At 35.5% G+C, this 72,089-nt stretch overlaps 3 protein-coding genes and 1 pseudogene across 3 annotated transcripts in view; 3 read left to right on the top strand and 1 right to left on the bottom strand.

The window, feature by feature from the left end:
• Positions 1-14,788: 14,788 nt before the first annotated feature.
• Positions 14,789-19,392, top strand: EMB2656 (ARM repeat superfamily protein). Its single transcript, XM_078980254.1, has 10 exons — positions 14,789-15,223; positions 15,830-16,033; positions 16,117-16,262; positions 16,353-16,621; positions 16,710-16,937; positions 17,036-17,475; positions 17,549-18,060; positions 18,141-18,444; positions 18,537-18,798; positions 18,907-19,392. Exons 1-10 carry the CDS (start codon positions 14,855-14,857, stop codon positions 19,215-19,217), a joined length of 3,045 nt encoding a protein of 1,014 aa, XP_078836380.1. The 5' UTR covers positions 14,789-14,854; the 3' UTR covers positions 19,218-19,392.
• Positions 19,393-29,738: 10,346 nt separating this feature from the next.
• LOC145033040 (5S ribosomal RNA) lies at positions 29,739-29,856 on the top strand (annotated as a pseudogene).
• A 24,334-nt stretch (positions 29,857-54,190) lies between these two features.
• LOC145030094 (uncharacterized) lies at positions 54,191-56,133 on the bottom strand. Its single transcript, XM_078978520.1, has 4 exons — positions 55,984-56,133; positions 55,443-55,878; positions 55,090-55,251; positions 54,191-54,993 (listed from the first exon to the last, which is right to left on the bottom strand). Exons 1-4 carry the CDS (start codon positions 56,131-56,133, stop codon positions 54,191-54,193), a joined length of 1,551 nt encoding a protein of 516 aa, XP_078834646.1.
• A 13,650-nt stretch (positions 56,134-69,783) lies between these two features.
• Positions 69,784-72,089, top strand: part of LOC145030095 (uncharacterized) — a 6,526-nt gene continuing 4,220 nt past the window's right edge. The window contains exons 1-5 of the mRNA XM_078978521.1: positions 69,784-69,808; positions 70,042-70,203; positions 70,293-70,538; positions 70,647-71,082; positions 71,209-72,089. The exon at positions 71,209-72,089 is cut by the window's right edge and continues 48 nt beyond it. Coding sequence (XP_078834647.1) covers positions 69,784-69,808; positions 70,042-70,203; positions 70,293-70,538; positions 70,647-71,082; positions 71,209-72,089 — 1,750 coding nt within the window. The remainder of the gene's footprint in view (positions 69,809-70,041; positions 70,204-70,292; positions 70,539-70,646; positions 71,083-71,208) is intronic.

A 72,089-nucleotide genomic window follows, 5' to 3' on the forward strand; every position in this document is an offset into this window, starting at 1 on the left:
GTGTAACATCCCAAAAATAATGACCAAAAATTACGTTTTTAATTTAATACTAAAACCATAATTGTCAAACCATTAATTTAATACTCCGGCATCGGGGCCCGCCTGGCATTGAGCCCCGCTTGGTATACAGATTTGTCTCTCTTAGGCCCCGTCCACTAAACACATACAATCATATAACATGATAATACATAAAGAAACATACTCTACTGTATCCCTGTCCTAAGAAACATACTCTGCTAATAATGAGATACGGAACATCGTTCGTACTCAGCTAGTGATGGGATACGGGACCTCGCCCACACTCACCTCTTTACCAGGCACATACAAGTATCACATAGACAACAAGTATAATCTAACATGCAAACATTCCTCGTGCACCCGCCCGACATCAGACCTTGGTTTGGAATAACATACTAGCATACAATGCCTAGGGCTAACCCCCGGGTCTTCCTACTCATAGACTATATGGGTTGGCATTGTGGCCTTAGACCCATTCACACAGTAAGGAGACTCACCTTGCACTGTTGAAGCCCTGGCTAGAACTAGCTGAGTACGGACGAAGTTCTGTATCTCATTATTAGCAGAGTATGTCTCTTAGGATAGGGATACAGGAGAGCATGTTTCTTTATGTGTTAGCATGTTATATGATTGTATGTGTTTAGCGGGCGGGGCCCGGAGACAGGCGAAGCCTAAGAGAGACAGATATGTATACCGAGCGAGGCTCGATGCCAGGCGGGGCCTGATGTCGGGCGAGGCCCAATGCCGGAGTATTAAATTAATGGTTTGACAATTATGGTTTTAGTAATAAATTAAAAACAAAATTTTTGGTCATGATTTTTGGGATGTTACACAGTTAAAACAAGTTAGTTGCTTTCTTATGTACAAAAAAATAAGAAGTTGCCAATATGTGAACACATATAAAAGGTAGTTACCTTCTTAAGTCATTTTCCCTTTGAGTTACCGGTTAAAACAGGTATTAGCCGGTAATATTGCTGTAATTTAAACAGTTAAAACAAGTTAGTTGCTTTATTATGCACAAAAAAGAAGAAGTTGCCAATATGTGAACACATATAAGAGGTAGTTACCCTCCTAAGTCATTTTCCCTATAAAAAAAATTACTCATCCTCGGTTCCACACTACTATAAATTGTTTTTAAAAAATAATCTATCCAAACATTCATTTTAACTTATACTGGTATGGAAAAACGATAATAAGTTTATATATATATATATATATATATATATATATATATATATATATATATATATATATATATATATATATATATAATAAACTCCTTTATTAAACCTAACCAAACACCCTCTAAGAAAATATACGAGTTTTTAGGAGTTTTTGGACACCAAAAAGCTCATAAATTTTGAAAAAGCTATTGAATGAGCCTTTTCAAATAATTTGTTAGGACTCATAAATTTTTAATCCTCTCTAATAAATGAAGTTTTTTTTTTGCCACTTGTCACATTCTCATTCAATTTGCTAAATGTCATTTTGTGGTTATTTTGATTTTTTTTCCACACGTCATTATTTTATGAGTATTTCTATTTCATTAAATTATACATAATATTTTAATGCAATAATTACAATAAATGTAGCAATAAATGAATATTAATTTCATTAATAAATGTAATATCCTATTTCAAATCGTCTGAGATTAGGGTTTGTGGGCTGCAACCTGGGATTGGGGAAGTCTCGAGGTTGCGACGAGTTGCTAGAAGCGTTAGGCGTCTCGACACCTTTCTGTGGGTATGAGTTTCATTAGAATTGGAGTTATATCGAGGAAGCAATGGAATTTTGAAGTTATGGCAGGATAAGTCCTTTAATTGAAAAAGGTGGCAGCGGAGTACGTTGGGCGTATGTGTGTGTACGCTTAGCGTACTCATGTGCGTTGGTTTTAAGCAGAGCCACCTAGTAAGATGGGCGTACCAGGTACGTTGGGCGTACTAGGCACAAAATGGAAAACCCTAATATGGGTGCGTCCCTATATAAAGAATGAGATGGCCTCATTCCTGGCCACCATTCCCAGACACCAAACCCTCCTAACCCTAAATCTTCATTCATATAGCTAGAGAGTGCATTTGAGAGCTTGTGAGTGTAATCTTGTGTTCTTGAAGTAGAGAAAAAGCTTTGGAAAAGAAGGAGTGAGAGCCTAGAGGTTTGGATCCGAACTTAGCTCTGTGGAAAGCTTCACATAGAGGTGTAAAGCTTCAAGCTTTCTCACCCTTTTGATTGGTGTATTTATATGGAGTATTTTAGGGTTTTATCCCAAAAGATGGAGATTTTATGAGATAATGAGCTCCAGAGACCTTGATCTACCCCTTTTTAGTGTATTTTGTGGAGTAGAGTCATAAAAATCCAATCTTGGACGTTAGGAGTAAGCCATGCATGAGTTATGAGCATCATGAGGAAAGAGGATGGGTGTTTTGAGTGTCTTTGACCTAATCAACCATGCAAAGGCTTAAAGTCACCGACTTTATGGATTAAGAGACATTAAGGAGTCCAGATCTAAGGAATGAGCTAAGGTCTTAATAGGCTAAGACCAAGGGAATGGTCTAAAGCAAATTAAGTGTACGCCCAACGTAAGATCCAGTACGCCCCGCGTACTAGGTTGGTGTCCCCGATCAGTTTCATGCATGCGTGAGTACATTGAGCGTACCAAGAGAGGTACACCCCATGTAACTCCTCTGTGGGCTTTGGGCTAGAGCTTATATTGGGCCTTAAGGGTTGGGCCTGAATCTTTGGGCTTGTGTATTGGAGTCTATGAGCGGGAAAATATTATGATTATGCATTGGGCCCTTGAGTTGGGCTGGTTACTTGGACTTGAGAGATGGGTCTCGGGAGAGTCCATTCATTATTGGGCCTTGTTGGGCCAGATCAGTTTCAGGGTGTTAATGGGCTAGTTAGTGGATTGCCTTTAGACCTAATGAGTGAGAGATTGGACTTAGATCTTAATTGGGTTAATTGTATGTTTGGCACGGAGTTAATTATCGGTGCGTAGCAGCAGCGTTATAGGGGATGTTCATCATCCGATGTGATCACTATAGTTTACCTAGAGTGGTAATTATGTGTGACCAGTGGGTCTTAGGTGCTTGTTTGAGTTATGTAATTACGTGTGATATGTGTTGTGTGCTATATTATGTGATACTTAGATTGGACCAGGGGGTCCAACGAACTATGAGACCGGAGGGTCCTCACTTAGACCGGACCATAGGGTCCAACGAGCCGTGAGACCGAAGGGTCCTCACTTAGACCGGACCAGAGGGTCCAACAAGTTGTGGGACTGGAGGGTCCCACTGAGACACATTGATCGGAGGGTCTTACCTATAGCCTCGAGTGGCTAATTATTTGTGCGTGGTAGTTTTTGGAACTCACTAAGCTTCGTGCTTACCATGTTATGTGTTATGTGTTTCAGGTTTTTTTCAGAATCGTGGGAAGGCACCGAATAGATTGTACACACCAGAGAAGGAGTTATGTTTTGAGGATCCTGGATTATTATTAAATAATTATAGAGTTGTGTTTTGTAAATGAATTAAATGGGATTTTTGTGAAACGTGTTATGAGAATTTTGTGAAAAATAAATGAAAATTTTGTTTGAAAATTTACGGTGTTACAATAAACTTGCCATTTAATTTCAAAATTCTAAAAATTAAAGCTCATTAGTTTTTTTTTTCTTTTTAAATTATTTGTTTAAATTTAAAAGATAAAAAAATATTTACATTATAATAATTCATTATTTTTTTCTTATAAATTCAAAATTTTTAAATATTTTGACCTTTATATTTAACTTTTTTTTTCAAATTAACCCATACAATAAATGGGTCTCACAACTAATCTTTTATATTAGACAACTTCTATAAAGACTCTTTAATAAAGAAAATTGTAAAAGTTGTGATATCGTGAAGATAAAATAACCTTGCATTTTAAGTTTTTTTTTTTAATGATAAACTCAGCCAAAAACTTTCATATGGTGGATGCTATAAGCTTTTTGAAAAAAATTGTTGGTGATTTTGTATCATCAATGTGTATATAAGTGTAATGGATTGGATTGTTGACCAAAAATAAATATTGATGAATATTAAACAAGTAAGAAAGGTGTGTAGTGCACATTTGTTTAAGTTCATTCAATATTCAAAGTAGACTGTCATTTAGGGGCGTAACCCCTAAACAAACGGGTCAGGGGGCAACTCTCCTGGGAGCGGGGTCCAACGGGCAAAGCCCCTGGTGGAGAAATCTGAATTTTCTGTAAATAAAACCGGTTTTTTGACTTCGTTTAGACCTTTATTATGATCCGATTTTGTGACAGTTTATGACTGTTTTTGACAGTTTGAGTAGTTTTTTGACAAAGAAAACTGTCTTGACAGTTTTCAGACAAATGAAGTACTTCATCATTTTTGTCATCATTTTCCTGGTACAACAATCACGAAAATCATACTTTATATTCTCTGTTCTTGAAACTTTTCTGAATCTTATCCGATTAAAGGTTGGAGTATCACTCAAATACTTTAATCTGAAAGTGAAACCACAATTCTGAGAATTTCCAAACCTTTCTATACCCCAATTTTCTTACAAAAACTTTGGTGTAAAAACACCTCTCCAATAGCTTTTATTTTTATTTTTTAAAAAGGCTCTTGACAAAGCTCATGTTGTGGATACTCTAATGGTGAACAAAGTTGATGTCTCCTCTCCCTTCGATGTTGGTGGTTCCAAGTGAGTGGAATGATGTTCCTTCCCAGGCCACAACTTCTACAACCCACCGAGTCTTATCCTTCTTTATGACTACAACTTCTTTTTTTTGGTATCGAGAAAGTGAGGTGGTATTCCAACCAGTGTTGCCTTGCTACCTCAACTAATGCCATTTTGATCATGTTTCCACTCCGACTACTCTAAGTCATATGTAACTAATTTGTTTTGTCAAATTACATTTCCATTAACTTTATCAAACAAAATGTTCGAAACTTAAATTGTTTCCAATTGCTGATCACCTTTAAAAGCTTTTTATGAAATTAAATAGTTATCCTCGTCTTTACGAAATGTTTTTCAAATCCTCCGTATATTTTCTTAATACTAAGCATATCTAATATTAATAAAATTATAAAATACTTGAAAATAATATTAAATAAAAACAATATATTGCGATATATGATTGAAGAAATAATAATAATAATAGTAATAGGAGTAAATTACATGAATGGTCCCTATGGTTTGGGATAATTTGTGCGTTTGGTCCTTAACTTATTTTTTTAACTCGGAAAGTCTTTATTATTTGTTTTTGTTCTGTCTTACCTAAAAAATATATTATTTAAATAGAGAAAAATGGTGGGTTAGATAACGTAATGTGAGGGGGTGGGATTGGGATGTGTTTATTGAAATAAATTAAAAACTCAAGAGCAAAATAATCGTTTTAGGTAAGACAATGATCAATTGCGTAACAAAAACAAATAGTAGGAACCTTTCGAGTTGAAAAAATAAGTTAAGGATCAAACGCGTAAATTACCCTAAACCATAAAGACCATGCGTGTAATTTACTCTAATAATAACAATAATAGCAATAATATAGTATCACGAAGTAACGTCCATTTATAGTCATAAAATGCTACAAACAAATAAAGCTCGAAAATAACTAATATATCGGGTCTCTTTTTTTTATAAATAAAAAGATGATAAAATTATATTGTTTATGGTTTAAAAAGAAAATACGATAAAAATATCGTGTGATTATTATGAATTTAATATTTAATATTAGAGATTATAATAACAAAAAATATGTTTGTAGAAAAATAAAAAGGATCTAAAGGTTAAACAAAATTAACGGGTAAAATAGGATTGATAAAAAAAATTATAAGATATAAATCGTTGATATTATTGATTTTTTAAAAGCATTTTACTTTAATGATAAAAAAGTATATTTTAAAGTTGATTATTAATATTTAACCCTTAAAAAAATGTTTAAGGTGTATTAGATAGTGGTTTGGGATTCTAGATTTATTTGGTATATGGAATGTATGACTAAAAACTAAAATAAACAATATAACAGAACAAGTAAAGTAATGAAATCGATCATTATATTTCATTGTTATATTTTGTTGGCTTATAAAAATATAATTAGTCATTTAAAAATACTGTTTTGTGTCAACAGATATAAAACTAAGTAGATTAAGTTTGATAAATAAAGAAAAATATTTTATAATATTTAACTTTAATATTAACTAAATAAAGACGTATCCTTAAGTTGCATCTATGTATATTTTATTTTGATTCAAAATACATGTTATGTGCTTTATAAATAGTTTAAAAAAATATCTATAATAAAAAGAATAATATAGAATAAAAAAATTATATAAAAAAAAAACTAATATAATGATATTTAGAAATATAAGTATAATAAAAAATATATTTTAATTTTTAAATAAAATAATTAATTAAAATTTTGAAAATTTTGAAAAAGTTATTATTAAAGATTATATGAATACAAGCAATGTCTAAATATAAATATAAATCATTGTATTCATAGAAATAATGAAGAAAAGACCTCTTCCTCCACTGAATGAAAAATCAACCCAAAAAAGAAATTGCATGGATCCATGAGGAATAACCCCATTCTATTCATTAAGGCAACAAAACATGATTTTTTTTTTTTTTCATTCCTTTGTAATTCTACATTACATTCCCTATTCGATCACTATATCTCAAACGTTATCTTAGGTTTTATTAAACCGCTAGTGGCTTTTAGCATGTTTTAGTGGCCTTTTTAATGTTTTCAGTAATTTTTTGCTTTGCGAGATTTTTTTAGGTCATTAGGATATGAGAAATTAAATTACCTCCTACCTTTTATACCTACAATTATTCCTACCCACTAAAGTTATGACAAATCATCATTCAATTTAATTGTATTTGATATATTCCTAATATAGCCTTAATGAGTTAGTTAAATAAATATGAAATGATGACACTTGTCACAATTTTATTGGGTAGGAACATTTGAAGTATTATACATTTTTTTATCGTGTTAGCGTCATATTGTTTACATTCAATCTTTACCTTATTTCTTTCAACACATGTTATACCTCTCCTTCATCCTCATTCTTTTTTTCATATAAATAATACAAATATTAAAATATATCATTAAATAAAAAATACATTAAATTAAACTAAAACTATTTTAAATTATACTAAAAGGTTACATAATACTAATATTGAAAAAGACACCCATCAATTACAATATATATTTCATATTGCATCTTTCAGCAATAGAGTTGTTTCACTGGAATCCGTTAAATGATTGATGTTTGTTGTTATGATTTTAAAATCCACATAATTTTTCACCTCATTTTTTACACATAATTTTTTATTGAGAGTCATTTCTAAGAGATGAAGTTTTTCGCCTTTATCATCAATCTTTATAACATCTTAAGAAGTAATTGTGCAAATTTGTACGCAAAACTGTATCTTTTTTCCTACCATATCCCCCCACCCCCGATACACTTGATTCTATTTTTTTCTTTATCCTTTTCGGTTGTTCGTGGAAGTATGTATTTATATGTGTGGAGTAGTTTAAAAGAAAAAAAAAATGAAGAAAGAGATTGATGTGTGACTCCATTTTTGTTGGGGTTCGGATTTGCAGGCACGACCTTAGCCGACGTGATGCCCACGCCAAACACTACTGACCTACAATACTAATATAACATAGTCTTAGATTCATCCTTTCAAGTATTAGTTATTTTCTCTATGTTTGTTAGAACTAACAATGGGTCAATCTGGGTTGGGTACGGGTTCAACTAATTTATTAATTGGATTGATGATTTCAACTGAACCCAACCTGGTTAATTAAATGGGTTGATATTTCCAAAGCAACCCAACTTATCAAATAAATGAGTTGTCACTTGATTGATTTTTTATATAGTTTCCAACAAAACCTATTAAATAAATGGGTTAAACCATTTAAAATATAAAAAAAGTAAATAAATTAACTCAAGTTACATCGGTGAAATTAGTTTTGAACTTAAATAAAATTTCAAAATACGACCGTAACACAATCTCAATTCACAAACACAAAGAAAATATTCAAATAACATTAAATATAAGTAATTTCAAAGTGATTTTGGACAGTGGTTAGTGTTGTCGATGCCAAGAAAAAAGAGAGAAATGAGAATTGCATTTTCTTTTAAACATAAATAATAATACAAAGTTGTAATTTATAAATTAGTACTTAGATCAATACATCAAAACATTTAAATAACTATTAAATTAAATATATATTAAAGGTGAATCGGTTGGTGGTTTGAAAATTAATTGATAATTTTGATCAAATCTAACCTATTTAATTAAATTGGTTAGACGGGTTGACCAATCTAACTTAAATTGATTGAAAATCTCTACCCAACCTTCTAATTTTGGGTTAGGTTCGGATTGGATTGATGGGTTTGATCGATTTTTATCGGCTCTAATATTTACTTATGATATTAATTTTAACTTTTCTCTTTAATAAAAGTTTGAGTTAAAATGTTTCTTTATCAATTTAGAATTACACACATCTTAAAGACCAAAAATATCAACTAAAATATATTCTAACATCTGTCTATAAAAATCTATCAACCAAGTACATATTGTAGAAAGACTTCATATTAACACAAAAATTGAGATTTCTCATATGTACGACCATATGACTTAGAAAAATAGAAAGTTGTTCAATACCAAGCTCACGATGAAACACAATATGTCGTGCCTATGGGCAAGAACTTGTCAAATGTGTTCGACGGTTCGACCACATGACTTTACTAATGGAACCGAATTGACAATTATCCTTTGAATATATGCATAAAAACAAAAATCTAAGTACATAAGTACAAATTAGTCTCCTTCAGGCTATTTACTAGACAAATTCTCTGCATACCTAAAAACTGGATAATTTATGAACGGATATAACAAAACATAAACATATATATATATATATATATATATATATATATATATATATATATATATATATATATATATATATATATATATATATATATATGGTTCGGTTCCGGCGATGACTCTTTTTCCGATGAGGACATGTTAAAAAAATTGAAAAAAATATTAAAAAAATAGAAATAATAAAATCGAGCATAGTATTGTATCGGAGATAAAAAAAAATTGGATTTTTTTTTGGATAATTAAAATTGAATCATGGATCATAAAAATGATTCATGCTTCGATTTTAATGATCTAAAAGAAATTTCGCAATTTTTTTTTTCTCTCTGATACAGTATTATGCTCGATTTTATTATTTGTATTTATATATATATATATATATATATATATATATATATATATATATATATATATATATATATATTTCAGTTTTTTAAGTTCCCCTCACCGAAAAAAGAGTCCTCACCAGATCCTATGTGTGTGTGTATATATATATAAATATATATATATATATATATATATATATATATATATATATATATACATACGAAAATTTTACGCCAAATTTAAACTTTTCAAGCATAAATAAAACCAAATAGTAATTGTTTACAAAAGCATTTCAATTCATTATTCAATCAGAGTGTCCCAAAAGCTATATCATAAGGATGAGGAGCGGTACGGACACGCCTTCGCCTTGCCATGAACTCCTGAGGTACCTGAAACCATAAACTAAAAACTGTAAACCCGAGGGCTTAGTAAGTTACCCCCAAGGTCAACAGTCCATGTTGTCCTTAACTCGCCGAGCACCCTCGGTTACTCGCCGAGTTCCTTGAAGCAGTATCCAACTCGTCGAGTCATCGAGGTGACTCGTCGAGTTCCTCCAATTCTTGATCACTATTTTAAGCCACCCGTCGAGTTTCCTTCTTGCAACTCGACGGATACACACACATACATATCCTGGAGAAAACTCATCCGACTCGCCGAGTTGTTCATACAACTCGCCGAGTCTATGACAATCTTCATCGGACTCGTCGAGTTGCTCATCCAACTCGTCGAGTTCAAGGCCATCTTCATACGACTCGTCGAGTTCCTTCAGCCCTTAAGCCATACAGACTCATTTTAAGCCATGCAATGGCTCCAAATTACAAATACAAGCTTCTAGAGCATGCTTTTCATGTATAGTTGCAAAACCTTACGTGTATACATGGCTAAAAGGGCTCTTAATGGCAATTCTAAGCTCTTAATGGGGTTTCATGCACAAGGAAGGTTTCAATCACCCCCATACCCGCAACCTTATGACTTTAGGACTTAGGAAGGGTCCAGATCCGAAGTTATAACTTCAGATCTAGCACATAGCTCCCCATATCAACTCAAAATCCATAAAACCCTAGAAGTCAACCAAAAGAAAAGAGATATATAAGGAAAGGGATGTAAAGATTGCAACTTGATACCTCCAAAAGATGCTAGTTGAGGTGAGTTCTGCTTCCCACACTTTCCTTGCTTCATCTCCTTTGCTCTTCAAGCTTTTCCCTCCTAGCCAACCTTCTTTCCAAGGCTTAAATCACACCAAGAAGAGTACCACACGAATTAGGGTTTCACTGAGCTTCTCAAAGACTGTAAAGAGGCCAAAGGAGGTTGAGGCTCCTTTAAATAGGGTGCAAAACCCCGAGATTTAGGGTTTCATCTGCCAGCTCCTACTTGTCGAGTCCCTTCATGGACTCGGCGAGTAGGTCACTAAACATGCGTATCAAGCCCGTTGCTACTCGACGAGTAGGGCAACCAACTCATCAAGTAAGCCTTAAAACCAATTAAATTCTTATTTAAACGATACCTGGGAATCGGGGCGTTATATATATATATATATATATATATATATATATATATATATATATATATATATATATATATATATATATATAAGTTCAATAGAAAACAATTATTAATCAATGAACCAATGAACCAATCTAAAACGTCGAAATGTAAAGCGATCAACGACAAATGAAGGTTTGTAGACTTTTACAATGGACACACATGCTTAGATTATAACAAAACCCTTTTTTGTATAATTTTTAGGCCATATTTTTTATCGAAAAAAAAAAACGAATATACCATTGTTTATGATTTTTCATCATATTTCCATAGAGATTCATATTGATATACAAAATTAAAAAAAAATAAAAAAAAAACTACTTCATTCCTTTGTTTTTTGAAAAGTTAAGGCCTATTTTTAATCGAAATTTTTTACTAAATATGACAAAATTCATATTTTTTTAGTACTCTTTAAAATTGATTCATAATAATAATAATAATAATAATAATAATAATAATAATAATAATAATAATAATAATAATAATAATAATAATAACAATGTATTTTCAGTTCAGATTCACATTGTGAATCTGCTTAAATTCATAATATGAATAATAGTAAGTCATATTCACATTTTGATTTTTGAAAACTAAATTATATATAGTTAAAATTTCCAATGTACATAAATTCATGATACATTCCACATTTCCCAGTTGAGGAAGTGTATAGATGATGAGACAGCTGTGGTTCCTTTGGAGGACATTCATGTCGATGATCGCCTGGATTATATTGAGAGGCCAGTGATGATTCCAGATAGGAAAGTGAAAACCTTGAGGAACAAGGTAGTGAACTTGGTCAAAGTTTAATGGCAACATCGGAAATGCTCGCTTTGATCTATTTTATGAGATTGACTTCGAGGGAGAAGTCTGATTCTAGTTGGGGAGGATTGTAACATTCGATATTCTAGTAGTTTACATTATTGGTCCCTTGTGTCAAAATCTTTGCATTTTAGCCCATACGTTGGGTGTACGTGGGATACGTACAACGTACATGATCAAGACTTGGAAATGCGAGACTCATCCTAGTAGGTTGGGCGTACATGTAGTACGCAGAGCCTACTAGCTTAGGACCCAAACCATAAAATTTAGGGTGTGTCCCTATTTAATCAACATTATACCTCCCGTGGACCTTCTAAAGACAGCATCCACTCCTTCCAAACCCTAATCTCGAGTCTCATCCTTGTATATGAAGATTTTGAAGCTTTTGGTAATTTTGGTCCTTTCTTGTTGAAGAATAAGGTTATTCAAGAAGTTGGTATTGCTTGCAAGCTTGTGGATCCAAAAACTACCTCACATTGTGCATCTTTTGGAGGTATAAAGTTTATACCTTGGTGTGTTTCTTTCTAGATATCTTAAATGGGCAATTTATGACCTTTTTGTCTGAAGTTTGGATGTTTGTGAGTATGATGTACGTCATAGCATATTGGTTGTCCATTCATGTATTTTAGGTCATATAGAATCATAAATATGCTTTCTTGAAGGTCCCTTTCTTTCCATGCAAGAGTGTTGTGGTTTTAAGTACGGTTTAAGTTAGGGTTTTGAGGTTTAAGCTCATTTCAACCATGCAAAGGCTTAAAGTTATGGGCTTTATGGAGTACGACATTCTATTGAGGTCAGATCTATTTTTAGGTTACATGCCTTAATGATTAAGATGTTATGGAGTGACTTTTGGGATAAGATAGCATACGCCCAACGTAGCCAACCCTGATCCCAACCCACCTTGTTCTTTGAGTACGCGATGCGTAGGGAGCGTACGCCCAACATACGTAATGGGCAGTTGACTCTTGCTAACTATTGACTTCTGGTCAAAGCTTAATGGTATTGGACCATGGAAGCGACAAAATGGTCCTTTTGCCCTTAAAGAGCATGGTTATGGAATTGGACTTGTGAGTTGTGTTATGGACTTTAATTATTTATTAGGATTAATTATTGTGTTCTTAGGTGGAGTCTGGTTTTGGCAGTTCGGGTGTGAGATTTATCTGTCATCAGTGTTAGGTGAGTCTCCTCACTTATCCCTACATGTATGATCGAATAGCTATATATGTGATGACCATTTGGGTCTAATTGTTATTATTATGTTATGTTTTTTACATGTGACTGAGACTTCAGGTAGTCTCCAATGTTGTTGATAACCCATAGGGGCGTGTTGTTTGCCCACTGAGACTTCATGTAGTCTCCATGGTAACTAATAACCCATCATTGTTGGGGGAACTCACTAAGATTTGTGCTTACAGTTGTTGATTAAATGTATTTCAGGTACTTTTAAGGATCGCGGGTAAGCGAATGCCTGATTGTACACACTCGTTGGGAGATTTTGTTATTGGACATTATGTGGCACTCTGATATTCGTAGTGATGATTTGTACTTGATACTTGTGATTTTATGTTGGTTTGGTTTACGAACACTATTTTGGGTAAATTAATAATGAAAATTTTGGTTTGAAATTTAAGGTGTTACACCAACGTATTAAAAGCATCAAGTAATAAGATTAGAGTTACACATACCATGATTAAGCACACAAAACTCAAATGTGATCTACCGATGTTGGCAGAAGAGAGAAATCAGTAATGGATGCTCAAACTTGAGTTCATGATCTACAAATATATTAGGTGAGTATTACCTCTTTCATTACAGATGAAAAGTAGCATGAGTGACCATAAACGATTAGACATTCTCTTTAGTTGTGATTGCAGATGCATTTGTATAGTCAAGCTGAAAGAGGAAGTTGTAATGGAAATGAAAGAACCCTAATTGCACTTGACACTCCCGATTGTGGATATATACATTCAAATTAGAAGAAAACTTGTCAATTCTAACATATAATACGTGGTAGAAACCTAGATTACTAGTTTTGAACACATAGTAAAGCAAGTGATAAAAGGAACGACTTAATCAAAGAACCGATGTTTAATATTACAAATGTTTTATGGATTACTCAAACTCCAAAAATGAAATTAGTGTAAAAACTAAGTCAACAACCCTAACCAGTAACAGTTTCTTGTCGTCTCTTCTTCGATCCAACCTAACCAGTAAGGGTCATCATCTCTTTTTCAATCGAACATGCTCGCTTCATTGTATTCTTGTTTCTCCAAATAGGAATAATCTTTGGATAATCAAACTCAAATTTGAAAATTTTTAACTGGGAATCGGAAAGCATAGCCGATAGACAAAAATTGAAAGAGTTTTTGGGAAATCAATAAGTTTGTACCTGATTCAAAGTTATGCTCATATATTGGAAGACGATAGAAGATCTCATTCAAAATTATGCTCCTGATTTCTTGCTATTTAGCTTGATTTGTGGAAGATTTATTGTTCATTTTGTGGGATCACATACAACTTTTACATAGACAAGCGTGACCGGAACGGAAACCATAAGCATGGGTTTTAATAGGACGAAGTGTATTTTGGTATTTCACAATAAAAGTTTTAGGCGGGAAAATAATCTGTGTGGGGTTAAGAAGATGACATGTGACGATACTCTTTTATTAAAGTAGAGGATTCTGTTTTTGGAACATTTCTCTCCCTTGGACCCTGTAGAGGGGCTATTCATAGACCCCGCTAGGGAGCTGCTCCTTGGAACCCTGTACCCAAGGGTGCTGCCTCCATACCTCCGTATTCCTGAGTTCATAATTAACATTTTGAGTATACACCACACACTTTCAATATCATATAGCAAACATAACACAATTTGTCTCAATAGCAAATCTATTTATACTAAAAGATGTTGATAATACTAAATCACCGACATAAATTTCTAATATCAATACATAAAGACTTATGTCTTGCTTGTGTCGGGTATCAAATTGGTGGATCTATTTGTATTTTGTAATACTATTTTATAAATCAAAACGAAAAGCGCTCGTGTTATGAGGTTTGGATTCGGACGGGGCCCATAATCGATTTTAAAAACCACGGATCTGCTGCTTTCAGTTTCAGAAGCATTTTTTAGGCCCAATAAAACTTTCAAGCCTTTTCATTTCCCGCTCTTCAATTCGAAAATCAGATTAGAGAGAGAAACAGAGAAAATTCCTCAGATTTGCTTTCAGAGGCATCTACAATGGCCGTCGAAATTCCTGAAGAGAAGCACTTGATGCAAAAGATTGCCAAGGTTTTTAACGACGCTCGAGCATCTCGAGCATCACACATCCGCAAGCTCAAAGATCTTTCTGCTCTCCGTTCTTCAGTTCCTCTTGCTCAATTCTTCGATGCTTTCTCTAAAAACCTAACCCTTATCTTCACCACCCAGCGCCGTATCGCTTCTGTCGAACGGATAGTTCAATTTGTTGCCATTTTCTCCTGCCTACGCGATCCTAACCATTCCGAGGACTGTGATGAATTTTTTGAACGGTTTTTGCGGCTTCTCATGGCTGGTACCGCTGCTACCAGCAGAACTGCCAGATTTAGGGCCTGCCAGATCATTTCGGAGGTATTCGTTTGTGTTCTGTTGTTATTTGAGAGTTATGCTTGTTACTTGTCTACTCTTGTTATGAAATTGATACATGGATGTGCATTTATTAGCTAATTTTACTGAAAATCTATGACTATATTGGTCTGTCATTGGCTTTTAGAGTTGCAAATATTTTGGTGATAGAGTCATTATATCAATTTATGTCGGTTTTACTGTGAGAATCTGGAAAGAGTTATTTTCAGTTCCAAATAGAGAAGTCTGATCTGGAAATTGATGAGTTATATTTTTTCAAGAAATATGAAATGATGTTTCTGCTAGTACCGTGGTAGAATTCATATCAAAGTTGCATTTTGACATTTAGAACTCATATATAGCTCATTTTTGTTAAGGGTTGATGTATTTATTACCTTTTTTCTACTAAACGAATTATAGATACAATTGACATTCGAATGTCCACATCAATCGTTGTTGCTGAGTGTTCTTATTCACTAGGATGGACTAATGAAATTATATATGCATTGATACTTTATGTGAATTTGAGTAGATCAACTTTATTACTTTACTTGTTTCTGTTTTAGTCTCCATCTTTATTTATTTCTCACTCGATGGAATCTTTATTGTCAGATCATAATGCGATTGCCAGACGATGCAGAAGTGAGTGATGAGTTGTGGGATGAAGTAATCGATTGCATCAAGGTTCGTGTGGGGGATAAAGTCCCAGTAATCCGCACCTATTCTGTTAGGGCTTTATCCCGTTTTGCAAACGACGCAGAAAACAGCGACATTCTTGAACTATTACTCGAAACATTACCCTCAGAACAGAATCACGTAAGTTTTTTACCCTAGTTTCTACATTCCACTCTTCTCATTCTTTCATCTCTTACTCACACACCTTTTTCCCAACACATCAGGATGTTCGCAAAACCATACTTCTATCCTTACCAGCTTCTAACGCAACATCAACAGCAATCATCAATTGCACATTAGATGTGAATGAATCTGTCAGAAAAGCTGCTTATTGTGTTTTAGCCAGTAAATTCCCTCTTCAGAGTCTCAGGTACTTTGTATGCACTTACAAAACTATAATCATATAACACTCTTTTATTAAATCACTCTACTTTAACTCCCAATTCTATGAATTCTATAGCATTAAGCAAAGGACAATTATACTCCAAAGGGGACTTGCTGATCGTTCTGCAGCTGTCACCAAAGAATGTCTTAAGTTACTAAAAGATGAATGGCTTATGAAGTCATGCAATGGAAACCCAATTGAGCTTCTTAAGTTTCTTGATGTAGAAACTTATGAGTCCATTGGAGTGTCTGTAATGGAGGCGTTATTGAAATCTGGTCTAGTCAAGTTACATGGTGGTCAAACTATCAACCAATTCATACCATCAAACAGCAACACAACTGAAGGTAAGTCAAAAATGTACATTTTCTTTTTCTTTTATACCTTTCTTTCCTTCTTTGAATGAATATTCGGTTATCTTTTTATGTATCTCAGGGCAAAATGTGCAACAAGTGGATGCTGAAGTTGCATTGTATTTAAGAACTTTATGCAAACATCTACAGACAGAAGCACAATCAAAAGGGTCTGATGCTGCAATGACAACTGGCACTGAAGCCACTGTATACGCATCAGAAGCTTCCGATAGCAACGATCTTCTCGAAAAGATTCTTCCAGAATCCGTTTCTGACTACATCGAACTAATCAAAACTCATATCGCTGCAGGTGTGAAATTTTTTACAAAACTTACAATCTTTTTCATCACCCTGATTTCATAATTCATAATTCATAATTCATACAATCTGACTTTCTGATTCCTTCAGGACAAGCTAATCGGTTTATAGCAAGACAACTTCTCATACTCGGCTCCATGCTTGATTTCTCTGATGCTACAAACAGAAAAGTCGCAGCAGTATTTGTGTTGGAATTACTAAAAAGCCCTCTTGACCATGAAGTAGATGACGATGGTGTGAAAGTTGTTATCGGAGATGGGATTAGTCTAGGTGGCGAACGTGATTGGGCCGATGCAGTTTCTGGGCTTGCTAAAAAAGTACACGCGTCACAAGGAGAGTTCGAAGAAATCATTCTAGGCGTTATAGCAGATCTTGCTATTCCTTGTAGAGAAAGAACAGCGGATTTTTTGGAATGGATGCATTGTCTTTCTGTCATTGGTCTTCTTCTCGAACACACAAAATCCCTACGTTGGATGTTTGGAAAACCCATCGAACCTTCTGAACTTCTCCATTCTTTACTTCTCCCAGGGGTACTTTCGTCTTTTTGACATCTGTGTATTCGTTTTTCTTGAAATCTAATGTTTCTTTTTTAACTTTTTGTAGGCGAAACACATTCATTTTGACGTTCAACGAGCTGCGATCAGATGTTTGGGTCTTTTTGGGATTTTGGAACGAAATTTAACAGAAGAATTAGTTAAACAATTGAGGGTTTCGTTTATTAAAGGACCATCTCCTGTAAGTAGCATGGCGAGTAAGTCTTTGATGGATCTTGCCACGTGGCATGGGCCTGATGCTGTCGACAAATCCATGAACCAAAATCTGTCGTCGCAATTCATAGAACAAGCGAAAACCATTCATCCAGTTGATTTGAATGAGACAAATGAGGATTTGGAAATTGAAATTATGGATTTGTTATACGCGGGATTTGAAAAAAACGATTTTGGGAAAATGGAAACCGATGAAAACGAATCGGTTCAACCCGTTTTAGCAGAAGGCTTTGCTAAAATCCTCCTTTTAAGTGAAAATTACCCCACGCTTTCATCTTCTTCACATCCTATTCTTTTAGCCAAGCTCATTACTCTTTACTTCAGCAACACAACTGCTGACTTTCAAACGTAAGTCTTGATTTTAATTTAAATATATTTATATATCTTTATAAATTCATTCAAAATAAGTTGATCTTTTTTTTTAATAGGTTAAAACAATGTCTATCTGTGTTCTTTGAGCATTATCCATCTGTATCTGTGAACCACAAGGAATGTATATGCAAGGCTTTCATCCCTGTCATGAGATCAATGTGGCCTGGAATCAACGGTGTTTCAGGTGGGGCCCCCGCGGTAGTATCCCGCATGCGCAAGCGTGCGATCCAAGCCTCCCGTTTCATGTTACAGATGTTACAGGCTCCACTTTATCCAAAGGAGATTGACAAAAAAGTCAACGAGTCAACTGATGACTTTGACTTTGGAGAAGAAGGCCTTGCTATACACATCACAGCTGAGGTAAAAAAATCATTCAATGTAAAAGTATGTTGCTATTTCTTGTAATTTTGCCAAATTGATAATTGAGATTTATATTTTTTTGTGGTGTACAGGTTTTGAGTTTTCAGAAGAAGAAAAGTCCTGCAGAGAAAGCTTATGTTTCAGCTATTTGTAAAGTGCTTGTATTGGTTCGTTTTAGGGGATTAGAACAAGTGGCGATAAAGTTAATGAGGAAGCTTTTGAATCGTGTGGCTGAATCTGTTTCATCGGATAAAGAAACTTTAAAGGAAGTCAAACAAATGGTTGACCAGTTAAAGTCGTTAGATAAAACCCCAGATGAACCATTGCCTGTGGATCAAGCTAATATTTTGTTAGGTAATTTTTTTTTTATTAAGCATTTTTAGGACCAAAATTGTAAAAATCGGTACACTCAGGGACTGAAACTGTAATTCACTCATAATTTAACTTTTATGTGTTTAACAGAGAAGTTGGATGTACAAGTGAGTATCGATGGCGATGAGTCGTCGATGGACGTGGAGCCGACACCTGTCCCGAGGTCAACAAAGCCGGTGCGGGCCCGGAGACGGGTACGTGAAAAGGAATCATCGTCTTCTGATGATGAAGACGAAACTGTTGCTCCTGTGAATCCTGTGATGATGAGTGTTCGATCACAAAGAGCGAGTAAATCTGCAGCTTTGTCAAAAATGGTTTCTAGTAATAAACCTGTCAAGATTGATGATGATGAAGAAGAAGATGAGGAATCTGAGGTTACATCTGAGGATGAATCTGATTAGATGTTTTGAGTGGGTGTGATGTTTGTGTTTTGATATATTTAGTGAAGTTTGTAAGTTGGTTGGTTGTCTATATTTTTGAAATTTGCACTTTACATATTCTCTTTGTGAAGTGAGAAGGTAAGAAGGTTGTATGTTGTAATTGAACTATTTCATGAAGGAACTTAATTAAAGTCCATCATCATAATTAGTTAAATATATAATAAAACAATATAGTTTTAATCAGATACGGATCTAGTCAAAACTCAAAAGTTCTAACTCAATCAACATTAACTCAGGACGCAACTATCAAACGACCCTTAAATCAGTTTGTGTTAGAAACAAATGAAAACTTAACAACAAAGGTCTTTATAAAAAAGTTTTACTAGAATTGAAATAGTGAATGTCGTTATGTTCTTTTTTGGGTTATGATGATAATGTCTCTAGATTGGCTAACGCAATAAGTGGAATTTGGAAATAAAGTTGGTACGAAGCATGTGAGAAGAGGTTTTGGTGCGCCATTTGTGGAGACAATATGTAAAACTTTCTCAATCAATATATTTTCGTTTTCTCTTGTAGTAAAATAATATTCCCTTGTTTGACATTATCGTAATGTTGATAATTTTATAAAACAAATAAAATATACCGTTACATATTAAATGATTTAATGTAATATGGTAATATACATAAGAATTTTAAACGAAAAATATAGTTTTTTAAAAGATACCTAATAATGCCGAATAAATAATTAATTTATTCTCGCGAGTGACACTGCCTATAAAAAATATTAAACCATAAACTGTGATTGGTTACCAACCAAAAAAATAACAGCTTGTCTTTTGTTTGTTTTCTTAACGCCTTTTGGTAGCATATAACTCGACTAATTAACTTGTTTTAAGATACTATTTAAACGATAATTTAATAGAAATATTGTTTGCTTTTGATAGTATGATTAATCACTAGATACGTGCTTGGTATATTAATTTTATATAACAAGAATAGTTTTATTTTGTTCTAATCAGTGTATATTCTCTTTGTTCCCCCGACACTCACTTTCCTAAAAAAGAATATAAGTAAAATTTAATGGTTGCTTTGTTATTTATTATAAAGTGCACGTTAAGTTACTTATTGATCTTTGTAAGTGTACGTTACGCCTTTATCTTTGTAGATATAGCCAGTATAAACCCTTACAATATTTATTGTCTTTTAAACTACATTGGCAGTTATTCAACAATAGTTTGCGTATTAATAATATTACTTAGTTGACATCATTATATAAAGTATCCAATAAAGTGGATCATATTTTGGCGTTCTTCATCCCATTACTCATCGTTATTTTTATAGAGTAGTTAACATGTCGCTACTCATTGGCTTTATTATATCTATAAACATATGACTCTCGACTAGTCTCCAAAATTTCACTATAAACTTTAAAAGATTCAAAGAACAACAAACATGAAAACAACTTTTAGATAAAATGTTAGTGTGACTTGGAATTTGATTATCCAAATAAATAACCTTATTCAAAATAAAGTGAAGAAACCTGAATGATAATTTTGAGGGGATACTTGTTTGGAGTAGGTAGAGTACCGTTATGCTACATGCCTGTGTTGTTACCCCAAACTTTCTTGTATATGTGCTAGAACCTATAGTTATGCTACATGCCTGTGTTGTTACCTAAACTTTTTTGTATATGGGCTAGAACCTATAGTTATGCTACATGTCTGTGCTGTTACCCCAAACTTTCTTGTATATGGCCTAGAACCTATAGTTATGCTACATGCCTGTGTTGTTACCCCAAACTTTCTTGTATATGGGCTAGAACCTATAGTTATAGTTTTACAATTATAAATATTTGTAGTAAGGGTTCCCATTGTATCACTTTAAACAATCAACTAATAGAAAGAGTTCTCCGGTTCCTGCAAATGGATAAAGGTCACACCGACCGAACGACATTAATTCTCTGTGTCAAATGGCCATATATCATGTTTGAAGGATGTCCTCTTACAAGTTCTATTTGGAGAAGTTGAGTGGATTGAATGTTGGTGATTTTAGTGTCACCGTGTCATTTTAAGTAACTAGAACTAACATGTGAGCTAAGGGGCTTTATAATTTGTACTCTAATATATGTATGGGGTTATGCAGAGTGCACACATGTATAAGATCGAATTAGAAGTCGGTTCGACGACTAGTCGGGGGTTTGGGGGCAGCGCCCCTGGGTCCAGGGTTTCTAAAGGGGCAACGCCCCTTTGGCGTGGTCTAAGGGAAATTTCTTGAGGGTGATTATGGTAAAACTAACGAAACTCGTTAGTTTTGGTAACCCTAATTCCTCATTAAATCCGGTTATCATGACTTGCTTCCACAACAACTAATGACGGCCCAACCCTAAGAAACCCTAATCTCGTTTAATATATAAACAATTCTTCCTCTTCAGAAGAGGGTTACGATCTTAAGTTCTCGTTTTCATCATACTTTTACAGAATCCTCTAGCATATTGGCTTACGATTTCTATGCTTAGAATCGTAAGTGTCCACTTGGATTATCCTAGGCTGAATTTCTTGTAACCTATACATATGGTAAAAATATCAGTTCGGAAAGTGATATCACAATCCAAGTTGGTATCCAGATCTCCACCATAAACCCTAAATCTTCCCTACATTGAATGACTTGATATTGTGGAGGGTGAAGATGAAGGCCCTTTTTGGTTCAACAGGTTGTGCAACAACATTGGAAAGAGATGGGAAACTACCAAATGAGATGATGACATATACGAAATCAAATATTATGGAAAAAGCGCACAATGCAATTCTATTATGTTTGATTGATGAAGCGCTACATAAGGTCGTGGATCGAACGACTAGTTATGGGTTATGGGAGAAACTTTGTGACACGTATCAAAATAACCCTCTCACTAATCAACTATATTAGAAGTAACATTTGTATACGCTCTGATGATAGATAGTACCCATGTAAAAGATCGTATGGACAATTATAATTGCATTATTCATGATTTACAAGGCATTGAAGTTAAAATTGAAGATGACGATCAAACTCTTATTCTATTGTGTTATTTGTCGAATTTATATGAGAATTTCATTGATATCATATTGTATGGTAGAGCAATGATGAGTGTTAATGACGTGAAGGATGCCTTGTTGTCCAAGGATTTAAAACATAATGTTTAGGGTAGTGAAGAGGGTTTTGATTTAGGTCATTTTGTAAGCAGGGGTACATCATAAGAAATAGAAGGTGTAAATAGGGAAAGTTAAGTTTTAAGTAAAGCTTCCACTAATGTTACCGGTGTAAAGAACGGGGGGTATATTAAAGCAGATTGGCCACAACGCAAAAACGGAAACAATAAGGTTGAATTAAGCAACAATGGTAGTGTTTCTCTAGTTCAATACAATTTTGATAAATAAGACATGTATATATGATGTTTCGACTATATGTACGATTGATTATACAAACACTTAGGTCTTAGACACATGTGTATCTCATCATATGACATTTTCTTGTGATTTATTCGTTTTCTTTAACGGATAGAACGGTAAGGTAATATCATGTAATGTTGAGATATGGCGTCTCAAAGTTAGTGACATAGTGCAGATCAAAATACATGACAATATGGTCAAAAATATAAATTGTTGGTATGTTCTTGATTTTCGGGAATAATTTAATTTCTCTTGGAACTTTTGGTAAACATGGACTCAAATACTATGGTGAAGATGATCGAGTAAAAGTCTCAATGGGTGTTCTTGTGTTAATGAAAGATAAACTACTACATGGATTTTTTTTTTCTAGAAGGCAATTCGGTGACAAGGATGATGACTGTATCTTAATCTTTGGAGCTACGTGATGACAAAACAGAGTTGTGACATCGTCGATTGGGTAACGTAAGCAATACGATAAAGTCGATATTGAGTAAGCATGGATTACCTGAGGGTGAAATTACTTTCGATAGAGTTCTTTGAATCTCGTGTAAAAGAAAATCAATGCATGTTAATGTTTATTTATGGTCAACATATGTGACATCCCTTATTTTCCAGAGCCGATTTTTTTCTTTTTTCTTTACGCTTTTAAAACCATAACATAGAGTAAATTAAAGAAATGGTCCTTGTGGTTTGATTGAATTCTCAGTTTTGGTCATAAGTTTTAAAATTGATAGGTTACATCCCTGTGGTTTCTAAAAATGGCAATGTTGGTCCTTTGTCCATATAAAAAGACCAAATTATCTTTTTTTTTCCTTTTAACAATTTATATATATATATATATATATATATATATATATATATATATATATATATATATATATATATATTATCTTTATTTTAATAGAATTAATATAGATTATTTATAATTTTTTTAAATTCAATTATCTAAATTATATAAAATCATATTATTATTATTATTATTATTATTATTATTATTATTATTTATTTATTTATCTTTGTTTTGTAGTTTAAAAATCTTTTAAAATTTTTTGAAGTTTTATTTAAATATATTTTTAATGTTTTTTTTGACATTTTGTTCGTCCAATATAATTATTTAATGTTGTTTTTTATGTGTTTTTTGTTTACATCATTCACTTATATGTAAGGATGTAAACGAACTGAACTTTTAGTGAACCGTTCGTAAATTGTTCGGCGGAAGTTCGTTTATGTTTGTTTATTTAATAAATGAACGAACATGAAAAAAAAATTTATCATTCGTTTAGTTAAACTAACGAACATGAACATTTGTCTCGTTCGTTCGTTTATATTCGTGAACGTTCGTTTATAATGTTTGTTTATGTTAATTTATGTTCGTTCATTTAATTTATTTATATTCATTTATGTTCAATTTTTTTAATTGTATTACCATATTATATGTCCATTTATGTTAATATATGTGTTTTATGGTTTTATGTGTTTTTTGTTTACATTATTTGTTTATATCTTAGTGTTTTTTCATTTATTGTCTAAATAATTATATTTTTTCGTATAACTATTTCTGAAAAAAAAAAACAAAGTAAACATATATATATATATATATATATATATATATATATATATATATATATATATATATATATATATATATATATATGGTTAAAAGAAAAAGAAAAAAAGCAAATATTAAATAATTTTGTTGGAAGATTGATAGTTATTCGAGTTATTATTTTAATTTGTTTATTCGAAAAAAAAGATCAAAAAAATCATTATATAATTTAAACAAATAAAAGGTCAAAAAATCATTAAAAAATATATTTAAATAAAACGTCAAAACTATTAAAAAAATTTTAAACAAAAAAAACAAAGATAAATAAATAAATAAATAATAATAATATGATTTTATATAAATTAGATAATTGATTGTAAAAAACAAAACTAATTATATAAATAACATATATTATTTCTATTAAAATAAAAATAAAAGACAATAATATATATATAGTTAAAAGAAAAAAAAGAAAGGGTAAGTTGGTCATTTTATATGGACCAAGGATCTGCAGTGCAAGTTTCACAAACCACAGAGATGTAACCTATCAAAATTTAAACTTAGGGACGAAACCTGAGAATTCTACCAAACCATAGGGACCATTCCTATAATTTACTCCCATAACATATTTATTTGCGGAAAATCCCAGTATATTAAATTTTTTTTAAGTACAACTGTTTGTTTCAAAATAATAAAACTTTAAGAATGTCATAATCAATACACAACATAGTTACAATGTAAAGACCTAACTGTCATGAACACTATTGCAAGTCTTCTCTTTAATCGCTCGACATCCTATTCGAGTATCTAACATTCTTAACACCGCAACATGTGATGCATATAAATTGAGTGGTTCAGGTTGGAAACCTGGTGGGATAGATAGGGTTTTCAATCCCATAATTTTATTATGATATTAATCCATAATTAATAACATGCAAAACCAACTGTCATCCAACAATACATCATAAATATCTATAAGTCACTTTACCCTTAGTTATCCATCCCTTCGATCATCACATACTGATCCTATAACAATGATCTTATAAGATCTATTATCACTTTAAATATCTATAACATCATAAATATCTATAAGTCACTTTAAACCAAAATTTTCATTTTTAATTTCCCAAAATAATTTTCACAAACCAACTCATCCAAAAACATAAGTGTCTAAAACAAACATCATCATAAAATATCAAAGTATCTCAAACTGGCCCAGTAACAAATCTCCCAGCAAGTGTGTACAATCAGATCTTCGCCTTCCCGCGGTCCTCAGAAGTACCTGAAACACATAAATCAACAACTGTAAGCATGAAACTTAATGAATTCCCCAAGATACAACATATAACACAACATAAATAAATGACTATGGGTTATCAGAAACCGTGGAGACTATCAATAGTCCCAGTGGGCAACAACATGCCATATGGGTTATCAGCAACCCTGGAGCCTATCCACAATATCAGTCATACATAACAACATAATACAAAAATAACAGTCGACCCAACTGATTATCACAAATACAACTATTCTACCACACACGTAAGAATAAGTGAGGAGACCCACCTAATATCGACAACAAGTAAATCTCTCACCCGAACTGCCGGAACTAGACTCCACCTAATCAACGAAATAATTAACCCTAATTAATAATTAAGGTTTAAAACTCACTCACCAGTCAAAATCCCTCAACTAAGTCCTTTAAGTTCAAAAAGACCATTTTGCCCCTCCCATGGTCCAAAACCCTAAATCTTAACCAAAAGTCAAAAGTCAATGAAAGTCAACTTCCCAAGGTGTATGATGGGTGTACTACTTGAACAACGACCAATCGGGGACGGAACCGGCTACGCGGGGCGTATCCAGGAGTACGCCCGATGTACTCCGTCTGATTCAATTTCACCAATTTTTGTGTCTTAGTCCGTTAAGACATCTAACCCAACTTCAGATCTGACCATCCTAGGGTGTCTTAATCCATAAAGTTGTTGACTTTAAGCCTTTGCAAGGATAGAAAGGACCAAATGCTACAAACTCTAACTTACATCACACTCTAAGTCACTTTACTCCTCCATGGGCCATAGGAAAAGATCAAGCAACCATTTTATAACATCCCGACATTATGAGGTAAAAATTTCATTTTTAATTCAACCAAAACACTAATTATCTTTAAGTCAACATTCAATATTTGATTATCCAGATATTCATAATTACTTTTATAAGAAAGAAGTTATCAGAGTACAATCCCAAAATCATCATGATGCGGAAACATGGGTGGAAGCACTGCGATCAAGCCAGACCCTTCCTTTTCGAACCGGATGTTCCTAAAACCACAACCATAAAAATCGTAAGTACAAAGCTTAGTAAGTTACTCAAAATACCGGATACCATACATAATAAACACATACTGAGCCCCCGCTCGTCCGCGAATCCCACCTGGCCTTGGGCCCCACCCGACATCGAGCCCCGCTCAGTTTACAGATCTGTCAATCACCAAGCTCCTCCAGATACATATAATCATATAAACATATAATCATAATAGCATTTGCGATAGTCACAAAGATAATAGCATACCATACAGTCATTGAGCCTCGCTCGGCATCGGGCCTTTCCCGATAGCATAAAAACACATACTGATAACTAGCATACAATATACTCATCAGGCCCTGCCTGGCATCAGGCCTTGCCCGGTAATTATACCATCACATAACACATGCAAGAGTCACACAGAAATCTAGCATCCTAACATATAAACCATGGGCTGACATTGGTGCCTTCGACCTGCTAAACTCAGTGAGGAGACTCAATTCAATCCGTTGATAATCAAATAACTGCTCGGGCCGCTGAACCGAATAACCTCGCGCCAACTGACAATAAATACGATCTTAATCAATAATTAACCTGATAACCCAAAATCCGAGGCCCACTCAATAAATCAACATCCTAAAGGGTAAAAGACCATTTTACCCTTTTCTTAATTGTTCCATAACAAAGGTCCAACCTAAATGCACAAAAGCCCAAAATGGCAACCCAAAGCCCACATTAAAAGCAATAAAAGCCCATTATGGCCCAATAACCCAATTAGGCCCCAAAACCATCATGGACCTACTTCCAAGAAAACCCTAAGTCCATCCATGGCCCAAAGTCAGAAGTCCAATGGCCCAACAAGGCCCAAATCTCAAAAAGCCCAAAATGGCAAACTGAAGAGTACGCCCCACGTACCAGAATGGTACGCCCAACGTACTCACACTTGAAGCATAGAGTACAAACGAATGATGCACAAAACCTTCATTACACTGAGCGTATTACCTGCATACGCCCAAATGTATTCATCAGGGACCAAAAATTTATTTTAAGCTCTTAATGGTTAAGACAATGACTTCCAAACTCAAATATGACCGTAATGAGATGTCTTAACACGTAAAGTTGGCAACTTTATTCCTTTACATAGCTTAATGGGACCAAATCCTTAATAACATCCATAATAAACATCCAAACTCATGCATGATCCAAAATAACTCATCAAGATGACATTTTTATGAATAAGGGACGACCCAAAGGACACGATCCATCATTCTAAGCTCTTGAAGTAGCTTATACTCGCAAGGATGGCTCTAAGGACCAAAAAGAAGCCAAATTACTCCTTAAACTAGATCTAACACCTAGAATTATCAAGATAAAAACTTTATACCTCCAAATTGTAGATCAAGATGCAACAAACTTGGATCCAAAAGCTTCAAGCAATCCCGCACTTCTCCAAGAAGTTCCTTCTTCCTTTATGAACAACAAAAAACATGAAATACCACCAAAAGATCAAAAACCACTCAATGGGGGATATGGTTTCGTTTCTAGGGTTTGGTGGGATGAAGGTCGAAGATAATAGGGTTTGGTGGTGAGTTAAGGAGGTTAAATAGGGTCCAAGACCCTAAATTAAGGTTTGGGTCTGACTGGAGTACGTCCAACGTACTTCTGGTACGCCCAACGTACCCTTTAAAGCACCCGCGCTCAATTTGCTTAGTACACCCAACGTACAACATTGTACACCCCGTGTACTGACCTTAGCACTAGTACGCCATGCGTACACATGTGTATGCCCCGCGTACTCAATCTAATCCTAAAACCATGAATCTTCTGAAGGCTATAACGTTTTCATTATAAGACAGTTTCTGACGATACTTATATCCACGAAGAGGTAATGAGAAGCTCTACACTTCTATCTACTCATATTTTCCTTAAAACTTTGCAAACAAAAATCCAATTTCCATAAAAGCCTGAACCGAAACTTTACTGAAATACCCCTTGGCTCTAAAACACTAATCGAACACCCGAATCATCCAAATTACATTACTCACACCAAAATGGGTCTAAATCTCTTTTCTTTAAAGGCCCTAAGCTTGATGATAATCGGTCATAAGCTCACCACCACGCATTAGGAAACGATTTAGAACAGGGTGTTACACATTTTTATGAATCTACAAGTCCTAAAATGCATGAAAGGACAACTGTAACACCCCCCTCTGGCACGTATCACAATATTGTCCGCTTTGGGCCACTCGGCACGAGGACTTCCCAGGGGGTCACCCATCCCGGTACTACTCCCGCCCGAGCACGCTTAACTGCAGAGTTCTTATGGGATCTGCTGCCCTCACGGCTTTAAAACGCGTTGTGATAAGGAAGGTATCCACACCCCTTATAAGGAATGCTTAGTTCTCCTTCCCAGCTGATGTGGGATCAGATCTAACCCACTTGAAAGTGGGTTAGATCTGATCCCACATCGGCTGGGAAGGAGAACTAAGCATTCCTTATAAGGGGTGTGGCTACCTTCTTATCACAACGCGTTTTAAAGCCGTGAGGGCAGCAGATCCCATAAGAACTCTGCAGTTAAGCGTGCTCGGGCGGGAGTAGTACTGGGATGGGTGACCCCCTGGGAAGTCCTCGTGCCGAGTGGCCCAAAGCGGACAATATTGTGATACGTGCCAGAGGGGGATGTTACAAATGGTATCAAAGTCAGGGCACGGGTCGATGTGTTCGACGGGGACGTCGAACCCTGTAATGGGGGGTGAAGGTGGGTTGCACCTGATCCCACATCGGCTGGGAAGGAGAACGAAACATTTCCTTATAAAGGGGTGTGGATACCTTCCTTGTCACAACGCGTTTTAAAGCCGTGAGGGCAGCAGATCCCATAAGAACTCTGCAGTTAAGCGTGCTCGGGCGGGAGTAGTACCGGGATGGGTGACCCCCTGGGAAGTCCTCGTGCCGAGTGGCCCAAAGCGGACAATATTGTGATACGTGCCAGAGGGGGGTGTTACAAATGGTATCAGAGCCAGGGCACGGGTCGATGTGTTCGACGGGGACGTCGAACCCTATAATGGGGGGGTGAAAGTGGGTTAGATCTGATCCCACATCAGCTGGGAAGGAGAACTAAGCATTCCTTATAAGGGGTGTGGATACCTTCCCTATCAGAACGCATGTTAAAGCCGTGAGGGCAGCAGATCCCATAAGAACTCTGCTGTTAAGCGTGCTTGGGCGGGAGTAGTACCGGGATGGGTAGGGGTGTGGATACCTTCCTTATCACAACGCGTTTTAAAGCCGTGAGGGCAACAGATCCCATAAGAACTCTGCAGTTAAGCATGCTCGGGCGGGAGTAGTACCGGGATGGGTGACCCCCTGGGAAGTCCTCGTGCCGAGTGGCCCAAAGCGGACAATATTGTGATACGTGCCAGAGGGGGATGTTACAACAACTAATATTATCTGGAATGCTCCAAACTCATAAGGATCCAAACTTGGGGACAAAAAGCTCATAAAACTCATCCATGGAGATCAAATAGAAAACTCATCAAGGTATAAACCTTATACCTGGAAAAGATGCACAATGAGGAGTCGTTTGTGGATCTTCAAGCTTTCAAGCAACAACTCCTTCGTTTGTGGATCTGCTAGTACGCCCGTCGTACCACACGTACGCCTAACGTACTATCAGAACATCTGCGATCCCGCATTACATGAGTACACTACGCGTACCCTCTAGTACACCCAACGTATGACTAAAACACGAAGCTTTTACCAGAAGGGACCAATTATGAAACTTTGATAAAATTAAGAGCTAGAAATGATAATACCTGATAATCGGATATTAAAATTCTCCCCCACTAGAATTTGACTTCGCCCTCGAAGTCATCCTCAATAAATAGCTCAGGATAGTGCTCGCGCATCTCATACTAAGGTTCCCTCATCCACTTCAAGCCTTTCCGGTGTTGCCACTGAACTTTAACCAAGTTCACTACCTTGTTCCTCAAGGTCTTCACTCTCCGATCCAGAATTGAAACGGGCTTGTCAACATAGTTCAGGCGATCGTCGACTTGAATGGTTTCCAAAGGTACCACAATTGTCTTGTCACCTATACACTTCCTTAGCTGGGAAAGATGGAAGGTATCATGAATCTGTCTTAACTCCTCTAGTAGCTCCAACTAGTAAGCCACTTTGCCTACTCGGGCCAAAACTCGGAAAGGGCCAATAAAACTAAGGCCCAACTTGCCCCGCTTTCTGAAGCAGATAACACCCTTCCAGGGTGACACCTTCAGAAGCACCAAATCCCCCACCTGAAACTCTAGCTCAAAGCGCTGCCGATCCGCATAACTATTCTGGCGGCTCTAAGCCACCAACAATCTCTGCCTAACTTGTTGTATAAGCTTGGTCATATTGATCACTACCTCCATGCTCCCCATGACCCTCTGTCCAACCTTTCCCCAACAATCAGGAGTCCGAAATCTCCTTCCATACATAAGCTCAAATGGAGGCATACCGATATTGGAATGATGGCTGTTGTTATAGTAAAACTCAACCAACGGGAGATAGGGGTCCCAACTCCCACTAAAATCAATAATACAAGTACACATCATATCCTCGAGCATCTGACTAATCCGCTTGCTTTGTCCGTCAGTATGCAAATGATATGTAGTACTGAAATGTAGCCGGGTACCCAAATCCTTATGGAACCTCTTCCAAAACCTGGAAGTAAAACGCACAACCTGGTCCGAAAAAAATCAAAGTTGGCACCCCATGCCAAGCCACCACCTTTGATGAAGAGCTCGCACTAATGGCTTGGAAGTGAGCACTCTTCGTCAAACGATCCCCTATCACCTAGATAGCGTCAACACCTCTCGAAGTCTTCGGTAACTTCATAATAAAATCCATGATGATCTTCTCCCACTTCCATAGGGGAACCTCCAAAGGTTGCAATTTACCATGAGGGCGCTGGTGCTCGACCTTGACCTTCCAACAGGTCAAACGTCGCTCCACAAACCAGGCCACATCTCTCTTCATACATGGCCACCATATCTATGCTTCAGGTCAAGATACATATTGGTAGCCCCTGGATGAATAGAAAATCTCGACTTGTGGGCATCCTCCGTCAAAATTCATCGGGCCCCACCTACATATGGTACCCAAACCCATCCATGAAGAGTCAAAATCCCTCGGCTGTCGATATCAAAGGCTAAAATCTGGCCGATCACCCGCTCATTTTTCTATTTTTCTTCTTTTATGGCCTCCGACTGTGCTTCTTTGATAATCACTAAAACTGGGTTCATCACAGTCATCCTTATGCATATATCATGAATGAGGGCACTCATTCCCCTCTGGCTCAAGGCGTCAGCCACCACCTTGGCCTTGCCCGGGTGATACAAAATCTCATAATTGTAGTCTTTCACTACATCCAACCACCTCCTTTACCTCATATTCAGGTTAGGCTGATCCATAAGATATCTCAGGCTCTTATGGTCCGTGTAGATAGTACACCAAACACCATAGGGATAGTGGTGCCAAATCTTGAGGGCGAAAACCCCAACTCCAAATCATGCATGGAATGCTTCGCTTCATGAGGCTTCAGCTGCCTCGAAGAGTATGCACTCACATGCCCCCTCTGCATCAACACCGCATCCAACCCTCCAATGGATGTATCATAGTAGACCATGAAATCCTCAACTCCCTCAGAGAGGGTAAGTATTGGCGCCTCACATAGTCTCAGGCGGAGAGTCTCAAATGATGCCTCTGCTTTGGTCCCCAACTAAACACAATCCTTGTCAACATGGTGAGAGGAACAACCATCCTGGAGAAATCTATAATAAATCTCCGATAATATCTTGCCAAACCGAGGAAGCTCCGAATCTCAGATGGAGATGTCGACACTTCCCACTGCAGCATCACCTCTATCTTGGTTGGGTCGACCATTATACCGTTCTGGTTGATGAGGTATCCTAGAAACCAAACCTCACGCATCTAGAATTCGCACTTGGAGAACTTGGCATAGAGCCTCTCTATCCTCAAAACCCCAAGAATATTGCAAAAATCCTCCTCGTGCTGCTCTCTGGTCTTCGAATAGACCAGAATGTCATCAATGAAGACAATCACCGATCGATCTAACTTGGGCCTGTACACCCGGTTCATGAGATGATTGAGATCCATGAATGCTACCAATGTGTTGGTGAGCCCAAAAGGAATCACCACGAACTCGTAATGACCATAGCAAGTTCGGATGACCTTTTTCTGAATATCCTCCTCTCACACCCTTATCTGATGGTAGCCGAACCTCAAATCGATCTTGGAAAACCAAGAGGGACCCTGTAGCTGGTTGAAGAGATCATCGATCCTCAACAATGGATAATGTTTTTTCATCATCAACTTGTTCAACTCCTGGTAATAGATTCACATCTAGTGTGAACTATCATTCTTTCTGACAAAAAGGATCGGTGCTCCCCAAGGAGAACTGCTCGGCTGAATTAATGCTTTTCCTAATAGATCATGTAGCTGAGAGGATAATTCCTATATTTTAGGAGGTGCAAGGAGGTACGGTGCTGTGGCAATCGACACCGCACTCGGAATCAGATCGATCCGAAATTCCACTTGCCTCACAGAAGGCACACCTGGTAACTCACCGGAAAAAACATAGGGAAAATCGTGTACCACATGAACATCAAAAATAGAAGTTGATCCCTTCTCCTCAACCCGAGTATCCACTACATATGCCAGATATCCCATACACCCATGCTGCAAACTCTATTTCCCAAAGCGAAAAAGTAGAAAGCTAATCCCGACCTAGTACCCTCACTGTAGATAGTGAACACTCCCCCACTAGGGTGTCGAATTGTCACCATCTAACGCTCACAGTCAATCAGAGCCCCAAACCGGCTCAACCAATCTATACCCATGATCACACAGACATCTCCCATAGCAATATGGATAAGATTTATCAGATAACCAACACGAAGATCTCTAACATATAACCCCAGTAGATATCAGTAGCAGAGACCGGACACTCGTCAGGTATAGAGACTCTCAAGGGCCTGCTCAAGGTCTCGCTCGTATAAACTTGCGACAAAAGGATGATGACACAAAATATCGACTCACACTCGAGTCAAACAGCACACATGCAGGTACATAATTCACAAGAAAAGTACCTACACAATCCATAATATAAGCAACATAAATAAATCATCATAAATAATAAAGAACACATACCAACCACAATATCTGGAGCTTCTTGGGCTCCCTCTTCTATTAACTAAAATGCTCTCTGTCGAGCCCTTAGCGCCTCGGACTTCCCCTGCTGGCCATCAATAATACGCAAGGTCGTGGGGTTGGAGTCTAAACCACCCTAGATGCAAGCTGAGGACACTCGACCCTCATGTGACTCATCTGGTTGAAATTGAAGCAAACCCGAAATCCCTTGGGGAAATACCTAGCCAAATTCCCCTACTTGTCACCCAGGTAGTAATCCGATCCTGATTGACAGGGTCCCTCATGTCCGTTTCCACACTTTTCGGAAGTGTGGCCCTTCTGGCCTCCAACTCTCTGATCAGTGGGCTGGGGCCACTTAGTTTCTAGCTGCGACTATACTGCTATCTTATCTCTCACCTGGGTCTCCATCTCCTCCCCATCCTGGGTCTCCAGCTCAATCTCTCTCCTCATGGCATTTGTATGTAGCTCAGCCAATGTACGATACGTAGTGTTCGCCACAAACTTACGGATATCCATCCTCAGAATACTCAAATACCGAATCACACGTGCCTACTCATTCGACACGTGCTCAACGAAAAATAGGGCCCTCTCATGGAACATTCTGGTGATCTCAGTCACTGTCTATATCCTCTGCTTAAGAGACAGGAACTCTTAGGCCAACCTCTCTCTCTCTCTCTCTCTCTCTCTCCCTCCCTCTCTCTTCCTCTCTGTCAAACACTGGAACAAACTCATATTTGCACATCTCAGTATATCTCTCCCAGGTCACTACAGAATGCTCTACAAGAGTATAATCATCTGTCACAAATTTCCACCAATCCATCGCTCCCAAGCGAAGCAAATTCAATGCGAAACGAACCCTCAAATTCTCCAAACGGGAGCAAGTGTAAAAACATCCCTCAACATCATAGATCCATCTCATAACAACAATTAGATCCTGGGTCCCATCAAAATCGGGTGGCTTCGTTTTGTTGAACTCTCGATACCACAACGAATCACCCCTACGGTCTCACAGCAGAAACAACTGCAGTGGCTGCGACAACATCCTCAGTGACGGTGACATATCGCTCATCAAAAGTCTCAATCATCATGGTATTGATTGACCTATACATATCTGGAACAACCCCTCTGATTGCTGCGGCCACCTTAACGACAACAATCCTGGGGATCTCATCATCACTGGCACTCGGCCTCTCGGGGGCACTGGAGCCTAAACCGCGGGTATCCACCATACTGAAACACACAAGAAAACCATCAGAAATCAAGCTAAAGCGCATACACCGGAACCTAGACCCTATTATAAGTTCTTTAGTTCCTTAAGATTCCTTCTTAAGCTGTGTATAGATCCGGTGCTTTAAATAGTACAGACCTAATACTACCTTCCATTCCAACCCGTATTTGTATCAAGTCGTCCTCTCAAGAACCTATGTCACAAGGACTCTATTTCCTCAAATCAGCTATAGACATGTCCTGCTAGTTCCTTAGAACCATGACTAATCTTCTAGATACTACTTCTAGATTGCTCCCCAACACTGATCCGCCTCACAATATCTCCGCTATCCTTTCCATTTGCTTCATGCATGCTAATTGTACACAACTACGAGACTCGATAGACATTCGAATAAATGATTCTACCTCAAATCCACAACCAAACAAGGAACATGAAGAAAGGCTAAATCAGACATTCTAAGGCTATAAAATCCTAACTATGTACAATTATATAACATACACTAAGCAAACAAAAATCATAGATTCAATCTCATAAGAATGAACTCCTAGGCTAAAGGCATCACAAATCAGACAACACTATCATACCATTCCTACAGGATTCCTTAGCCTACCACTATCTAGCATGCAATTTTATCAGCTCATAAAATATTAGCTCCACACTACTCATATTATAAATTGAGGTATTCTGGGAAAGTACCGCTCGAGCTATCGTTGATTGTACACACTGATTCACAGGATTTTTCTCCTATAAAAATCTTCATTTCTCTGTTAAGTTTTTGTAAAAAATTTCATATCCTTATTTTGAGTTTGGAATCACCCTGAGGTTCATCCAAATCCCTCAAACCGGGGCTCTGATTCCAAATTGTAACACCTCAATTTTAAACCAAAATTTTCATTTTTAATTTCCCAAAGTAAAGTTTCACAAACCAACTCATCTGAAAACATAAGTTTCTAAAACAAACATCATCACAAAATATCAGAGTATCTCAAACTTTTCCAGTAACAAATCTATTAGTGAGTGTGTACAATCAAACCTTCGCCTTCCCGTGGTCCTTATAAGTACCTAAAACACATAAATCAACAACTGTAATCATGGAGCTTAGTGAGTTCCCCAAGATATCACACACAACACAACATCAATAAATAGCTATGGGTTATCAGCAAGCCTGTAGACTATCAACAGTCCTAGTGGGAAACATCACACCCTATGGGTTACTGGAGCCCATCCGCAGTCTCAGTCATACATAACAACATAATACAAAAATAACAGTAAATCTAGCTGGTCATCACAAATACAACTATTCTACCATACATGTAAGAATAAGTGAGGAGAGTCACTTGTTACTAATGACAAGTAAATCTCACACCCGAACTGCTGGAACTAGACTCCGCCTAATTAACAAAATAATTAACCCTAATTAATAATTAAGGTCTAAAACTCACTCATGAGTCCAAATCCCACAACTAAGTCCTTTTAGGTCAAAAAGACCATTTTTCTCCCCCCATGGTCTAATACCTTAAATCTTGACCAAAAGTCAAAAGTTAACGAAGTTCAATTGCCCATTGTACACTTTCTTACGTGGGGTGTACTACTCAAACATCGACCAGTCGGGGATGGAACCGACTATGCCCAATAGTACGCCTGACATACTCCGTCTCATTCAACTTCACCAATTTTTGTGTCTTAATTCGTTAAGACATCTAACCCAACTTCAGATCTGACTATCCTAGGGCATCCTAATCCATAAAGTCTTCGACTTTAAGCCTTTGCATGGCTAGAAAGGACCCATTGCAACAAACTTTAACTTCCATCACACTCTAAGTCACTTTACTCACGCATGGGCCATAGGACCAAGAAACCATTTTTATGAATCTACAAGTCCTAAAATGCATGCAAGAGCAGTTAATAGTCTCTGGAGTGATCCAAACTCATAAGGATCCAAACTTACAGACAAAAAGCTCATAAAACTCATCCATGGAGATCAAATTGAAAACTCATCAGTCTATAAACTTTATACCTGAAAAATATGCACAATAAGGAGTTGTTTCTCGATCTTCAATCTTGCAAGCAACAACTCCTTCTTCTCTAGCCTCCTTCTTCAACAATATGGACCAAAATCACTTAATAAGCTCCCAAACGCTCACTAACAAGCTTAGAATTGAGATTAGGTTTTGAGGAGGGAATGATGGCTGATAAGGATAGTCCAATGGAGGTTTAAGGTTGATTAAATAGGGAGCAACCCTTAAAATTAGGTTTTAGTGACTGGGCTAGTATAACTTGCATACCACACGTAAGCCCAACATACTAGCAGAACATCCGCGATCCCGCAATACACAAGTACGATGTGTGTACCCTCTAGTACGCCCAACGTACGAATAAAACATGAAGCTTTTACCATAAGGGACCAATTACGCAAATTTGATAAAGTTAAGATCTAGAAATGATAATACTTGATAATCGGATGTTACATTTATCATGATGGATCACTATAAGCAACTAGTTGACTATACTGCTTTGGGAGTCCTTGACAGTAGGTGTTAGTTAATAAAGGCAACCTTGAGGGGATAGAGTACTCGAATGAACATACGATCCACTCTTCTTAGATCAGTTGTCACACCCTAAATATGGTATGGCTTGAAACCCTCAAGAGATTACATTTTAGCATAATTGGTCCGTTAAGTACGCTGGGCGTACTTAAGTGTACATTTAGCATACTATGCATGGCTGGTCGCAGAGGAGCTGGAAGAACGCGGGGCGTATGTGCCAGGGGTCCAAAACCCTAATTTTCGAACACGAGGCCTATTTAAGCGACGTTAAGTCCCCTGGACTTAACCCTAGAGAGCCTCCACAACCTTAGAACGTCCTTACACTCCAAAGAAACTTGTGAGTCCAATTTGAGCTTTAAAAAGTGCATTTGTGGCCCTTTTAGTGTTCATTCCAAGAAGAAGAGGTGGTTACACAAGCTTGGAACGAGTTGGTGCTTCAAGATCCTGCATCAGAGTCATCTTGAAAAGATTATGGAGGTAAAAATCTTGGATCTTTCTTCTTAAACCTCTAGATTTAGCTAGGGTTTTCTACCTTGTCCTTTTTGGTTGATTTTGGACCTCCATTTGTGAGTTAAGCAACTCCAGAAGGTGGGAATGACAGATCTGAGGTCCCTTGGTCCTTTAGTATTATAAAAATGGAGTATTGATGGGAGTTTTGGCCTCATGTATGGGTTAAAGACCTTGGAAAGGTCTTAATGGAGGTTTTGGGTGTATATGAGGCATGCAAAGGCATAAAGTTGCCTACTTTATGCCTTAAGGGCATCTTAACAAACTTGGATCTAACTTTAGGACGTAAAGGAAATGAGTATTAAGCACTTAATGGAGAAAGTGCTTAAACCGGTTGTATGCTGGGCATAACCTAGTGTACGCCATGCGTAGTCCCACAATCCCAGTACGTTACACATAGCAGGATGGTACGCCGAGCGTATGCATCGCAGATGGGCCGAATCTGTTTTGGGCCTTTAAGCTATTTGGGCCTCATTTGATCATTGGGCATGGTATATTCTAGGAATTATGAGTCATATCATCTTTTATGCGCCATGGATCTATTGATTGGGCTTTATTGGGCCAAGAGGCCCATTAAGGATTTTGGACTTGGAGATTGGGCCTATTAGCGAGGGAGGGATATTTGGGCCTTATCGAAGGGTTGGGAGCTTGGGTTTCCCTTGGTTAATTAAAGTCCTAACATTATCTAATATTATTATTCAACACGAGAGGTTACAAACCGTTAAGAGAGCAACTTTGGTATTCAGTAGAAAGAGGTGAGTCTCCTCACCATACCAATGGGTCTAAGGCACCAAGGCCGGCCCATTTCTTGATATGTAGTGTCCTAGCTGAAATTGTATTATTTTGCATGATAGTTGGTATGAGCTAGGAAGTATGTTAGCAGTATGTGTGGTATGTGTGTATGGAAGACCATGAGAGAGCCCATGACACATGGATGTATGACCATGAGGAGAGCCCATGACTGTCCTATCAAATACCATGGGAGAGCCCATGACACTTAGGTATAAGACCATGTAGGGAGCCCATGGCATCCTTGAGTAAGGCCCTGGGGTCGATTCGACAACATCCTTATCTATTGTATGCATGGCTCATGTGATATGTGTGTAGCTTTAATTAGCTAAGAAGATATGTATATGTGTATTGTGTGTGGTATGCTCTAGGGAACTTACTAAGCATTCACTTTTAGGTTGTTGATTTGTTTCAAGTACATCTGAGCCCAAGGGTAAGGGCAAGGTGTGATGGCGCGACGTGCACACACACACACACACATTCTCCCTCTCTCTCTCTCTCCCTCTCTTTCTTTGATATATTTTGGGGACACTCTGACGATTTAAATAAAGTTGTAATGAATGTTGATTTGAAAACAATTACATTGGGATTTCCTGGTTTTTGCAAATGTGTTTTATTAATTAAAATGAAAAAATTTCTTGGTAAAAATTGGGTCGTTACAAATTGGTATCAGAGGCTTGGTTTGAGGGATTCGAGCACACCTTCGGGTGTGTCAGGACTTAAACTAAGGAAATGGTAAAATTGTTTTTAAATATAACATTAAAAGGGGTTTTAAAAGAAATAAAAAGATGAGAGTGCAACGCGCGTGATCAGCCGATCCAAGTAAGTAGTTCCCCCAATATGTTTGCCATGTTATATTGATATTCGAGCTTTGTTGAACTTGCTATGTGTATGCTTATAAAATTGTATACGGTTAGGAGCTTATAGCCTCAGAATGACCGATTTGACCTTATTTCCTGTTCCTTGTTTGGTTGTGGTCCTAGGGTAGAATCTTTTATTCGAAAGTCTATTTTATCCTTTTTTGTGTATAATTTGCATGCATAAAGGCAACCTGACATGATTGGTTTGATGGATATGAGTAGAGTAAATCTTAGGACAACCTGAGATTTGATGTTTGCGGTAGTTTGTAGAATAGGGTTTAGTTTTGGGATGATTTAGGGTTATCAGGTAGAGCATTGGGGAAAGGTACATGTAGGTGTGGAAGGTAGTATTGGGCCCGTACTACTGAAAGCACAGGACTTGTACCTGAACCAATGTTAGATCTGACGACTTCAAGGAGGACCGTTGTGGGGAAATCTCTTATGTGGAAAATCCTGATCGCTATAATTTATGATATTTCAGTTCAGCATGGTGGTGACACGATTTGGAGCAGGGGGATTAGGATCGGGGTCTAGGTCCGCGGCAAGATCGGGCAACACTGCCGATGTCATTGATGAGAGGCTGCGCGAGCTTATTGCAACCGAGGTTACCAGGGGCATCCTTGATACTACTCCAATCATTTTTGGGACGGTCAAGGAGGGTATGATGGAGATTTTGGAGGAGAGACTTAGGGCATCCTGGCTGAGGTTGCTGCGGGTCAGGTTGGGGCCCGAACTCCCTCGTTCTGGAAGTTTAAGGTATGTGGGGTGTCGGAGTTTTTCGGGGTTAGGGACCCCATTCTTAGCCGACGCTGGGTGGCAGATATCGAAAACGCCCAACGCACGAGTTCTTGCCCGGATGCAGCCAAGGTGGGTTTTGCTTCATGTATGCTGAGAGACAGAGCCCGAAACTGGTGGGGAGAGGTGACCAACCAGGTGGGAGCGGCTGGTGCAGCTGAGATGACTTGGGCCGAGTTTGTTCAACAATTCGATGCAAATTTTGCACCACCTATTGAGGTGCAACAGCTGGTGAGGGAATTTCATGACCTCCAGCAGACCACCGAGACTGTGGCGAAGATCACCGCCAAGCTTTAGGAACGAGCTTTGTTGATCCCGCAATACACTACAGATGAGGATTTGAGGAGGACGAGATATCACTCCATGCTGAGGGATGATATCCGGGAGTTTGCGAGTTTTACAGGGTGCAAAACCGTGAATGAGATGGTGGAGAAGGCTCGGGAACGGGAGATGGAGTTAGATTTCCGCACCAAGCGGAAATCAGAGCAGGTACAGGTAGCGGTGGGTCAGGCTAAGAAGCCTAAGACCTCAGATACTTCCAGCAGGGGCCAACAGGGCTGAGGTCGGTGTGCCAAGTGCGGTAAACCGCACAATGGGGCTTGCCGGGGGTCAGGCTCGGGATGCTATGCTTGTGTCCAATCAAGTAACGACCCAATTTTCACGTCCAAAAATTTCATTTTTGATTTAGTGATTTGCAAAACATTTTTAACAAAATATCATCCGATCATATCATTTAATAAAAACATGTCTCATATCTGAAAACCGAATCACAGAAGCATAATAATGTCAGAGTACAAATCCTAGAATAACTCATAGTGCAGAAACCAAAGAGTGTGTGTATGATGTGCCGCTACCGCGCCAAATGCTTCCCCTTCGCTGAAGAGGTACCTGAAACCAAAACTGTAAACTGTAAGCACGAAGCTTAGTGAGTTCCCCCATCGTACCACAACCCATACAATCACATAGCATACATACTGCCAGGCAATTCTGGGCTGCCCGACCTACTCAGTACAACCATTCTGGTGTGCCGACCTACCCATGCGGCCATTCTGGGGTGCCGTCCTACCCATGCGGCCTTTCTAGGGTGCCGTCCTACCCATGTCAAGCCATTCTGGGGTGCTGACCTACCCATCGGTCCTAACAACCGACCCTTGGGGACTATTCCACGCCTTACTGCTACTATCACATATTTCATAACATAAACATACTATCAGACATATCTGGGGTGTCCGAACTACCCTTCGATCCTAACAACCGAACTTTGGGACAATTCCCCTCCTACTACCGCTATCACATACAACATATCATGCCAGCATATAAACACATCAGCACATATTATCAGACATATTTGGGGTGTATGACATACCCTTCGGTCCTAACAACTGAATTCTACTACTATCACATATAACATATCATGCCAGCATATAACATATCAGGTAGTAGCAAACCTAGATGATATCACAAAGACAATCATCTAACATACAACTCCTACTGGTGGGCCGACATTGTGGCCGTAGACCCACCGCTACTGGAAGGTAACTCACCTCGTAGTAGCTGCTGATCTGTGCGGGAATCCTCTGACTGCTGCCGCTGCTGCTCCGGAAATCCTCTGGCTATAATTCCCATAAAACACTTAGTCATACACTGCTAAATGTTCTTAGGGTAAAATGACCATTTCGTGTCGACCTAGTCCCGATACCGTTGCGAGGGCTGAAGGTGATTATCGGGATGGATTGGCTGGGGGCCAACGGGGCCATGAGTGATTGCGAGCGCCAATTGGTCAGGGTTCGAACCCCAAGTGGGGGATAACGTGTTATTCACGGGGAGGGGGCCTCGCAGGGACCGACCCTCTGTTCGGTAGCGACGGCTAGGAGGTTTTTACAGCAGGGTTGCACAAGATTTCTGGCTTATGTATCGGATACGAGAGTAGAGACTGTGACGGTTGTGGGCAGTGTGCCGGTGGTACAAAATTTTCGGGATGTTTTCCCTGAAGAGTTACCAGGAGTGCCTACGAAGAGGCAGGTGGAGTTTTGCATTGACTTGGTATCGGTTGCCTCTCCGATAGCCAAGGCACCCTACCGGTTGGCACCATCAGAGATGCATGAGCTATCTACATAGCTTCAGGAGCTGCTAGACCGAGGGTTCATTCGTCCGAGTAGTTCGCCGTGTGGAGCACCAATTCTTTTCGTGAAAAAGAAGGATAGATTGCACAGGATGTGGATTGATTATAGGGAGCTGAACAAACAAAAGGTGAAGAACCGTTATATGTTGCCAAGGATCGATGATTTGTTCGATCAACTGTAGGGTGCATGATGGTTTTCTAAGATTGATCTTCAGTCGGGATACCATTAGATGAGGATTCGGGAGGATGAAATACCGAAGACGGATTTCAGGACTCGGTATGGGAATTATGAGTTTGTGGTGATGCCGTTTGGGCTCACCAATGCCATAGCAGCGTTCATGGATCTTATGAACAGGGTGTGCAGACCGATGCTGGATCGATCGATGATCATTTTTATTGATGATATCCTGGTCTATTCTAAGACCAGTGAGCAGTATAAGCAACATTTGAGGGAGGTATTAGAGACCCTGAGGGCAGAGAAACTTTATGAAAAGTTCTCCAAGTGTGATTTATGGCTGCGGGAAGTACAGTTTCTGGGGCATGTCATTAATCAGGAGGGTATTTTGGTTGATCCAGCCAATGTTAAGGTTGTGATGCGGTGGGAAGTACCGAGGAATGCATTAGAGATTCGTACCTTCTTAGGTTTAGCGGTATACTATCAGAGATTTATCCAGCATTTCTCCAAGATTACTATGCCATTGACTCGCTTCACCAAGAAAAATGTGACTTTTCGGTGGGGTGCAGATCAGCAGATGGATTTTGAGATGCTGAGGTGAAGGTTATGCGAGGCTCCGATTCTAGTACTACTTGAGGGGTTAGATGATTTGGTGGTGTTCTACAACGTTTCAATCTCAAGGTTAGGTGCAATACTGATGCAGAGGTGGCATGTGATAGCTTACGTCTTGAGGCAATTGAAGCCTTATGAGGCGAATTACCCCACTCATGACCTGAAATTGGGGGCAGTGGTGTTTGATCTCAAGATTTAGAGGCATTATTTATATGGAGTGCGGTCCACTATCTATACCGATCACAAGAGTCTGAAGTATTTGATGGATCAGCAGAACCTAAACATGCAACAAAGGAGGTGGTTGGATGTGATAAATGATTATGATTGCGAGATTCTATACCACCCATGGAAAGCCAACGTAGTGGCTGATGCATTAAGCCGCAAGACGGCAGGGTTGCTGATTATGGACATTTATATGAGGATGACGGTGACTTCTCCTTTGTTAGACATGATCAAAGAGGCTCAGGTCGAGGGGGTGAAGAAGGAGAATTGGAAGATCGAGCGGATTTGGGGGCAGTATCCTTTGTTCGTGAAGGATAGTCACGACCTTTTGACGAAGTGCGGTCGACTATTGGTACTGGTGTCAAGGGGAGTGAGACAGAGGCTATTAGAGGAGGCGCACAAATCCAAGTTCTCTATACATACAGGAGCTATGAAAATGTATAGGGACTTGAGGCTGAGTTACTGGTGGCCTTGCATGAAGCGGGAGATCGTCTGGTTCGTGGAGCGGTGCCTAACCTGCAAGAAGATCAAAGTCGAGCATCAGCGGCCTCATGGAAAGGTTCAACCACTACCCATTCCCATGTGGAAGTGGGAAGAAATCTCTGTGGACTTCATCACGAAGTTTCCTAGGACGGCGAGGGGTGTAGACGCTATATGGGTGATCGTAGACAGATTAATGAAGAGTGCCCACTTTATTCCAATTTTCGAGAGTATATCCGCGGAGAAGTTGGCAGACATTTATGTCCGAGAAGTGGTGGCTAGACACGGGGGCCCGTGTCTATAGTCTCCGACAGAGATGCCCGATTTACTTCTAGGTTTTGGAGGAAGTTCCATGAGGAGCTGGGCACTCAACTACATTTAAGTACCGCATATCACCCTCAGACTGACGACCAGAGTGAGAGGATGATCCATACACTGGAGGACATGCTTCGGGCATGCGTACTGGATTTTGGAGGGAGTTGGGATGCATACCTCCTAATGGCAGAGCTCTCGTACAACAATAGTTATCATGCTAGTATTGGCCGAGCCCTATTCGAGATGTTATATGGTCGGAGGTGCAGGACCCCAGTGTGTTGGGATGAGGTTGGGCATAGGGTCATTGGGAGCACTGAGGTAGTGCTCAAGACTACCGGATTGATTCAGTAGGGACCGGTTGCGAGTCACACGGAGCCGTCAGAAAAGTTATACTGACCGACGACGTTCGGATCTCGAGTTTCAGGTGGGGGATTTTGTACTGCTAAAGGTGTCTCCCTGGAAAGGGATTAGTAGGTTTCGGAAGAGGGGAAAGTTGGGGCCTTGGTTCATAGGCCTGTTCAGGATCACGGCCCGGGTGGACAGGGTGACATATCGCTTAGAGCTCCCTGAGGAGCTTAGTGTGATTCACAATACCTTCCATGTGTCTCAGCTTCAGAAGTGTGTTGCTGACGAGTCTGCAGTTGTTTCCTTGGATGACATTAAGGTGGATGGGACCCTGAATTATGTCGAGAAGCTGGTCGCTATCTTAGATAGGAAGATGACGGGTCTTCGGAATAAAGAAGTGAAGTTGGTAAAGGTACAATGGCAGCACCGAAAGGGCTCCGAATGGACTTGGGAGCCGGAGGAGGAGATGCCGGAGCATTACCCCAAATTGTTTACAACTACAGAGTTCGAGGACGAAGTCTAGTTTAAGTGGGGGAGAATTGTAACACCCTAAATCTGGTATGGCTTGAAACCCTCAAGAATTTACATTTTAGCAAAATTGGTCCTTAAAGTACGTTGGGTGTACTTAAGTGTACGCTTAGCGTACTATGCATGGCTGGTCGTGGAGGAGCTGGAAGTACGTTGGGCGTACGTACCAGGGGTCCAAAACCCTAATTTTTGGACATGAGGCCTATTTAAGCAAACTTAAGTCCCTTGGACTTAACCCTAGAGAGCCTCCACAGCCTTAGAATGTCCTTACACTCCAAAGAAACTTGTGAGTCCATTTTGAGCTTTAAAAAGTGCATTTGTGGCCCTTTTAGTGTTCATTCCAAGAAGAAGAGGTGGTTAAACAAGCTTGGAACGAGTTGGTGCTTCACGATGCTGCATCATAGTCATCTTCCAAAGCTTCTGGAGGTAAAAAGCTTGGATCTTTCATCTTAAACCTCCAGATTTAGCTAGGGTTTTCTACCTTGTCCCTTTTGGTTGACTTTGGACCTCAATTTGTGATTTAAGCAACTCCAGAAGGTGGGAATCACAGATCTGAGGTCCCTTGGTCCTTTAGTATTATAAAAATGGAGTCTTGATGGGAATTTTGGCCTCATTCATGGGTTAAATACCTTTGAAAGGTCTTAATGGTGGTGTTGGGTGTATATGAGGCATTCAAAGGCCTAAAGTTTCCAACTCTATGCCTTAGGACATCTTAACAAACTTGGATCTGGCTTTTGGACGTAAAGGAAACAAGTATTAAGCACTTAATGGAGAAAGGGCTTAAACCAGTTGTACGCTGGGCGTAACCCAGTGTACGCCGCGTGTAGTCCCATAATCCCAGTACGCTGTGTGTACCAGGATGGTACGCTGAGCGTACGCATTGCAGATGCGTCAAATCGTTTTTGGGCCTTTGAGCTATTTGGGACTCATTTGTTTATTGGGCATGGTGTATTCTGGGAATTATGAGTCATATAATCTGTTATGGGCCATGGATATATTGATTGGGCTTTATTGGGCCAAGAGGCCCATTAAGGATTTTAGACTTGGATATTGGGCCCATTAGCGAGGTAGGGATATTTAGGCCTTATGGAAGGGTTGGGAGTTTGGGTTTCCCTTGGTTATGTAAAGTCCTAACATTATCTAATATTATTATTCAGCACGGGAGGTTAAAGACCGTTAGGAGAGCAGCTTTGGTATTCAACAGAAAGAGGTGAGTCTCCTCACCATACCAATGGGTCTAAGGCACCAAGGCTGTCCCATTTCTTGATATGTAGTGTCCTAGCTGAAATTGTATTATTTTGCATGATAGTTGGTATGATCTAGGAAGTATGTTAGCAGTATGTGTGGTATGTGTGTATGGAAGACCATGGGAGAGCCCATGACACGTGGATGTAAGACCATGAGGAGAGCCCATGGATTTCCTATCAAATACCATGGGAGAGCTCATGACACTTAGGTGTAAGACCGTGTGGGGAGCCCATGGCATCCTGGAGATAGCCCTAGGGACGATTCCATAACTCCTTATCCGTTGTATGCATGGCTCATGTGATATGTGTGTAACTTTAATTAGCTAACATGATATGTATATGTGTATTGTGTGTGGTATGCTATGGGGAACTTACTAAGCATTCGCTTATAGGTTGTTGATTTGTTTCAGGTACATCTAAGCCCAAGGGAAAGGACAAGGCGTGATAGCGCGACGTGCACTCTCTCTCTCTCTCTCTCTGATATATTTTGGGGACACTGACGATTTAAATAAAGTTGTAATGAATGTTGATTTGAAAACAATTACGTTGGGATTTCATGGTTTATGAAAATGTGTTTTATTAATTAAAATGAAAAATTTTCTTGGTAAAATTTGGGTCGTTACATCAATATAATTCATTATCACCACAAGATTGGGTTTAGTTAGGGGTGACCATTTATACACCAGATGATTCAGACATACCTAGTAATGGTCTGATACAGACGCAACTTATCTGGATGTCTAAAATAAAAGGTGGGCGAATACTAATATAGTACTCCTATACACTCGTGTACCCCACAAAATAATCGGTGAATAGATTTCTATTCTCCATTCCAATCTCACACATACCCTTAATCTAATGCTACCCAATATCCAAACTTAATTGACCTAAGCATCCCCTTTAGGTCTTAGTGTATAACTATACAATATTACAATCTTTGTAATCAACAAAGTTTGCTACCTATGTAATATCTTTAGAATACGGGACATAACTAACACTTTTTCAACTTAACTTGAACTAAGCATCCTTTATAAGTATTATCTCATCACTAGACAAGACTTTAATGCTTGAAATCAACTTCCAAAAGTTTTTTCTTGTTTATAAACTATATTATGCAACTATACTATTAACACACTTATTTGGATCTAAACATCCTTTATACGTCTCAATTTAGAAACTAGAGTAGACTATGATCCCTGTAATCAACTTCCAATACCAACTATGTTTAGAAAACACTATCCTAATTTGGTGAATATATTTAACACAAAGTATTAAGTATTTAATATACAATCATACATTAATATTTTCAATAATAATACTTCTATATTATTAGGTAATAATATCATATATACACCTTAACACATATATAACCATATCTGGTTCGCACAATGTATGCCATCAAATATACATTTAACACATATTCTAGATAATAAGCATGTAATTCACAAATAAACTTTCCACATATATTTAATACTTTTAATAAATACTTGTATTAAAATCATGTTCATGAAAATAGATATGCACTTACTTGATTGAGATGGAAGATCCACGGTTAGGCCATCTCCTCGACTAATACTTCGGCTTATCTCTTTTAAACAACCTAAATACAAGTATTACTACGTCTCAGAATTCATTCGTATTTATAAGGTCATATTAACAATTCCCTAGATTCCTCAATAATTCGTATGAATACGTCAAGCTCTAGCTGATAATGAATAACCATGTAAGATCATATCAGAGGTAGGATCCGTTTGGTATACAAAGTATACTATTTGGAAAATCCACTTTAAACACCTCACTAGATCTAGCCTAGACATCACTCCCATAAGTAGATCAATCAATATTATGAATGGAATCACTGATAAATCTTATTTATAGATTCATTATAATGACTATGAATATAAATATAATTACACTTAAAACATAGTAAGTGCAGCTTAACTTACATAGTTTTATGAAAAAAGCTTGAAAAGTTCGTAGGCAGAACTTTGACTTCGAAAAATTCTTTTTGCCAGGCCCTCTGATGCTTTAGAGCCTCACTACAAATACCATTGAACCCCAAAAGAAACTTGAGAAACTCATAGATTTAGAGAGAAGTTGAGAGATTTTGGAGTGAAGAAAGAATGAAGATTGAAGCTAAATTTATAGCTTGTCGTAAGCGAAAGCGTGCCATACCTGTGTCAAGAGCACGCCGCGCCTCAGAGAAGGTGGAAAGGCTTTGTTCCTAGTGTGACACATGGCGATATTCTGCTGGTCCGTTTCACTTGTGCAGGGTATACTCTCAAATCTTCGAAAAATCATATCTTTCACATACAAGATCCGTTTTCGACATTCTTTATATCCCTACTTTCGTAACGACGATTTGGTTAATTCTCATTCTATTTTAAGTTTTATATTATGTAATTTTACAGTCTATGAATATTACACTATAAAAAACCTTGCAAAATTCATAACTTTTTCATACGAACTCTGTTCTAGATGTTCTCTATATCAATGATTTCGTATTTATGAGAAATCTGACTTTCACTTAGATTTTTTTTGGCTAACAATCAACTTTTTTTCATTTCGATTTATGAGTCGCACACTATTGTAATTTGTCGCACCGAAACTTCTAAAAATCACAACATCTTTATATGAAGTCAGATTTAGGTGTTCTTTATATGCATACTATCGTAATTTTGATTACTAAAACTTTCATTTAGATCACTTATGCTAATAAGCAATCCATCTCTTATTCATGTTTTATGACAGACTTTGTCGTATAAGGCTGAATGCGAAACTTCTAAAATTCATAACTTCTTTATACATAATCAGATTTGGGCGTTCCTAAATAATCTTTTATTTTTACACTTTATTTTATCACTTCAATGATGAATTTTATAATAATATTTTATACAAATATTATATACTTATAATAACATACTTATAATATTTGTTCACATCATGTATATATATTAATGCATATTGATATAGTCTGTAATGCATATAATGAATAATTATCCTATTCGATGATTTTGATTATTCAATAAAAAGAATAATTATAACTAAAATCTCTTAAATGTCTAGCCCTACAACCACATAAATCCTTGAGTACATTCACTATGATTTATAAGGTCATTCTCCAGTGAAATCACATGGTGGATGCTCATATTTCATGATTTCATTGATGACTACTCAAGAAAGGTTTGATTGTATTTTTTGAAAACCAAATACATGGTGTTTGGTTGGTTTAAAGAGTATAAGACAATGGTTGAAAAACGGACATGAAAACAATCAAAAACACCCAAAATGGATAATATGTTAGAACTCTACAATCCACCATTTGATAACTTCTACAAAAGGAAGGTATAGTGTGACACCATGATGTAGGTAACATACCACAATAGATTATGTTTGAAGAACGGATGGGTATTAAGAAGAAACACTCAATGAAGAACATTTTAGGCTAGATGGGTCTTAAGAAGAAACTACAAAGGGAGAGCCTAAGGATGGTGATGATGAGAATGAAGAAAAGAGTCAAAATTTATAGCATAAAGGAAGCAGAAGAAGAACAATTAGAACCCTCCAAATATACAAGAGGTATCAATACTTGTACCATTGTTTTAGTTGTATATGCATTGGTAGTTGTAGAGAACAATGATTTAGATGAGTCAATATAATATAAATAGGATATTATGACTAAAAAAGCAACATATTTCTTAATGGAAATGAATGAATAAATGATATCTCTAGGAAAGAATGAAACATGCGATCTAGTACCGTTACCAAAGGGAACGAAACTACTAGGGTGCATATGGGTCTTTAAAAGGAAATTAGGAATCCCCGAAGTTGAATCTACGAGATTTAAGGCAAGGCTGATGGCAAAGGAGTTCTAACAATAGTAATGGATAAACTATAATGATGTTTTATTGTCTGTTATGAAGCACAAAACAATTCAAGTTCTATTAGCCATAATGAGTTCGTTTAATTTGGAGCTTGAGCAGCTTGATGTCAAAATTGAATTCTTACATGGTAATTTAGAAGAGAATATGTATATGTCTCGGATAGATGGGTTCCTTTATGACAAGAAAGATCGTGTATTTTTGTTAAAGAAATATCTCTGTGGTTTGAAACAGTCTCCAAGACAATGGTACAAAAAGTTTGATTCGTTTATAATTTTTCATGACTATGTTTAAAACCAATTTGATAATTGTGTGTACTTAAAGGAAATGTTTGATGGTTCAAATATATATATATATATATATATATATATATATATATATATATATATATATATATATATATATACGCACACACACAAGTTGCTATATGTGGATGACATGTTAATTTCTGCTAAGAAAATGGTTGAAAGTAAAGAATTGAAAACATTATTGAAAAGTGAGTTCAAGAAGAAGGATTTGGTGTAACGAAGAAGATAATGGACATGAAGATTTTAAGGGATAGAGAAGAGGATTTGTTGAATGTTTTTAAAAGGAAATATATTGATAAAATATCATAATATTTCTATATAGATATGTCCAAACCGGTATGCAAACCTTTAGCAGCAGACTTTGAACTTGGTCGTAACACTATACCAACTACAAATGAGGAGAGGCGTTACATGAGCAAAGTTTTATAATATAGTGACATTGGAAGTCTCATTTATGATATGGTATGTACTATACCTAATATGGCTCATGCATTTAGAGTGGTAAGCATGTTTATGAGTAATTTGATAAGTAATCAAGTGGATTATATGATCGTTGAAATGAACGTCTAATATTTGTCTAGTTTATGATGCTAGAAAATCTCATGATAGTTTGGTTGGATATGCAGATGATCATGGTGGAGAATTGGTAAGAAACGATCATTTACCTGCTATATTTTCACCCTATCCAAATTTGCTATTAGATGGAAGGCAACATTACAACCGACAATTTCCTTATCCATAACCAAAGCAGAGTACATATCAATGGCTGAAGGGATAAAATAGTGTATATGGCTACATGGTATCATTTAGAGTCTTGGATTGAAGGTGGAGAAACCTACTTTGTATTATGACAGTGACAATGCTTTAAGCTTGGAAAAGAATCTATACATCATAAGAAGACTAAACATATTGATGTTAGATTGAACTTCATTTGTGATGTTCTTCAAGGACATAGGTTCTCTATTGAGAAGATAATTACTGAATAAAACCCCAAAAATATATTGAAAAAGGCGTTACCAATATAAAAGTTCAAGCATTGCTTGGACTTGGTGAATGTTCATTGGCGTGAAGTCCCTTCGGGGCAAACTCACAAGAAAGAGATGACTTTTAGGAATCCTTGATATTCGAAGATAAATCAAGTCATGGTGGAGACTGTTTAGTCTGACTTGGAATTTAATGATTCAAATAAATAAACCGACTCACAACAAAGTGAAGTAATCCGAATAAAGATTTTGAAGGGATAAATGTTTTGACTAGGCTGAGGGTTGTTGGATGTGTACCTGTTTGTTATTCCAGACTTAATTGTATATAGGTTCAACCTTTTAGTTGCTAGGGTTTTATAGTTATAAATATTCGTAGCTAGCGTTCCTAATGTATCACTTTAAAAAATAGTCGATTAATAGAAAGAGTTATTTGGTTCCTACATTCGGATATAGGTCGTACTGACCAAACCAAGTTATTTCTCTTTGTCATTTTGTATTGTTTTTCTTTGACTGCTTGCTCAACATAAAATTTTATCAAACAATTTTAACGTGATATCAAACCAAAACACTTATAGTTTTCCTTTTTTTATTAATATTACTTTTTTATATAATTTATCAACTAATTGTCATTTGTGGTGTTGCACTAACAAAGATATACTTTCAAACCTTATTTTCTCCGCCTCCTCCATGCATAATTATTTGTATCGAAACTTTATTTTGATACTTTTATGGTCCAATTGATATGATATCGTTACCATTCTATATGTGATTATGGTCCAATTGATATGATATTGGTACTGTTCTATATGTGAACCGTTGACATTTGAAAATGACATTCTATATACGATTTGCAAAAGACTTCAACGCTGTAATGCAGGAGATTACTTAAGTATTAGTTCATTCTTAAAATCCAGATATATGTTTTCGAATTTGCATTTAGAGGGTGTTTGAGATTACTTTAAAAATGACTTTTGGACTTTTCACTTTTCCAAAAAGTTAAAAAAGTTCAAAAGATATTTGAAAAGTTGAAAAGTTTTTTTTAAAACAACTTTTGGTCAAGGGAAAAATATTGGATGCTAAAAGTCACGAAATCATGACTTTGTGACTTTTTAACCTCCTAAAAGCAACTTTTGTCTTTTGTCCATCCAAACACATTTTAAACCATTACTGACCTTTTACAAAAAGTTCTTTTAGAGCATTTAGTGTAGGCAACTAGTCATTACACAAAATTGGTGTCACCTCACATGCCACATAAGCAATGGTGTTATAACACCAAGTGTGAGGAAATGATCACCATGATAAGAGCATGTTATAACACCAAATTTTTTCCATTTCATAATTTTTTTTTGAGTTTCTTTTTTTAGTTAAAACAAATATATTTTAAATAAAACATAATATATAAAAAAACATAATGTTTAAGAAAAATAACATAACATTTAAATTACACATAACATCCAAATTGAAAAAAAACATTACAATAAAAAAAATATTATATTTTTCCTAAACAACGCTATTCGTTATCGTTACTGTGGAAGATATAATCTGCTAAGTCCTCTCGAAGTTGTATGTGTTTATTTGCGTCTTGAATGTCAATGACTCTATGCAAATATTCTATTGTTCCTGGTTGAAATTGAACATGTCTGGGCTCCGTTGTGATATAATGTACAATATTTCACCCTTTATCTTCTACTACCATGTTATGCATTATGATACATGCATACATGATATATCGTAGAGTTTCTAAGTCCAATAGTCGTGCCGCATGTTCAACTATGTGCCACTTCGCCTTTAGCACTCCATAAGCATGTTTCACATCTTACGTGCTCCTTCTTGTCTTCTCTTGATTTTTTTTTCTCTTTCTTCAACCGGGTGTCGAAGTTGTCTATGTTTATTTCCATATGTAAGGTAATACCCATATTTGTATTCGTTTCCATTCACTGTGAAAGGAGCATCCATGGCCTTTCCATTCAAAAGATCGTCAAATATTGGAAACTGATCAAGAAAGTTGATGTCGTTGTTGGAACCCGCAACCCTAAAAAATGCATGCCAAATCCATAAATATTGTGAAGCAACAACCTCTAAAACCAACGAAGACGATCTATGATGACCACTTGCATATTGCCCTTTCCATGCTACTGGACAATTTTTCCATTTTCATTGTTTGCAATCAATGCTTCCAATCATTCCGAGAAACCCATGGCGTTCTTCATGCGCCACATACAATTCTTGCAAATCATGCAACAAAGGTTTCCGCAAATATACGTCTCTAAATGTTTCAACAACACATGTTGACAATGTATACAAACGCTCCCTTGCATTTCTTTGATACATTCTCCTATAGTCGTCCATGGTGTCGGGTGACTCCAGTGGCGTAGCCAAGATTTTGTTTTTGGGTATGCCAAATAATTTACAAAATATAAATAAGTAGCAAAATACTTCAAACGATAATAAAATGTAACAATGTATGCATTTTTAAAGTAAATTGGTCATTTTAGTTGCACACTACGCTCTCTTACATCATTAAAATCATCTAAAATAGAGTCTAAACTAAAATTCTTAGCGATATCTTTCTAGATGTAAAGAACTAGACTATCAGCAATAAAATCACCATCCATCTTGTTACATAGTCTATTATTCTTTACAATTTTCATGGTGGAAAATGCACGCTCAATAGTCGTAGTAGACACCGCAAGGGTCAACACAAGCCGAATCAATTTGTCAACAAGATAGTAATGACTTACTTTCCCTGTCTCTACTAAGCCTTGACATACTTCAACAATAGATAACAACTTTCCCAAAAATGGATGGTCCTTCACATAAGCTTCAAAGTGCTTCAACTGAAATTTTAGAACATCTATTTCCTGTTCTCTGATATCAAGATAATAATATTTTTTTTCAAGTTTGCAAATAGAATCAGAATTGAAGCGTTTATATCCCTCCTTTGGATTCAAAGCAAGACTAAGTTCTAAAATCTCTACAACTCTTTCATTGAACCTTGTATCAATTTTCTGTAACTGAAAATCAATAGTTTCATTAAATATATCAAAATGATAGTGATGCTCAATAGTAGTATGACCTCCCTTCGTGTTGCTTCTCCCTTCAAAATAAGGATCTTTGAATTCAGGAATATCAATATCATGCTTCTTACAAAACTCAACGACATCATCAAGAAAAGTTGCCCATTCATTATCTTTAAGGGTTTCAATCAGTTTCTTTGTGTGGGAGACCATTGTGATTGCACTCATGATGTCTTGAGATTTTTGTTGTAAAGCTTGACAAAGAGTATTAGTAATTCCCAAAATTTGTTTTATCACATGTAAAATGAAAACAAATTCAAAAGATGTCATTCTTTTTAACGCGATACTAGCATCACCTTTTGTTTTATAATTAGAACCACTTTTTTTTTTTTTTTTTTAATGTTTTCCAAAACCATACAAGTTGGATTATACATCTGAAGAAGACTACTTACTAATAGAAGTAAAATGTAAGCTCCAACGAGTGTCTCCGACACGCTTTAAAGTACCAATTTGATTAGCCCCTTTACACATATTAATTTCACCAGATTCTAACAATTCTGTAATTTCAGCAGCTTGAGCAGCTTGTAGCACATCTTGGCGTTTACAAGAAGCACCTGTGACATTCACAATGAAAGATAAATTTTGGACAAATTCATGTATATAGCTTACTTCTTTAGGTACTGCAACCAACACAAGTTGTAACCGATGAGCCATACAATGTATATAATAAGCACATGGATAATCCTTAAGGAATAATGTATGTAATCCCTTCCATTCACCACACATATTGCTAGCTCCATCATACCCCTGTCCACGAAGATTCTCAACAATAAGCTCGTAAGAAGTAAGAGTTTCACATATAGAAGAATACAAAGTGGAAGATGATGTATCTTTGACAGGAAAAGATCAAAAAACCGTTCTTGTATGTAACCTTTCTTGTTAACGTATCTAAGAATAATGGCCATTTGTTCTTTATTACTTTCATCACTTGCCTCATCCAAGATTATGCAGTATTTAGAATCACAAATATCTTCAACTATCTTTTTTCGTACTTTATCAGCAAAAACATGTAAAATTTCTTTTTGAACCTCATGTGAAGTGTATTTTGCATTGTCGGGTGCATTTTCTAAAACGACACCTGCAACCTCTTCATTGTAAGAAGTTGTGTGCTTGATTAACTTAATGAAGTTGCCACAATTTTTTGAATCAATTTTCTCATCATGCCCTCTAAAAGAAATCCACTGAAATGAAAGAAAACAAACAACATCTATTAATGTTTTCACCCTAAGCCTATTCTTTTCAAATTAATCAGCAGACTGTTTTTGCATCACTTTATCAATATGTACGGATTGATTCATTAAAGTATCATAAAACCGCACAACAATATAATGTTGAGAGATTGGTATATCTCCAATGTGTTTTAAAAATGAACAATGTTTCCCTTTAACTTTGTTTCCATTTTTCAAAACCATTGGTTGTAAATGCATCATGACCATTATGGGTATTTGATTCTTTAAGAAAAAAATAACAATAAAAACAATATGCTCTATCTTTAGTTTTAGAATACTCAAGCCAAGGAAATTCGAAATACCATTTAGACTGAAAACGTCGTGGATGACTTTTTGACCCAGATGGAGGATATTTAGGCAACACATATTGATGTGGCCCCGATCTTAAGTATGCTTGTCTGATTTCATCATTCATATTGACTGCATAATTCCATGTAGGTAGACGTAGGCTAGGTTCATGTTCAATAGAACAAAATGTAGGATTCTCAACCGTTGAAGATGGTGCAGTGCTCTTAGTTATTGAACATGGTAGAGGGTTATCATCTTCTGAAGGTGATTTGAGGTTTCCCAACCGGTAATGATGATGATGAAGTGTTTTTCTCATCGCCTCTTGGTAAAACATTATGCTTGAAAAATGAATCCAATCTTTTTTGCTTTGTTCCCATTGTTCAACGAAATCACAAATCACAAAAAAATCAAGTACAAACATAATCTTATATCCGTATACAAAGCAAACTTATATGTAATACAATAACACATAATACAATTATTCATATAACTATTTCATAGTAACAATTAACAACCTAATTTATAAAATACATACAAATATACGATAAAAAATGTAAAATCAATGTAAACCTCAATGTTAAATTGGTTAGAACCAAGTCAATTAAAACTTATATACAATATAAATAAAACAAACTAATTAATTAAGATAACAAGAAAAAATACAAACCTGGTGACACTATGGAGAACTGAAGATTAAACTTTGAAGCGTTCTATTGCTATAAGAAATTGGAACGACGAACGATAATCTAATACAGTTTCAAAAGCTTAATTAATTGAGATGCCGGGAAAAAGTGTTTCCCTAACGTTAAATGAGAATTTGCGAAAAAAAAAAAAAGAAAAAAAAACTTAAAAGTTGCAGACGGTGGGTGGGCCACTATAGCCCAAAACCTACTTTCACTAAAAAAATTATATTATATATAGAATATATATGTATCCTCAAGTTATTAGGGTGGGTCATGACCCTCTTGTATTCAATTATCTCCGCTTCGGTGACTCTTCTATAGCCATCAAACGAATGGCCGGAACACATTTCTGCAACATTGTAAACCCTCGTCTACCTCTAACATCATATCTCAATTGAAAAAAATTCATACCTAAAATATAAATTAACTACAATTTAAAAATATAGTACATTTGTATTAAAATTAAAGAAACATGTAGTAAATTTGTATTTAATTTGTATAAAAGTATAGTAAATATGTATTAAGATTAAAGAAATGATACTAGCTTTCCAAGGTGTTGACGATCCGTAGGAACACATTCCAACTCAAACGAAATTTTCTTTTGAAGTTTTTCGACCCGTATACACAATTATCCGCAAAGTAATCGCGATTCGTGTCCTTCCTCGTGATTTCTATTTAACATCACATGTCTTGTTAGTTGCGGGACTGAGTTTGGTTGTAGCAGTTTGTTAGTGTAATAATGATACATCATCTTGAAGAATATATATCGTCATCAGAATCATCGGACGAATCGAAATAATCCATATTTTTTTTTGAAAATAATTGAAATTATATAAAGAGAAAAAGAGAAATTGTGTGAAAATATATATAAAATGGTAGGTATATATAGGATAAATGAATTTTTTTAATAGTTATTAAAAAATAAAATGACCGTTGGCAACGGTTGGTCAGCATTAAAACTTTAAAATTCAACTCGTTTCTTCTGGTTGTGATGCCAACGAGATAACCTCTTAACGAGCTATAACACGTTACAATGCCGTTGTGGCTTTACCACGTCGGCCATAACGAGCAACTTTGTGCCTATACCGTTTAGTCTTATAAAAAGGACTTTAAACTTAAAAAGGTAATCTCAAACTACATAGTTATTTTGAAAAATTGGAAAATTCAGGAATTTTTTTTTATCATATATATATAATTTATCTTTATACTTTACATGAATTTCTGAATGTGGATACATTTAGTTAATTAGGACTTATCACTTTAAAGTCGCGTTCACTGTTTACCGCTGTGTTCATAGTTTACTCGTTCAACTACCTTTTTGCTTTGTGCGTTTGTATGCAGTATGACATTGATTCATTTATGGACCTGGTGCTATGGCCTGCTGCATCAATGGCATCCACTTTACTTGGTCTTTAAAATTGACGATGATGTAGTTCTTAACTTCTTATAGGGATCTTTTTTTTAAAACCACAAAAAAATAACGGTCTTATTTCATTTATCCGGATACTAAAAATGCTTATTATCGCTACCAAACTTTAATAAGTACCTTAAACAACAACATTCAGTAAAACTATCTAACAAGCTAGAAGACAAATGATTTAAAAGAACATAGGTAAAAAAGTAGCATATAAAAAGTAAGTAAATTACACGAATAATCCTTATGGTTTGGAGTAACTTTTATGTTTGGTTTCTAATTTATTTTTTTTAATTCGGAATGTCCATACTGTTTGTTTTTGCTGTACGCTTGATTGCAGTCTTACATAAAAAAAACTATTTTGTCATTAATTTTTTAATTTATTTAAATAAACACACCTGCAACTCCATTTCCACCTCACCTTACCTACCCTTTTTATTTTAATAAACTAAAAAATTAAGGGCAAAATAGTCTTTTTAGGTAAAACAAAGACCAAACACGCAACAAAAACAAACAGTAGAAACCTTCCGAATTAAACAAATAAGTTAGGACCAACGTACAAATTACCCACATTAACCATAGGGATCATTCGTGTAATTTACTCTAAAAAGTATATTTGGAAAACTTATGGGAAAAAACTCAAAGAGCTTATTAATAAACTATATTATATAGCTTTTAAAAAAACTACCTTATAACCAAATACTATATTGCAATAGGCTAAAAAAAATAAGCTACTTATGCATGCTAAACACAACCCAAGTTTATATTTGATGAAAAAAATAATTATATGAAAGAGTTGTGTATCGATAACATGCATATAATGTCAATGTTCTTTGGTATTTATAGTATTAATGATGGTATTGGTGGTTGTGAGATGACAACTTATGAATACATGGGTGTCTTTTTCAACTTATTGTATCCACAGTATAGTATTGTAACAATATATTGACTCTGTCAACTATAAGCTATTTGATATTTGATGTGTTATTCGGAGGATCCGGACTCCAAAAATGTGCAGAATTGCGTTGGAATTCGTGACTCTGAGCTACCCACTAAAATGCACAAATAATTGACCCCAAAAAACTAAAGTTTAATTCGTGATGTAACATGGCTCATATACTCTTAATTTTTATGTATTCACGTAGATTTGTATATAATTATTTTGAGGTTGACTCACAAAAATATCACTAAGTCGGCTTGGCTAGCTAGTCTCCCCTACCCACAAATTTAAAAAAAAAAAAAAAAAAAACAAAAGAAAATAATTAAAATGAAACATTAGTTTTTACATATCCTTAATTGTTTATTGGAAAATAACAAATGTAGGAATAAGATTTGTCACAAATTATCCAATATAAGTCCAACAATTTTCAATTTTATGAACATTACGAACTAGATTAATGACGTGAAATGTATAATACATGGAAAATCATCTTCTGACTCAAAATGTGCTACAATTTCACGTCGATTAAAATGTTATTCGATATTTATTTTATTACTTCTTTTTTCTTTTTCTTTTGACCTTTTCTTTCCTAGAGGATAGATGATTGGAGGGTAGGGGAGAAACACTGAACGAGTTAGGACATTAAATTTCCATGAAATTTCCCACAGGAAAGACAAAGAAGATGTCATTTTCTAACAAATAATTAAAAAGGGTTAATTATATTCTTCCACCTTAATTTTATTTTCCTTTTTCAATAAAAAAAACCTTTACATTTTTTCCATATTTCCAATTTAGCTCTAACCATTTTCACATTTTCGATTTAGCCCCCACCTTTACATTTTTCTATTTTTTTGGGTTAAACATCAATAATAACTTTTTTTTTTTCTAAAAAAAGCCCTTACATGTTGTTATCTCTAAAGATTTCTTGTATGCATTTTCATAACCAAATGACACATGCTCCCAATGATAGTTTTAGAATAAATATAAAGAAATGGGATTGTAAATCCGTTGCTTGACAATTACATTAATTCCACGTGACTTTATTAGTGTGGTCAAAAACATCTTGGATTGTAAATCCATTGTTTGACGATTGCATCAATTCTTTTCCATGTGGCTTCATTGATGTGGTCAAGAACATTATAGGCATATGTAATGATCTGGAAAAGTTCAACCAAAATGTGTAATGATCATCGATTTGATTGTTATGCATCTTGGGTTGAACTTTTCCAGATAACGGGTTATCGATTCCTAAAGAGAATAAAAAAAGTTCCAACAAGAACAACTTTCACACTTCCTTCGCCATAACCAACATAAAAAACTTAATGCCGATAAACCTTGATCGAACCAATGATTATTACGCATCTTGGGTTGAACTTTTCCATATCATTACATGTGCTTATAATTAACCACATAAATGAAGCCACACCTCCATCGATGAAGCCACGTGGAAGAGAATTGATGCAATCATGAAGCAATGGATTTACAACACCATCTCTCTAGATTTACTCCAAACCATCGTAAAGTTGGATGCAAAATTTCAATTCTTAAAACTGATGTAAGAAATCTTCCAAGGTAACAAAGATATAAGGGTTGTTTTAGATAAAATAATAAAGATGGGGTTTATCCGATAAAATAGTAAAATGTAAGGACCAAAAACGTAAGGAGCAAATCGAAATAATTGAAAACAATAAGGGGCTGAATAAAACAAATGATAAGTGTAAGGGCCGAATTATAAATAATGGAAAAAACTATAAGTAGGTATGATTTATAGGTAGGTATGAAATGAAAAACAATGAAAACATTTCTATTTTTTATGTCAAAATAAATACACACTACAAACATAAACCTCACAACTTGTAAGACTCATATAAACCTACTCAAATTGAGGTAAAGATAAAGATTGGGATAATGTTGATAACATATTTGTTGGTGATTTTAGTGTCATCTCACATTTTGTGTAATTGGGACTGACATGTGAGCTAATGAGCTTATCGTTTGTACTATATATTATATGTTTGGTGAATGCGGAGTGCATGCATATATAAGATCGAATTATAAGCCGGTACGATAGAAATGCGGGGGTCAAGGGGGATGTGCCCCTTTGTAGGGCCATGGGGGCAGCGCCCCTAGCAGGGTCCAAGGGGAAGATCCCATGGCGTTGGTCCTGCTGGATATATAACCTTTTCTTTAACTCTTCTTCTTCTAAATGAATACTCAAAATTCTATGTGATTTGGCTTGTGTTTCTTGCTAAGATACACAAGTGTTATTTTGGATTATCCTAGACTGGATTTCCTGTAACCCAGACATAGGGTGAAAATATAAATTTAGAAAGTGAACATACATGATCCATAAGGAATCTGGATTTCCACAATCACCCTACTCTCATATATCCCCCAACAATGACAAATTACGTCTTCATGGTCTCTTTGTTGCAACTTACTTACTAAATCTTGCAATTTAATTCATTCCTATAATATAAATAATTAAATATGATGTTCTAGAAATCATACTTTTAAATTGTATGATTGGATATATAATATCAACAAACACAACCATACGATGTTCTAGAAATCATACTTTTGAATCACAGAACCTTTGATGTAGGAGATAACAATAAAAACATATTATTATTCTGTGTATCCACATGATCCAGTCAAAACAACGGCGGCAATCAACTTGATCAGATACATACATGCTTAATCTTCTTTGTTGTGGTCGATAAACTAGAAAGGAAGAGGGAAAACAAGTCGTCAATTGTGGTTGGAGGTAGGCTTAGTGTTTAGGAATAATATTTCTTAATTCGTTATTATCATACAACCCACACTTTAAATACATATCTTGTTGGGAAAGACTTCCAAAACCTTTTCAAGCCTGCCCATATAATATAAGTGTAACATCCTTAAATTAAGCTAAAATAATTTTTTATTAAATATAAAATAAATATATAATATAAACAAATTAATATATATATATATATATATATATATATATATATATATATATATATATATATTCTAATTCTAATAAATAAGTAGAACTCTGCCACATGTCAATCTATAAGACCTCCAAAATAGAGTTTTCCCGCTCATTTTATTCATATATATTTACGTAAATGCCATACAATCCAAATTCAATAATTCCGGAAAAATCTGCAAACAAATATGTTAATCAATCTTCAGATTCGAAAAAGACGCATTAATTTTGAAAGTTTGTTTATTTTGATTGCAAATTAAATCCCTAAAAATCTGCAATATTATTCTTTTTCAAACGTAATCTTCTTAATTCTTATTCTTATTTATTCAAACGTAAATAGCATTCATACGGTTATTTTCTTTTTACCATTCTGCTCCAGACGAATTCTGCTCCATAGTAATATTTGCAAACGTATTCTTCTTCATTCTTCTTGATTCTGCAACGCTTCAAAAATTATAATATCAGGTTAGTGTATTAAAATATCAGCATTACTAATATTTCTAACCTCTTAATTGTCTGATTTACCAGTTTCTATCATTTTTCATTTTATTAGTGATGTTCTTCTTCTTCCTTTTGCTAATTCTTCTTAAGCATGTTTTTCTTCTACCTTTTCAGTTTAAAAGACGTAAATGTTAATGAAAATGATTACAAAATACGAAATTAGTAATAAAAATGAGAACTTTATTTTCTTTAAAATAAACTGTTCTTCAAAGCTTTAACTATTACAATATGTTTTTTTTTGTTTTGCTGTTTCATTTACTTTGATTTACTGTTAATTTAAAAGGTTGCTAATTTTCCTTACAATTCTATAATGATTAAATTTATTGCAGAAAATGGAATTCATATGCGAACCCAACTGATTGGCAATATGGTCATTAAATTTATTCTATAAAATCAAAACTTATCTGTTTTCATATGCGAACCCAACTGATTGGCTTTTCAAAATCAAATTCGCAACTCCAAATCGTTCGATTATTCGCCCCAATTCCAAAATCAAATAACAGATCCTTCGTATGATTCATTTAATAACCAAGGCTTCTTTTACTTCAAAATGACCATATTGCCCCTAACTTGATAAGTATTTCATATATCGCAATTAACAATTAAGACAAATCAATCAATCAATCAATTTGTATAATAAAAATGCGAAATTCTTAGCTTTCTTCCCCAATTCGCATTCTACTGTAAAATTCACATTCTTCATTCACCCTCTTTCTTCGCATGTTCCAGTCATTTTTTTTTTAGTTCATTCGCATTTGAGTTGTTTGTCTCACCAAATACGAAATGAATATTAACCATAATCACCTTCGCATCTTTAACCCCAATCCATACAACCTCATATGCGAAACCCAATTTTGATTTGTATTATCAAATGCGGACATTTTTGCTTTTACACGTGAACTGCATTTGACTCCAATATGCGAACATCTTTAACCCCAATCCATGCAACCTCAAAGCTTTAACTATTACAATATATTTTTTTTTTGTTTTGCTGTTTCATTTACTTTGATTTGCTGTTAATTTAAAAGGTTGCTAATTTTCCTTACAATTCTATAATGATTAAATTTATTGCAGAAAATGGAAATAGGAAATAAGGTTTACCTGAATAACATTGACCAGATAGATGAAAAATCGCATATCAAGGTTCGGATGCTTAAAATTTGGAACTTTGTCAGAAATAATAAAGTTTGTTCCATTGAAATGATCATCATGGATGAGGAGGTTTGTTGTATTTGATATATTTTTTATTCATCATTCAATATTAGACATGTTTCATGAACATAATAATTTTTAATTTTTTTTAAACAGGGTACACAATACCAAGCTCGTGTCTTCAATCAGAATTTCTCCAAATTTCGTCATCTTTTAAAGGAAGATGAAAGTTATATAGTTATAAAACCCAATATGGCTGCTGTTACTAATGGTTTTAGTTATACAGGTCATAAACAGACCTTAACTTTGGATTGGAAAAGCATCCTAAAAAAATGTGATGATTTCTCGGGTCCGGTCAATGGATTTATGTTTGTTGACTTTAACTCTATCATAGAACAAACATGCCCAAAAGACACATTCTTTGGTTAGTCATAAAATATTAATAAAATCATTTTTTATCATTTGTTTTTTTGGTTATACATTTTATTATTTAAATATTACGAATTTAATCCTAAACTTTTATTTTTTTGTGGTATCTGTTGTGTAGATGTTATTGGACATATCGTGTCATTTAGGCCTCTTGAAACTTCAAATCCAGTACCATCCAAGCATTATATAAAAGTCACTCTTAGCAACCTAGAGTGAGATTATATTGTATTATTTATTTATTATTTATTATCTTTAATTAATCACAAATTAATATTAATATACTATTTTATGGTTTATTTAGTTCTGTACATCTGAAGGTTACTATTTTTGGAAGTCAAGCATATCAAATTTCAGAATACCTAAAAAATAACCCGACTGTTAATTTTGTTGTTATCGTGATGCAGTTTTTGAAGCTAAACATTTGGAATGGTTTGTATTCAATCTTTATATATAGATGTTTATAATTACTGTTTTTATATAAATTTTAATAATTGGATATACATTTTTTACAGGTCTTGGTGAAGCTAAAAGTCATTTTGAAGTAACGAAATTGTTCATAAATTCTGACATTTATGAAATAAATGAGTTTAAAAATAAGTTAGTTTCCAATTGTTTTTTATTTTTTTATAATGTATTTTAACTTAAAAAAAAACACAAAACCTAATATTCATGAATCTAAATTAAACATTACAGGTTGAAATGTCATGACAATTTCGGTATAACTAAAAAAAGCATAACTACACTTCAAAGCTACTCTTCTTCATATATAGATGACTTTAAGGGCAATTTTCCATTAAAAACAATCTGTGAGATCACCGAACCAATTAAGGTATATTGCATTATTTTATATGTTTTACATTTTATTTTTGCATAATTTATTTTAATAATTTTTACATTTTATATGATACAGGAAATGAAGTTTTTATTAGTTGCTTCCATTGTTAATATAAGGCAGAATCTACCATGGTATTATGAAGCATGCAAAAAATGTGGAAAAAAAATTATCCCTGTTCCCAAAACCAATCATTCGTATACCAACCCTGAGGGAATTTCAGAAACTATGGTTGTCGAGTGTACAAATGCACAATGCAAAAAATCTGAATTTCAGTCAGTTATAAAGTATAGACATATTTATTTCTATTAATTTTGTCAATCTTAAAACAACACTAACAATGACATAATTATTTTTTGTTTTAGGTATATAATTCCAATTAACGTACAAGATTGTACTGGAACCATTGGATTGACTCTTTTTGATAGGGAAGCAAGGAGGTTGTTAAATATAAGTGCCTACGAGTTGAAAAAGATACATGATGCGGTATATTATTCATACCTTTAAAATCAGAAAACATTTACTTAATTTTTTTAATTTATTAAAATATATCTTACAGGCCGGAGACAGTGATGCCCTATTTTCAATGCAACTTAATGTGTTGAAAAACCGCAAGTTTGGTTTTGTTGTAGATATTACAGAATACAATGTCAACAACTATAATAACATCTACACAGTTCTCAGAGTTACAGAAGATATGTCCATTGTTTGTGAATTGGAAAGTAAAATAGAACTTATGGTATGTAATTTTTTATTGTTGAAAATTTACAATTCTTTAATGTTAAAGTACATAACGATTAACATATTTCCATTTTATTTTTTAGAGTAATCAATCTGTCTCCTTAAATCAAGTTGCTTTGGAATCCGATGATGTTGTACAGCCTGTTCAAAAGGTTTTTCATTTTATTTTATAAACTTTTAATTATATTAGTTATTTTTTTTAGGAATCAAACATTTTTTTTTTTAAAATTAGGATGTGATCTCACAAACAGACGAAACTTTTACACCCTCAACAGTTGATAAGTCAACCGCAACAAGTCCTTGCAAAATATCAGGTGATTTGAAGCGCAACCTCCAAGAAATTTATGATGTTGATTCTGGATATGATTTAAGTTCAACTAAGGCTAAAAGAAAGTCAACCGCAGAGGAAACTCCACTCTTGATTCCAAAAATTGAAAAGTGAGTTTCTATCGGTTATAAGACACATTTAATATATTTTGATCATTTGTTTTGGTTATAAAGATATTTTAATTGCTTGGTATGATTTTTATTTTGGGGTATTTAGGATGTCAAATATTATTGGTTTTGAATATTTTTGGATACTTTTATTGTTTTAAATTGGACAAGTTAGTTGATTTTGGTTATAACTCAAATAAAATATATTGCCCCTAACTTGATAAGTATTTCATATATCGCAATTAACAATTAAGACAAATCAATCAATCAATCAATTTGTATAATAAAAATGAGAAATTCTTAGCTTTCTTCCCCAATTCGCATTCTACTGTAAAATTCACATTCTTCATTCACCCTATTTCTTCGCATGTTCCAGTCATTTTTTTTAGTTCATTCGCATTTGAGTTGTTTGTCTCACCAAATACGAAATGAATATTAACCATAATCACCTTCGCATCTTTAACCCCAATCCATACAACCTCATATGCGAAACCTAATTTTGATTTGTATTACTAAATGGGAACATTTTTGCTTTTACACGTGAACTGCATTTGACTCCAATATTGAACAAATCACATTTCACAGTCCTTCTTGACTTCGCATTTTTCTTCACGAATCGTCCCTCAATCAATAACCCAATTAACCCAATTGCGATTCCAAAATCAAAACTTATCTGTTTTCATATGCGAACCCAACTGATTGGCTTTTCAAAATCAAATTCGCAACTCCAAATCGTTCGATTATTCGCCCCAATTCCAAAATCAAATAACAGATCCTTCGTATGATTCATTTAATAACCAAAGCTTCTTTTACTTCAAAATGACCATATTCCCCCTAACTTGATAAGTATTTCATATATCGCAATTAACAATTAAGACAAATCAATCAATCAATCAATTTGTATAATAAAAATGCGAAATTCTTAGCTTTCTTCCCCAATTCGCATTCTACTGTAAAATTCACATTCTTTATTCACCCTCTTTCTTCGCATGTTCCAGTCATTTTTTTTAGTTCATTGGCATTTGAGTTGTTTGTCTCACCAAATGCGAAATTAATATTAACCATAATCACCTTCGCATCTTTAACCCCAATCCATACAACCTCATATGCGAAACCCAATTTTGATTTGTATTACCAAATGCGAACATTTTTGCTTTTACACGTGAACTGCATTTGACTCCAATATTGAACAAATCACATTTCACAGTCCTTCTTGACTTCGCATTTTTCTTCACGAATCGTCCCTCAATCAATAACCCAATTAACCCAATTGCGATTCCAAAATCAAAACTTATCTGTTTTCATATGCGAACCCAACTGATTGGCTTTTCAAAATCAAATTCGCAACTCCAAATCGTTCGATTATTCGCCCCAATTCCAAAATCAAATAACAGATCCTTCGTATGATTCATTTAATAACCAAGGCTTCTTTTACTTCAAAATGACCATATTCCCCCTAACTTGATAAGTATTTCATATATCGCAATTAACAATCAAGACAAATCAATCAATCAATCAATTTGTATAATAAAAATGCGAAATTCTTAGCTTTCTTCCCCAATTCGCATTCTACTGTAAAATTCACATTCTTCATTCACCCTCTTTCTTCGCATGTTCCAGTCATCTTTTTTTTAGTTCATTCGCATTTGAGTTGTTTGTCTCACCAAATACGAAATGAATATTAACCATAATCACCTTCGCATCTTTAACCCCAATCCATACAACCTCATATGCGAAACCCAATTTTGATTTGTATTACCAAATGCGAACATTTTTGCTTTTACACGTGAACTGCATTTGACTCCAATATTGAACAAATCACATTTCACAGTCCTTCTTGACTTCGCATTTTTCTTCACGAATCATCCCTCAATCAATAACCCAATTAACCCAATTGCTAATCCAAAATCAAAACTTATCTGTTTTCATATGCGAACCCAACTGATTGGCTTTTCAAAATCAAATTCGCAACTCCAAATCGTTCGATTATTCGCCCCAATTCCAAAATCAAATAACAGATCCTTCGTATGATTCATTTAATAACCAAGGCTTCTTTTACTTCAAAATGACCATATTCCCCCTAACTTGATAAGTATTTCATATATCGCAATTAACAATTAAGACAAATCAATCAATCAATCAATTTGTATAATAAAAATGCGAAATTCTTAGCTTTCTTCCCCAATTCGCATTCTACTGTAAAATTCACATTCTTCATTCACCCTCTTTCTTCGCATGTTCCAGTCATTTTTTTTAGTTCATTGGCATTTGAGTTGTTTGTCTCACCAAATGCGAAATTAATATTAACCATAATCACCTTCGCATCTTTAACCCCAATCCATACAACCTCATATGCGAAACCCAATTTTGATTTGTATTACCAAATGCGAACATTTTTGCTTTTACACGTGAACTGCATTTGACTCCAATAATGAATATTAACCATAATCACCTTCGCATCTTTATGTTGATTATTTTAAACATGGAACATTTATGTCTATTATTTAGAATAACTATTATTTTTGTCACGATAAATATGTTATTTTTAATAAATAATCAATAACCAATTGTAAACAAAATTTATATCTTTGATTCTCTAAAATTAATTCATACATTTTTGTAATGGTTGCAACATATTTACTTATCTTCTGTAAATAACCTATATTCAACCAACTATTTCCTAATATTCTATACTCCTTTTTTAGATGAAATTTGAATATTAAACTAATTTTTAGTTGTAATCTTTTAAATTCCAAAAAATCAGGAAGAAAATTATATCTAATAAAGATCCAACAACAATAAAATCATATAATCGTAATCTTTTTCCAATATTCAAGCATATAACTTTAACTCAAAACGTGAAATCCAAAATTTTGAAACACCTCATTCGTCTTCTTAATATTCAATTGTTTCTGCGATTTTTTTTTCATTAAGCTTACATCAAACTGCTTCATTAAAGTTGTAATCCTCATTCCAGTTCTACCTGCAAGATTTCCATATCCATATGTCAGGTTAGTATTATCAGTTTAGATCACTTTGTTTTCTCTATGAATTTATGGTTGAAATTTACAACAATAATCAATATGCTGGAATAGATGTTTTTCTAATTGTAAAAAAATAATCTTGAATAGATACATAAGATCAATAAGCAAGTTATAATCATCACGATTATCGTGTATCACACAATTTTACCTTCATTGATTCCATGGAGATCTAGGGTTTTAACCCCTGATCTCATCCGAACCCACGATTGGTTGAAATTGGGGAAACAGTAGATTTAAATCGAATAAACCCTAGGTTGGAAATGAGGATGATGAGTCATGATGCTAACATTTTAATAAACAAATTAATAAAGGTAACTTTTTAAATACATTTACTTTATTATCATTATTTATTTAATTCTAACTAACTTCAATTGTATTATATAAACATATTATGTACATAATTTCACATTTCATTTCCTAACCTATGTCTTCTTATGCAGAAAACAACAGTAACATGTACCACATGCAGGCCAAAGAGAAAAGAAGACAAAGAAAAATATATTTGGAAAATAAAAGATCGAAGAAAATAAAAACAATACCAAACGTTCCAAGTATATCATTACAACATCTCTTCAAAAAAACCATTAACTATAACCGTATTAGTATTTTATATTCCATCTTTTACTGTTATATAGTTGAATACATAATATTTACAAGTTTTATAAGTTATTTCTATTTGCAGATCAATCAACCAACATTGTTCGTCAAACTCAAAATGTCAATTTATTTACAACACCTGCAAAGCATAACACAACCATACAATACTGTCCTTCCTTTACAGATGTTAGAACTCCATTTTCTAACATTACAAATGTTATAAATCCGTTATCTAACATTACGAATGGTAATTATTTATGGTTTTTAAAATATACTATTATCCATTATGTAAATATTTATTTATTTAGTTAACTATTTTATTTTTATTTTATTCAGATAACATTGGTTTTGATAAATATATCACTTCCAAGTTAGCAAAGAAAAGACAGTACCATGTACTTTCAAATGATATGACATCAAAAAATGCATCTACAGTAACAACTTCTTCATCATCAATCAAGTTAAATCCAGGATGTCATAAATTAAAAACGAAGACAAGACATTTATCCCCTATCCCATTGATTGATTTGACAGAAGATGTAGAAAATATACATCAAGTGAACAATGAAAATTGTATAGTTGGTATCTCAAATGGTAATGAAAAAATAAAATCCATTTTACATTTCAGATACTATGTTCTATATAATTATAAAATTCATTGATATTTTATTCAACGCTTTTATTTTACAGAATATTTGGATCATGGTGATCAAGATGTTGTATGTCAAACATGTCGTGCAAAGTTATGGAGAAATGAATCCATTAGAGGTAAAGAAAATGGGAACACGGATTATTCATTATGTTGTGGTTACGGCAAAGTTCAACTTCCAGACTTAAAGAATGCACCCCCTACTTATGAAAGAATGTTTCGAAATATGGATTCAAAAAGCAAACACTTCATGAAAAACATTCGACGTTACAATTCAATGTTTTCTTTCACGTCGATGGGTGGTAAAATTGACTCTTCAATCAATAGAGGAAACGCTCCTTACATTTTCAGATTGGGTGGTCAAAATTATCATAGTATTGGAAGTCTTTTGCCAGCAAAAGGATCGGAACCAAAATTCTCTCAGTTATACATTTATGACACTGACAACGAAATTACAAATAGACAAAGATGTTTTCGGTATTTTCTCAAACTTCTTATTCATAATCTATTATTATATATATATATATATATATATATATATATATATATATATATATATTATGTATATATTACTAATATTATGTATAAATTTATTTATTTTAGTGGTGAAAAAGATCAATCAACATCAACTAATAGTGATATTGTTAAAGATATTAAGGTGATGTTGGATTCAAATAATGTCTTGGTTAGATCTTATAGAATGGTAAGAGATACTTTTCAAAAAAATCCAGAAGTTGATATGAAATTACGACTTATTGGGAGAAGGGAGCAAGATGGAAGAACATATAACCTACCGACTGCTTCTGAGGTTGCTGCTTTAATAATTGGTGACATTTCGGATTCAATCGAAAAGAGGGATATCGTCGTTCAAACAAAAAATGGTTGTCTACAACGTATCAGTGAATTGCATCCTTCGTACCTTCCTCTCCAATATCCATTGCTATTTCCATATGGGGATGATGGTTATAGTGTTGACATTCTTCATAGAGGTGTGTCATTTACGACCAACAGCAAGCGTGCGAAATGTACAATGAGAGAATATTTCGCTTATAGGATTCAAGACAGAGATCATTCGTTCTCTCTTATACTTAATTCAAGAAGGTTGTTTCAACAATTTCTGGTAGATGCCTATACTATGATGGAAACGGAGAGAATGTACTACATACGTAGGCAACAACATGTTCTTAGATGTGATTCTTATGAAAATTTACGTAACCAAAAAGCTCAAGGAACGATTGATATCTCGAATGTCGGCCAACGTGTCATATTACCTTCATCCTTTACCGGAGGTGCACGCTATATGCTGCAAAACTATTTGGATACCATGTCACTATGTAAATGGTTTGGATATCCTGATTTCTTCATAACCTTTACGTGTAATCCCAAATGGCCTGAGATTAAAAGGTTTCTTAAGGATACTTCACTTCAACCAGAAGACAGACCTGATATACTATGTAGGTTGTTTAAGATCAAGCTTGATGCAT

This window comes from Lactuca saligna, chromosome 2, assembly GCF_052625555.1.
Source record: "Lactuca saligna cultivar CGN05327 chromosome 2, ASM5262555v1, whole genome shotgun sequence".
Taxonomy (NCBI): Eukaryota; Viridiplantae; Streptophyta; class Magnoliopsida; order Asterales; family Asteraceae; genus Lactuca; species Lactuca saligna.

What these genes read in the sequence shown, in the direction of transcription:
- EMB2656 (XM_078980254.1), top strand. Translation starts at nt 14,855, where the DNA reads ATGGCCGTCGAAATTCCTGAAGAGAAGCACTTGATGCAAAAGATTGCC. An exon ending in CCTGCCAGATCATTTCGGAG is followed by an intron (nt 15,224 to 15,829) that starts GTATTCGTTTGT and finishes CTTTATTGTCAG; the next exon opens with ATCATAATGCGATTGCCAGA. An exon ending in TTCCCTCTTCAGAGTCTCAG is followed by an intron (nt 16,263 to 16,352) that starts GTACTTTGTATG and finishes TGAATTCTATAG; the next exon opens with CATTAAGCAAAGGACAATTA.
- LOC145030094 (XM_078978520.1), bottom strand. Translation starts at nt 56,133, where the DNA reads ATGGTCATGATGCATTTACAACCAATGGTTTTGAAAAATGGAAACAAA. An exon ending in GAGAATCTTCGTGGACAGGG is followed by an intron (nt 55,252 to 55,442) that starts GTATGATGGAGC and finishes TGAATGTCACAG; the next exon opens with GTGCTTCTTGTAAACGCCAA. An exon ending in CTTACATTTTACTTCTATTA is followed by an intron (nt 54,994 to 55,089) that starts GTAAGTAGTCTT and finishes ATAAAACAAAAG; the next exon opens with GTGATGCTAGTATCGCGTTA.